General features: G+C 32.8%; 2 protein-coding genes across 3 annotated transcripts; both read right to left on the reverse strand.

The window, feature by feature from the left end:
- Window positions 1–20,110: 20,110 nt before the first annotated feature.
- Window positions 20,111–41,945, reverse strand: LOC132713371 (cytochrome P450 1A2-like). Of its 2 annotated transcripts, none has more exons than XM_060695938.1 (6): window positions 41,345–41,933; window positions 40,130–40,342; window positions 24,897–25,035; window positions 21,564–21,829; window positions 21,251–21,378; window positions 20,111–20,715 (listed from the first exon to the last, which is right to left on the reverse strand). In XM_060695938.1, exons 1-6 carry the CDS (start codon window positions 41,906–41,908, stop codon window positions 20,499–20,501), a joined length of 1,527 nt encoding a protein of 508 aa, XP_060551921.1. In that variant the 5' UTR covers window positions 41,909–41,933; the 3' UTR covers window positions 20,111–20,498. The 2 variants fall into 2 exon arrangements, with proteins under 2 accessions (XP_060551921.1, XP_060551922.1); XM_060695939.1 differs by lacking the exons at window positions 20,111–20,715; window positions 21,251–21,378; window positions 21,564–21,829; window positions 24,897–25,035 and adding exons at window positions 27,931–30,435; window positions 30,974–31,101; window positions 31,308–31,573; window positions 34,170–34,308 and having other exon boundaries at window positions 41,345–41,945.
- LOC132713375 (cytochrome P450 2B5-like) lies at window positions 25,058–27,490 on the reverse strand. Its single transcript, XM_060695945.1, has 3 exons — window positions 26,831–27,490; window positions 25,581–25,793; window positions 25,058–25,084 (listed from the first exon to the last, which is right to left on the reverse strand). The coding sequence occupies exons 1-3, from the start codon at window positions 27,392–27,394 to the stop codon at window positions 25,058–25,060; spliced, it is 804 nt and encodes a 267-aa protein (XP_060551928.1). The 5' UTR covers window positions 27,395–27,490.
- Window positions 41,946–72,089: the final 30,144 nt, after the last annotated feature.

Below are 72,089 nucleotides of genomic sequence, written 5' to 3' on the forward strand. Positions count from 1 at the left end.
CTCAATTAAACCGAACCTGCAACATTTTCAATTTTGCCGTGTTGGGCTTTCTTTAGGGATTCTTTATTTATCTATTTCATTAGGATGATGTCACGTGAGTTAATGGCCATGAGAGGCTGGTCTTAACGTATGTGATTCTACATATTCGAAGCTGCTGTATTCTATGGGACACTTAATGACTGGTAGACATTGTGTAAGGCAAATAGTATGCAGGATAACAAGTCTTATTTGAAATGTGTTAATGGCCCTGTGAGATATAAACTATTCAATTAAATTATGAAATGAATGTACATTTAACTGAAAAAACAATTACCTTTTTGTTTCTGTTTGGCCCACAACAACAGTGTCTACTGCATTTATAAACAATATTCTAACTTCTTTAATAACTGCATCTAAATAACATGAATATAAAAGAAAACTTTAACTATTCATTACCATGAGATATGTTAACTGGAAAATGGATTAATTAAATTCATTAAAGCATGATTAAAGAAAACATTACTTGACAAAAATGATAATTGTAATAGCAAGTTTATAAATTGCCATATTTGAGAAAGATAAATGACTTAGTTCAATTGTAACAGATGATGGCTTCATTGATGCCAACACTATAAAGTGTTGAGAATTGAGTACCGCTCAAGCCGGTGCTAGGGGGCGTGAGGGATGTTGCACTTATTCATTATCCCTCATGTACAGACTCAATCAAACCGAGTCTGCAATTCTTATGTTATTTTGTTGTGATTAATGCTTCCGAGGGATCACTTTGTTTCCAGAATTTTCTCATTGTTGGTTGTTTGGAGACTTGGCAGCCTCAAGGAAAGATCTTAAATTACATTTTATGGGAAGACCACATCATATCTTCAAGGTGATATGCCCATTCTGTCACCCCAAAGAAAGAACTTGCAATAAGATCTCTGACTTGAAGAAACACATAGACAAGTATCATCCTGGTTTGACAACCACTGATACACTTAAGGGATGATTTACAGAGGCCACTGGTTTTTACCTGTCCGTCAATTCATATGATTGCAGGCGCATTATTTATCCAATCAGTCCTGACGCACAAATTGCAAAAGCCATCAAAGAGTCCATTCGTACTTGGATACCTTCCATCACATGTCCATCACGTGTGTTATCTGATTGGGAGCAAGGTTGGGCTCAATCGATTGGTACTCCTCTAAGAGATGAGCTTCCAAACCAGTATTTACCATACTCGCCAACAAGGCCAGGAATGTCTAAGTATCCTGTCGAGCCTTATTCTCCGACCAGACCGGAAATCTTCACAGCCACTAAATTGAAAGTGAAAGTGTTGTCCAGATGTGTTCTGAAACCAATATCATGTGTATTTGAAACCCAGACTGGAATGCAGTATGTCGCAGTACTAGCTAATAATGCATCTACTTTAACACAGCTTAACAATTTAAAGATCACAAGTGTAAATTGTTCTGATGAGGTTGACAGTTATCAGTACACTGTGCTTAGTGATGCCTTGGCAAACACACTACAAATATCTCAAACCCTGATTGATACAGTTTACAAAGTAACCAAAGACAGTTGTTCAATTAATGACACTAATAACTCTCAAAGCCCCACCCATGCTTGTTTACCACCCAGTGACATACCAGATCTACCTGTCTCTACATCTTATACCCAAGAAACTCCAGAAAATAACCTAAGAGCCATAGCATCAGAGCTCTTGTTACATGGACTGTTTCCCTTAGGCATGCCAGCAAAAAGAGATTGGGAATCAGCACCCTCAAGAGAGATAGTAAAAGGTTCATACCACGTTCAATGGCCACCGAAGAACTGGACTGCTATGGATGGTAGGAGGCGTTTCCAATTGTTTTTACATGCTGCCATGAACTTGGATGTTGATCAGGATGGAAACCCCATATCTACAATAGATCAGATAGTAACTAAGTATACGTTCCTGATGCTTCCTAGTACACCAGTACCACGAGAGTACCACCCAATCCGATTACAAGTTGAAACATTTTTAAAGCTGAAAGAAATAGTAAAAACTGGGAAAGATACTTACAAAATTTTGGACATGTATCAGCTAGCAGCAGCATCACGCTCAAAAGAACTAGACACTATCCTTAAACAAATTGCCAATGTTAAAATCCGCATCTGAAGAATCAGCACCTAGGAATTAAATAAAATAATTAAGCATGACATAAAAACTACAATAAGACTGAGGTCATTTACATTATCTGATTAAAGAAACTTTTCATATAATATATATACATAAAGTAATACAGCAGAAGTTTTAACTAACTGTGAAATAAATCATAAATATTTTGTGGTTTAGAACCTATTTCGGACAGTATAAAAAGTTCAGGGAATATCAGTCTTAAAGACTTAGGGAGGGGGTGTGTAAGGATCTGACATTCTAGCATTATTCTGAAATGTACATACAACAGAACTTATAATGAAATCCAAGTGACATTGTGAAATCCTATAGCTTAGTCATATATTGTTGACTTCTACAATAACAAGATTCACTTACCTGATTGATCTGAAGGAACACTGTATTAACACTTATTGACTTTGCAATTTAAGCTGATAGAAATGTTAAACTTACCTTTTATGTGTAGCAGAAAACTGATTTTCTCTTTACATTTTTGTGTAGCAGACGTTTAATGTCAGACATCTTTGAAATCTGTCTCTTCATATTTTATATTGAAGATTTCTTATTGTTGATATCAATTTCAGTCAAATTCAATTCAAGAACCTAATTTATGTAAAGTTTATGATTGATTAAGGTCAGAAATCCTTAAGTATTCACTTCATGTTTCTGTGTATTAATGATTTTCGTGTGTAGATTTTATATGAGATTTCAATATGGCCACCATTGAAATCAAAGATTTCAGATTCAGAAATCCGGCCGTCTGTCCATTGGAGGATTTCCGGATTTCTGTTGTTTCATTGGTGGATTTCAAGCATCGAACCTTATAAAAGTCGGAATCCAACCAATGTTGTCACTTCGGTCTTGACCTCCAAGTAATGTAAATAAAGTTTTAAAACCGCCAAAGTTCAAATTCAGTAAACATCTTACAAACGACATTGTTATCCAAACTTGTAAGTTGGTAGGTACTTAAATCCAATATTATTAACTCACTAGACACTGTTGTTGCCGAAATACTTGTTATCAACTTAGAAAACTGTATAAGAATTGTATTTATTTTCCCCATCCTGACATACGTTCACACTTTATATTCTTGTTATCAATTACAGCCAAAGTAGCAGAGTTTCCTCCACTAACATTACATAGGGGAAATACTCATCAAACATCGACAGAAAAATATACATGAAAATACCATATTTGAGTATTTCAATGCGCATTTTATCACGTAAGTCAATGCTCTACATAAATCCTTTTTTCCAGTCTACAAAATCTGCATCAGCAAAAATATTATGAAAAAGAAACGGGGGTAAGAAATAATATCTCTTGAACTAAAATACACGCAAAACAAACATTATACAGTAGGGTGAACGTTTCGGTTGTCAAAAATAGCGTTTTTCACGCGTCCGTTTTTCGTGTAACGTGCATGCGCATATCGTGCAACGTGCGTTTGATGAAACGCTTTCTCAAGCGTGCATCGTTTACAAGCGTTTAACGTTTATCGTTTATCGTGCGTTTGAAATCCCCAGTAACGTTTAGCGTGCGTCTGCGTTCGTCTTATCGTTTAAGTACCGTGTTTTGTTTTACTATTGAGAACTTAAAAATATCTTAAACAGATTTGTTTGAAAATTTCTGATTTCTCAACGATGTTCGGTGACTCTTTTGAAGAATAAAAATATTATATAGAGAAATATTAATAATTGTGATATTTTCTTTTTTAAAAGTTTGTGGCCTCATGGTGAATACCGGATTTCGACGTGCTTTACGCCGAAGTTTAGTTTAAATCTTTTTTTTTTACTTTCGCTTAGGATTTAATCACTATTTAATTGCAACATGTTTGATATTCATATCAGCAAACATGTGTCTATATGCGTACCAATATCTCCGATATCAGGTTAATCAGACATTATATGATGGTATTCAGACTAGTCCGCCCCCACCCCCTTCTGACATTTTTACACAGACTGTCCGAATCCTATTTAGGGTGATATTAAATTTAGACAATTCCTTACCATTTTTCATATTTCTATTCTTATTAACAGCTTTTAATTGATATGTAACAGCCTGGCAGGGACTCGAAGCCCTGCCACTCGGAATACATGTACATTTATCATTCTGCGGCTCTTCCTGCTGAGGTATTCGGCCACTTACACTTTATTCCCCTAAATACTAAACATTTCTAAACCGTAAAATACTTCCCTGCTATATTTGCAAATATTTTCACGAATTTCCCAGGGTTACAGAGCAATGTGAAATAAACTCTTGGCCATATGGCAGTCAAAGGGACCCGAACTCGTGAACCTCAGATTACCGTACCGCGTCTCTACCGAGTGAGCGGTCCGGCCGCTTACACCTTTTATGTGCTTAAAAGTGAACATCTCTTACCCATGACAGATACGGTTAGATAGATTTAATAAACAGATAAATTAATTCTCAATAACGCATTGAAAAAAAACCAATATACATGCACACGTAGAAAACATTTCGGTATATGAGACAAGGTGCTTTGATATTATTTTAACCAAATTGCATATCAGTTGTTCCAAAAATGTATGCATTTTTTGATGTCCCGGATACTTTATAATATATTAATAACTACATATTCTACTTATTGAAAAAGTTGTTAAGTCATGATTTTATGTTGATCGATTTATAATCATTTTAAATTTCATATCTGTATCAATTTATGGAGTGACTGATGTATATTTATATGATGGACAAAATGGAACACTTTAAACTGACAAATTTCAATTATGTAATGTTGTAACTTGTACGATATTACATGTTGTGTATTACTGTATTAAGTAAGGTGTGAAGTAATTAAGACAGTTGGCATACAATGTATGTTAAAGATAAAAGATTATAATGAACCATAGGTTTATTTCGTTATACACATTTAAATAAATGACTAAAATATAAAAATATTATAATAAACAGTCTCCATAACGTATGTTAGCTTTTTGTTAATATATAGTTTAACTGTTCAATAAAAGAAAGACACAAACTTTCCAATTTCCAATTTTACTGCCTGATACATTATATAATGTTTATGGAAACTTTTTAGAGCAGTCGAATTATATATCTGTATTCAAACTCATAATTCATAAAACATAAGCAACACAAAGTTTATAATTAGATTTAACTGATATTACAGAGTATTTATATTTCTTTATGTCGTTTTGTCTTCTTATTTCTGTAACGTATGTCATTTTTTGTCATTTTACATCTGTAATACTATATAAGAAGATTGCACGGGATTTTTCGTGAGGCGGGAATCTTGTATACATGTATTACACATGTTAAGAATGTTTTTCATTCGACGGGCGTTACTGAAAGGTTAAAGTTGTTTTATAGTTCGCCTAATCGAAGCATATGTAATTAATTTAATTAATTTTAGTTATTAATTTTATACGTTGCATACGGACATATAGAATTTAAAAAAAAATGAGCCCGGGTTGTAATATGTATAAACATTGATTTTGTGTGTGTGTGTGTGTGTTATTGTACCACGAATGAGAATATCCCGCCATCCATATACTGAGAATAGCTTAGCACTTGCTGCGGGTACAGGTTTTTTATCCATTAAAATGGTTTTGTTTCCTGTGCGGCTTTGGTGTCCTATGACGGATTTCATGTGGTACTTTTACATCAGTGTTAGGTGATATTTAAAATCAAATACATATAAAATTGTTTTCAGTAATATCATAACAGTATTTCATCATAGACGTGTTATAATATGTTTACATTGTTGGTTCATATGCTGAAAGTTGTTCATTTATATATATATATGTATAAGGATTTTGATATTAAATTCGATCAGTAACGCACCGCATTCTGTAAACGTCAAACGTCTTGTTGTTCTTTGACCAACTACTTAATTAAGAAATGCTTTATTTTCGGACGAGCGTAGCGAGGGAGAAAATAATATATTTTTCCATCATAGTCCGATCATAACTTTTTAAAAATACGATTAGACTAGAAAATTGTTATGCACGATAATCACGTGCAGACATATAACATGCTTGTGCTAATGTCTTGTAATAAATGGTTGCTGTACATACATAATTTATGTACCAAATATTTCTAAACCTGCAATATATTTCATTGCATAATGACTTAAAGTAAACCAACCCCTGTTCATAGGTTAGAGAAAAAACTCTTACTTCGTTCATTAATATTGTACCGTGTTAAATGAATATATATCACTTTTTCATATTCATGTTCCATATTCTATTAATAATCGGTGGAAATAGAAGATGTTTTCTGTTCGTTATAAATATCGGCAAGTTCATTGTACATTAATATAGGCCCGAATAACATTTATTTTATTGTTGTTTCCTTGTCTATGAATGCTTTACACGCATTATCTTTTATACTCAAATAATGTACAATAATTAAAGATAAGTTAACATTTTATTAATCCCCACCTTTCGTGTCTGTATGTATATTGAAATTATAGCACGTGTATAAGCATCAGTGACAGCGCACGTTTAGTATTTATTTATTTATTTATTTATTTATTTAGTTATTTAGTTATTTGTTTATTAATTAATTTATTACAATGTTACTTAAAAAAAAAAAAAGAAAAAGAAAAAAAAGATGGGCCATGAAGAGAGCGCCTCCCCGTGGCATGTCCTTGATGCGCTGAACAGATATTACATAATAATTACATTTTTGTTAATAACATCATTAAAATACAATATTTTCAATAGATTTTTTAACCGAAAGTCTATTTCACTTATTTTCATCAAGTTGATTTCGGTATCGTAACGTACCCCGCATTCTTTTGACAAAATTTACAATTACAATTATATTACGAGTATTATAATATATATTTTCACTGAAAATCTGATGCGACGTTTATTGATAGTTCCATTATTTATACATGTATAGCTAAAACTTAACTAATACATTGTACCATTTCTATATTTTTGTACAAATAAAATAGTATATAATAAATTCTACGGTGGCTGATTTGTGCCACGTTGTACTTTTGCTTTTGTAGGCACCAGACGAAAACTAAAAAATACGACTAAGTAGTTTGGTGGCAACCAAGCACTTTGTTGTTTTTCCATGTATTCGTAAAAAATAATGATGGACGTGGATATAACAAAAAATGATATTTTAAACTAGTCCGATACATCCCATAGAAAGGTTTAAAGTATCTAAATGATTGGTCCAAAGTCGAAGTGTCCAAATATCCGCTTCGAAATGTCCCGAAAACTGTTCTTAAGTATCCCAAAATCTGGTTTGATGCAGCCACAATAAAATTTAGTCTTATTCAAGAGTGCAAGAAAACACCTACTCTGTTAAAAGTCTGTAGTGGGATTGAATCGGTTCTAGAACTGAATATTGAAACCAGTGTCCCTCCATAGTATAAATAAGACATAAATAATTTCATTAAGTAAATCTGTCCCAAAGTTAGACATTGTAATCACAACATACAGGCTTTGCAAACCTTAACAATATTCCCATTACTCTACAATAGAAAAAATATATGCCAGCTCAGACTTGGTTTAAACTTATAATTGGGCTGTCAAATTAAGCCATTAAATTTAAAGCTCTATGGGTAAGTGCTAATGCTAACCCGGTGTATTCCTGGTTGATCCCTTGGAGACCCGCCTACACACGGTTTCATCACCGTCCATCCTGACCATCACTAATTTCAGCACGGTTGAGCTAAAGGTGATGCCGGTATTATTCAGGGGATGCCCCGGTAATGCGCCGAAGCTTCCCTGTTCAAGTTTATTAAAACTAGAACTCCGCGAGTCGGATGTGTCGCCTTGTGAACAATATTGTTTAGGAGAATTGGCTAGGACAAATATGAAATATGAAAATTAACAAAGGGCAATAACTAAAAAAAAGAAAGAATGCAGAACAGCAGTTTCTGTGCACTGCACTTGTTATCAATAAGAGCTATCATCCTATGAAGTTTCAAGTCCATAGCTTTGATACTTTAGGAGATATAGCCTGGACAAAAATAAAATATAAAAATTAACAAAGGACAATAACTCTAAAAATAAGAACTGCAGAGTTCCGGTTCTTGTGCACTGCACTTCTTCTTAATGAGATCTATCATCCTATCAAGTTTCAAGTCCATAGCTTTTATACTTTAGCAGAAATGGCCAGGACAAAAATAAAGTATGAAAATTTACAAATGGCAATAACGCAAAAAAAAAGAAAAGAAATGCAGAGTACCGGTTCTTAGGCACTGCACTTCTTCTTAATGAGATCTATCATCCTATGAAATTTCAAGTGTAACATGGTCATCTTTTCGTGCTTTGAACTAAGTTGAGTTCATTCCAGTTACTTCCCTTGTATCCTTTTTAACCAATCAGATCATCATTTTGAATTTCCTTCCAAGTGTGTATTGAGTTCATGACTTTTGAGTGAGTTAAAAAGTCTTAAGCTTGAGAAAAGTTGAATTTTTGGAGGCCAGATATATTTTAATATGTTTTAAGGATATTGGATCAATATTATGGTATTTTTTAAAGATCATTGTAGGACAATAACTTCTATATTCCATGTAAACAATATTTATGTTATTTGGAAAGTAAATTCATGATTTTCATGTGTTTAGATTATCCCTTTTGTGTAAAGAATTGAGATGGTTCAGAACTAGCATTCCGTATTTAACATCACTTAACTCATATCTAAGATGCACATTGTTATATATAATATGCATTCTTTCTTTACATAATTTACAGCACCCAGTCACTGTGTGAATGATGTGTTGATTTCCAGGTGTACATTGTACTTAGGTGTTTGATATGTTGATTGTTAAGCATACAATTCCACAAATTGGTAAGTCATAATTGTATATTATAATAGTATGTTATTGTGCCTAAGTGATTATTGTAACTTTAAAGATAATCATATATTTATTGTATATAATGAAAGTGTCATATATTTTAATGTAACTTGATGATATTATTATTAAGGCATCCTATAGGATATGTAATAATGAACGCCACTAGAACCACTTGATAATAAGTATCAGATACTGTTTATTTAATATTGTGATAAGATGTGTTTTATATGTAATAATGTAGATTGAAGATAACCTCAGAAAAGTATAACATTAAATGATAATGCATTTAGTGACATTTAATGTGTATTTCAGTGTGCAGACTTGCTAACTATTGTTGATTCAGATCATTTGAGATTGAGCAACAAGTGGAATTGTGTTATTGACAGTATACCTGTAAGGAACTTTCTGGTTTGAATAACAGTAGAGCAGTGACAGTGAACTTTTAATAAATTTTATATCATACGAACCAAAGCCTATTGCGATTTGTCGTTACTTTAATTTTGCTGCAAATACCCAAAGGTAACACAAGTCCAAAGCATTATACATTAGGAGAAATGGCCCGGACAAAAATAAAGTATGAAAATTAACAAAGGGCAATAACTCAAAAATTAAGAAGTGCAGAGTTCCGGTTCTTGTGCACTGCACTTCTTCTTAATGAGATCTATCATCCTATGAAGTTTCAAGTCAATAGCTTTAACCTTAGGAGAAATGGCCAGGACAAAAATAAAGTATGAAATCAACAAAGGGCAATTACTAAAAAAAAAGAAATGCAGAGTATCGGTTCTTAGGCACTGCATTTTTTCTTAATGAGATCTACCATCCTATGAAGTTTCAAGTCCAAAGCTGTTATACATTAGGAAAAATTGCCCGGACAAAAATAAAGTATGTAAATTAACAAAGGGCAATAACTCAAAAATTAAGAAGTGCAGAGTACTGGTTCTTGTGCACTGCACTTCGGATCATTATAAGAAGCATGCATACCAAGATAGAAGTCAATCCAACTTATAATGACTGACTTGTGCTCCGGACAAGCTTAAGGGGACGCCGACACGGACCCAAACAAAAGTAACCCCTATATGTCGCCTTTTTCAAGGCGACACATTAAACTGCTTGACAACATTTACATCAGTCATTTGGTAAAAAGAGGGAGGGCTGCAAAATAAAGGAATGGAGAAGAAAGTTGGGAAAACTGTGCATACAATGCCTACAGAGGTTGAGGGCAGTCAGAAAAGCTCGCCTCAGAAGAAATAGCAATGAATGGCCATTCTTGGTTTTCACTTAACAAAGGTATCCAAAGTATTTCGTTTTGCGTATATCGTTTTGCGTGCGTCTGCGTATTTTGTCTCGTATAGCGTGCGTATAACGTTCGTTCGTATAGTGTATAACGTGCGTTCGTTTTTTCCAGAGCGTGCGTTTTGCGTGTAAACTGAAACGTTCACCCTATTGTATATCCTAATTTTTTGTGCAAACGATTAGCGAACTACATTTCATAATGATTTACAATGTCATTGAATATTAAAAAACGATAAAACGTGCCATGATTTAGCGCAAAAAACACACTGGCAATAACAAAAATTATCATAAGAACTTTATGACATCGGTTCTTTTTGTTTGCAATTTTGCATTATAATTAAGTAATTATGTATGGCACTCAAACATGCATACAACATGTAATATAAGAGGGTAATGTCAAAATATTTAACGAGGCATTTATACAAATTGAGATCAGAATATAATTACTAAACAATATCAACATATCTATTACATATTATTAAATTATATGCATATTTTGCTTAGGAAACATTTTTTTTAACTTATTAAGAAAATGGAAACCTGAATTTTACAACATTTAAATACTGCTTGAACAGAATGTAAGATACCGGTATTTATTACTAGGAGAATGTAGCTATAGACGTGATATAATTTGTCATAAAAGTTGTAAAATAAATAAAGTAATATTTTAACTTCCATACAAAATGCTTATTTACTATACTTGTATTTATTTCTAAAAAGCAAATTTTGAAATGAAAGATGATTCATGAAATAAACCAGTGATTAATCGTTTAATACTATAAAAGTACAGCAAAAACTTAGTCTTATGAGAAATGAAAAAAAGTGTATGTGAGGTATAAAGGACCTTTGCTGTATAGTAAGAAAGTGGTAAGTGAATACCATTAAAACAAAACTATATCTCAGAACATTACAAAATAACAACTGACTTTAAAATGAAAACATTAATATTTGATTACATTCTTACATTTCTTATAATAATCATTAGGAATTTGCATAGTTTATAAAATGCAGGCGAATCTTTCATTGTAAAAAGTTGTTCTAATTTATACATATTAGGACGTCTATAAAAATATGGTTTTATAAATTGTCTTCTTTCATTAGAAAATCTATTACATTCGAAAAGATAATGAAACTCATCACCGATTATATTTCTACAAAAAATGCACATTCTTTCATTGACAGGTATATTTGACCAATTTCCAGTTTCAACTGGTAATCTATGATTTCTTGTTCTGAATTTGACATAATTAAAAATCATTGCATTTTGGGAGTACGAAAGATAAGGTTCTATTCCAAAAGATTTTTTTTTAAATTTTGTAAAAAGAACTACTGCTCGATTCATTTATCTTTGAATACCATTCATTTAAGAAAAGATCTTTTAGCTTTTGTTTTACTGTTAACTTTAACCATTTGGTACCGGGAAAATTATGATCAATCCAAACATTGTTGATACCGCATTTTATTAGTATTGATTTTAAATTATAAATCCACGGATAATTACGTTCAAAATCATTATCATTAATATCTACTGTATTTCTTAGCATATGACGATATACAAAGTATGATAATTTATTTGGTATTAAACCATTTTCGTTCTGAAGGAGACGCGCCCAAAATGAAACTATTCTTTCTCCGATATCTACAAACAATGGCATGCATCCCGTTTCACCGTATATGAAATAACTGGCCGTCGAACGTTTAAGTTTAAGGATATGTTTTAAAAAACTTGAGTTGTACGCGTTCAATAACGTCAAGATTACCGTATCCCCAGATTTCAGAACCATAAAGTAATATTGGTTTAACAGTTTTATTAAACAGTTCAATTTGTAAGTCAATCGGTAAATTTAATCTTACAAGATGTAAGACAAGCTTAAAATTTAACACCTAAAACTCATTTTTAAAAAATGAAAATAACCCTTTTAACGAGTTTTTTGTAGTATTTACAAATGTTTTCCGACGAACTCCGTGACAGTTATCACAAGAACTTCTGAACAAGTTATCCTAAGAACTCCATCCTTGGTATAACACTTCCTCCCCCGTGATATTGTTATAATGATTGCAATTTTCGACTGATGTTACAGACAATAATTGACTTTTTATTAATTTTTATTAAATTTTTGTAAATAATATTTTTAACGTCAAATTTTGTTTATTTAGCATAATTTTTAGTTCTACGTTTCATATATGTTGATGACTCTGGCACTTGAAAATAATGAATATCAATTAATAAAATGAAATAATCTTTAATTGTTTAGAAATTTCAAAAACGTCCGTGAATTAAGCTTTGCTCATTTACTTTTTGAGTAAAAATGTTTTATTGAGACAGATATGGATATATTTAAATAAAATATTTTTTTCAAACACTTAAAATGAACTTTTATGATACAATTAAATTCTATATAAACATATGTCAACAACGCATCTGTTCATATGATGAATAAATACATACATATCAGATTTTCCGTTGTCGAAGATCTACGAATATATTCCCAATAAACCTATATAGTAATAGATATTATAATATACTTAATATATTGATGTCCAGCTACTATTAGTTTCTACGGTTATTCAACGATCGGTAATACTAAAAGAAGAATAAACAAGCACGGCAATATACATACTAAAACAAACGGTCACAAGCTCGAGTCAGTTTATAGTGGAAGGAATCATTATCTTCAAGCGTTCTAATTTAAGACAAATTGGCAAACAACAGAAAGGTATTATTTTATTTTATCATTATTTTTGTTTCATTCATAATTCTTAAAAAATTGAACAAAATGATACAAGTTCAATGACGATGATATATTATTCTTCCTAGTATGATCTTCAGATAATTATGCTCTAATGCATATATTAACTTTCACATCATAATAATTAATGACAGAAAGGATCTTGTAATTATAGTTTTATACAGTTATCCAAAACTCGTTTAAAGGGACTCCACTGAGGTTTAAAAGCCTAAAAACATTACATTTGAATTTCTTACATAAATGGGCTGGGGCACTTTAAACAGACATATATGCAAAGATAGTTAAGAAATATACTTTGAAATAAATTGAAAATCGTATTTTTTTGCTTTTCTTAGTCTGATTTGAGTGAAAAACGTTTAAACGCTTCTCATTTTGGGTCATTTTTTTCACAATTGGAATATTTTTTCTGGAAAAAAACGAAGTGCGCGAATGATCTGAAATTTTGCACAAAGATTAGTGGTCTAAACCTCCATCAAATGGTACATTTATCTGGAAAAAATATTTTCAGTCCCTCCATGTCAAAAAACCTTAGTGTTAAAACCTTAAATGTTGCGTCTGTATGTATGAAACCACAACAAATAAATAAGTATTAAGTCATGTTTGTAAACCTTCTAAACAACTCGCCCCATTACTTATTTTTATAAGCTAGACTTCTCTATTGTTCTAGATAAAAAAAATGAAAATCAAATCAAAATGAAATAAGTATTCTAAAGCAATGATTACATTAAGACAGTTATTAAAAATTAAAATAAATAAATAAAATGAAAATTTAAAAAAGGAAAAGAAAAAAAAAGACTGAATTTCAGTTGTATTCCTGTTTAATTTCAGATATGCATCAGAATGGAAGCGTTTCTTCATACTTTGCAAAGAACGGATCTAAATATTCTGGAGCCACATTGGATAAAAAGTATACAGAAGAGTACAGTGTTGAAGAAAAGCTTATATTCACACTGTTAGCTTGCATTTCACTATGTTCAACATCTACTGCCATTATTATTTTGAATCGATCGAAAAAAATACAATTTGCTTCAAAGTTTTTGACAACTGGACTGCTTTCGTTTGATGCTCTTTTCATCGTATTAACAACGATACGGAAGTTCATTACGGACCATACAGTAAGTTTAAACGTGCAAACAAGTGTTACTCTTTCATTGCAACTTGCTACTTTCACAGTTGGTTTGATGACTGTAGAACGCTATATTTTGATATTGAAACCAATGTGGTATATGAAAACTGTTTCTAGGAAACTCATTGTAAGAACGTTGAGCTTCATTTGGATTCTTAACATATTCCTTTCAATGAGCTTTCGATATGGCGTTTGCTATTTACAAACACGTTCAGTCTCTGTCTTTACCGAAGCAGGTACGTGCAACAAAACGACGTCTGCTTTCTACGGCATCCTACTTATTATTGTTCTCTCGACTTCGTCTTTATGCTATTACAAAATTTTCAAATGTGTCCAGTCCAAAAATACATCAGGTAATATACTTTCACTAACCTCAACTGCAAAAAGAATCTACAGTTATCGTTCAACATTCTTGGTGTTTATTTACCTAATTGTTATCATAGTGTCCTCTTTGGCGTACGGGATCATCATAGTTCTCATTCATATTCAAGATTTAAAGTATACACAACTCCGGCTAGCACTGGAATTTGTATCTCTATTCAACTGTTTGTTGGACCCGTTTTTGTACGTGTTATGGTTTAAAGAATGTAGACTCCAACTGGTTATATTTCTTGGCAAGTGTCTTAAACATTACCGACAGAAAGCAGAAACTATGAGAATTGGTGTATTCAATATTGTAACAAGAGATATTCATGATACTAAAGACAGTACTATGTGATAGATTCAATTATAATTTAGTTGCGTCTATATTCCTTGTGGTCTAAGATATCGAGATATTGCATTTTATTTTGTTGTTTTGTTGTTTTGTTACAATGTATATTTTATGTTAATTCTTTTATCCTATCAATAGTGTCGGAGCAAACTTACTATATTAAGGACTCGGAACAGGTCAAATTTTACAATGATACCTATATGACATCCCAAAGTGTAATTATGTTGACGACATCGTTAGCACCTCGTTTGCTGACACCAATTCCAATTCAACAAAGGAAGAAAAGCATGATTCCATGGTTGTACTGACATTCGCTGTAATCACTTCCAATTCAACACAGACAAAAATAGCAAGATTATAAGTTCATTTCGATGACGAGTTAAAGGGAAATTTATAATAAATGCTTTTGACGATTTTTATGATATTCTTATTATGACAAATGTCACGTTCGTTTTGTCGTTTTACCAAGAATATTAGATCCACACAATTAATGATATCTACCGTCATTTACATACATAGACTGGTCACAACAACATCCTTTTATTGAAAAGATACAAGAAATTTAGTAGCCCCTTTAGATCGACCCTTTAACTCTTTAATTTAAGTCTTGTTTCCATTCATATTCTCAATTTAGTACATTTGTTATCAGACAAAACCTATATGAACGGTTTTCTTAACGAGATGTCGTTCTTAACCATGATTATTTATAATAAGGGATAAGGACGCAAGAGACATTAATTAAAGCAACATATATGACCAACAAGACGCAAACTATAATCAAATTGCTGTATATTGATATCACTTTCATACCGTCATGTGATTATACATTAGTTAGTTGATATAATAATATTACATGTATATACATCTGCTTTCACATATTTAAAATTGAGTTTCCAGCACAATAAGTCAATTAAAAAAGTTAGTAAATAGAAAGTATCTTTAAAAAGAAATACTCAGCTGTGGTAACTATAATCATTACTGGCTTCTAAAGCCATCATTTAGTTCATGATTGGCGCATATATTCATGTACGCATCATTGTAAATATTCTGATAGATTCATCAAAGTACCAAAGACAGAGATAAATAGTGAAAAATAATCACGTTTGCTTTCTTCCATATTAATTTGAAAGTGTTTTCTTACATTAAGGTATTAAAATGAAATGCAAAATCTTGTTTTAATTTGAATATTAGTTTTTGTATACAAAGACGGCAATTTTCTCATGGGAATTAAACAGTTAAAATGTAGTTGAAAATCGTGAGTCAAGAAATGCATTTTTGTGATACTTAAATGTAATTCCCTTCTGATATTAATGCAATATTTGATCAATTTTAAAGACAAAAAATAGTAGGAAATTTATACATCTTTGTTAAAATATTCTTTAACACTGAATCAATGTTCATATTTTTTAAATAGATTATAGGACCAAAATCGTCTGCAAAAAAGCTATCAACATAATAATTAAAGGATAACGCCTTGAGATGGTAATATTAAAAAAAATGAAATAAATTCCCTTCGGGCATAAATCCTGTATCAATTTAAATTAGAAGTAAAAAATGGAAATTTATACAAAGAAATAATAAAAACTGGAAAAAATCAGTACACTATTACGATCAATACAAATTATTTCGAGCGAGCAACATTTTGATTGGAATGTCCATTTTAAGAATCTAAACAGGAACACCAGATTAGTATACATTTATCATCTGTAATACTACTTTAGATTATTATTTTTGAATAACTGTAAATTTGTGGAATTTGTTATATACAAGGCAAAATAATCCTGGTTATGATAAAGATTTTCAGCAAAACTCAAGTCTATATTTTGGGAGTCAAAGTTCGTTTTGTTCATATGATCTTAATTATATATTTTCTGAGTAAGTAAAAAAGTTGCATATAATCAGGTAGAAGATTGTTTAGGGACTTTTTTACTAAAATAACTTTTTTAAAAAAAATTATTGACTCTTTCAGAGAATTTCATTCATTTTAATTCGAAAATAAATCATCAGTGGGTGCATCAAAATTTTTGTCCAATATCATTCTTGCTGCCCGTTTCTGAGATTTATACATGTCGTTTAAAGGTGTCCTTAATGCAATTTCCCCAAATAGTGCAACAAAAGTCTTAAATGGGGAAGAATGTATGCGTTTAAGAACAATTTCCTAACATAAAAATTTAGAAATTCGTTTATTCTCAGAAGAAGATATAGTAAGGAATTGCATTTATTCAGTGTCATTTTGACTTGCGTTTTCCAGTTTAGTGTAATAACAGGCTGTCCAGCGTCCCTAAAATTTCTAAAAAATCCTAATTTTTTCAGTTTGGCTAAAATTCCTAAAAAAAATGAAAAATTCAAAGGGAATTCCTAAAAAGGCCCTATTTTTCACGTAAATTCCTATTTTTTTTTATCTTTTGTGATAAATATATTGCGAAACAACCATGTTTCAATCACAACATAAATTTGAACACAGTCAGTGGAGCTAATGTCATGTCTGACTAAATTGCATAAAGTCACATGCTGTATTTACTTCAACTCCTGCAGAAATGCCATACTTGATAAGTTACCAGATGTTATAAGAGAAATAATTAAAAACTGTTTGTTTTAAATGGAACAATGAAATTGTCTGGCTTTGACTATATCAAAATAGTCACCAGTGTTTAAAATTGTGATAAAAAAATGTCCAAGGAAGTTACATTTTTATTGGCTACAGAGTTTTACCATTTACCTCAGTCTTAGGTGTATTTAAAGCAACTATTTACATGATGAACAACTAAACTTCATCAAACTTTATGTAGGGGTCCTCACTTATAAAATCTTAATTTGTAATCAAGTTATCTGTAGAACAGATCTTTTGTTAGTGATACCACCTTGCAGATCTAGACAAGTTTCCATTGCTAATATAAAGTGGGTAAGATAAACTGGCAGTATGATTGGATGCTTTAACCATTTTGCTACCCAATTAGGGTACTAAGAATCGACACCTTCTTTTTGTACACATATGCTATAACATATTGTGTAAGTTTTTTAAAATCTGAAAAAAAAAACTGTTGAAAATCATTGAAAAAACTAGCACTGTTGTGAAATTTTCTACACTTTTTAGTAGCTCGATTTATCTTGAACAAATTCTTCATAGGTGTATACCCTGCTGTTTGAATTTAAGTTTTAATTAATATTCCTGGGAATGACTTGAGTAAGTCATATTGTTTTTATTGTTTTTTAAGAAAGATCAAAACTTGTTGAAAATGAACTAACCTTAAAATGAATAAATGTTGATAATACATTCATTTATAGCTAAAATAAATCTGAAGCATAATTTCCCCTTCCATTTATTATTGGCTAATCAAAGGTTAACTAATTGAATATTGGTTGTTCCGGGATACTTATAACTTTGAAAACGTTTTCATTGTAGTTATGTTTTAATGTAGTTTTTCAGCTCTTTTTAAAGGCACTTGACCAGTGAATCCATTTATTCACTGGTGAGTGGTGACTATGGAACACTGGTAACACCTTTGCTATAACTGAACTATAGCATTATTTGTGAGTTTCTTTTGTGTCAAATATGCTAAGTTGAGACATATCATATGTCTTTTGAGGCCATAATTTTGTTATGAAATTCAAACTTTTAGCCCTAAAATTTCTTTTATTTACCCTAAAATTCCTAATTTTAGCCCTAAAATTTCTTAAAAATTACCCTAAAATTTGCCCTAATTTTTTGTCAGAAGGTGCTGGACAGCCTGGTAATATCAACATTAAAACCTAAAAGTTTTTCTGTTTCTGAAAGTTGCATGCTTTCATCTTGCAGAGTGATCTGTAAATCACTAGAATTACTGATAGTATTGTACATTTGATATTATATGAAGGCGAAATAAACAAAGCTTTAGTTTTGCGAATTTCTGTTACATCACTGCACAGGCAATCGGTGCGTGGCTTGGATAGTATACATATGTACATGACCACGCCCACTTATTTCTATAAATATCTTTTTTTCACTAATAAAATATTTTTTTCACTCAAAATGTTTTTAAAATATCTTATTTTTAATAAAACAACAAAGAAAAGTTGTTTTTAAAAATTTCATCCAAATACACTATAAGTTTTATAGTACTATATTTATGTGGATGAAATTTTTCAATGTCACAGGTCAAAGTTTTATACAAATGGAGTTGATACTGTGTCAAAATGAGGTAATGATAGTACCATCAGCAAAATTTAATATGTCTTATGTGGAATTTGATAAATGCAAAGTAAGTCTTAGATGTAGATAATGAAAAGGAGAGGGCTTAAAACTGAATCTTGAGGCACACCTGATGTTATATGCTGAGTATGAGAATATTTCCCAGATACAAATACTTGTTGTGAGCGATCACTTAAATATGATCTTACCAATGAAATTGAATTTTCATTTTTGTTCTACATTTGTAGTTTTTTTTTTGTTTTGAATAAAAATGTATGATTGAGCAAGTGAAATGCTTTTGTTAGGCCAAGAAATATAGTCCCTTTCAGTTTCTCTTCATTTATTGCTCTATTCCACAACTTATTATTTTGAGCAGAATTCAACATTTAACATGAACTAGTACTATTTGGAGTTTGGAAACATCCGCAGATGGCGGTTATTATGGAACCTTCAATGTGATACGTTAGTGCCATTCCATGAAAAGCGGCATATGGTCCCAAAGTAAAAAAATGCAATGGCCTAAACGAGATCACAATGAACGGAAATAAATAAAATGGAATTTTGAAAGGGATCAGAGGTTATGAAGCCTGCATATCACAGATAAGACATCAAAAGACAAAGCCGGCCACATATCCTTAGGGTGATTCAACAGTATTCAAGTGAGGAATACTGGAACCTACCAACAAGAAAATAGCCGGATAGAAAGAACTAAATTACCACAAGCACTAACAATAATGTTGTGCTGAACAACACTAAACAAACCCAGTTATTTTGTCTCGAATGGTGTTCTTTAAGAGAGATTATTTTTGAATAAATACTTAATGAAGCCTATTATTTGCCCTATCTATCTTTCATTTCTTTGACACGAATATGAGATGAATATTGCAATTAATTATGACTTTGTAATACTTAATTGTGTGCTTCATTCTGTATGAATGTAAATAAAAGTAAATAAACATTTAATTTATATATACATTCAACTTTCCATACTTTCCTCTGAAGAAAAAACGACCATTTTCATTGGCTAATATAAGTCTATCATATATGTAATAGATATACCATTGCTGCGTTGACGATTTCTGGGTTTGCGTTAAATACACCATAATCACGTGACCTTTCTTATGCCTTAACCTCACGAGACGAAGTCAAGTGAGGTTGCATAAGAAAGGTCACGTGATTATGGTATAATTTACGCAAACCCAGAAATCGTCAACGCACCAATGGTGTATCTGTTTTAACCTATAGCTCTGCCCAGAAACACTTACTCCTTCGATCTTCAAAACTGAAAATTATACCATAGTCTGGGTATGGTATAATTTACGGTTATTGGAAATTATACTTGGAAGAATTTTACATAAGAAGCGCTGAAGAGCTATAGGTTAAAATATAAATACAGTGTTAAAATTCACGTTTACAGATATTATGTTTGTTTTTAGAGTTTTTTACGTAAAATGTATAAATATTCCATCTGGATCTTGTGTATCATTAACCAATCCTTTAATAAATTAATTAGTCATTTTCTTTCCTTGGCAATGCAGTAAAACGGGTGCGCCCTCATGATGATCTTGATGTCGAAGTTTTCTGTCTTTCTGGGGTCACATGGTATTTCTTTCCCAGGTGGGAACTCGAACTTCCATCGTTGCAGTAAGCTCGAGATGTAGAGAAAGTAACGTGTTTTTGCAAACATCTCCCCGGGACATTGTCGTAAGCCGTATCCAAATGCTATCAAACTAGGATTAAATAAAACAATTAGATTTTTATAAACGGAAGTAAAGAATTGCAAAATATGATACACAACCGGATACCATAGAACTGTTCAAGGAGTCAATAAATACCACATTTTATAAACAAAACAAATACATGTACAGAAAAAAAAGGTACTCAAAGGCCATCTTTAAAATGACCTAAAATGACCTTTTTTTTCAGGTGATTTTTAACAAAGATTCGACTGTAGATCTAATTAATCGTTACAAATTCGTAACTTTATTGACGAGCCTTAACAGTATCTTGTAAAAATGCATAGATACATTAGAAACGAGCGTTGAAATAGGCACATACATTGCAGTTCGCTCTTCAATTCAATTAAAAAAATATTTGAATTATATACCTTCAGGTACAATGAAAAAAATATGGACACTACTCAGTAGTGTTTAAGTTGAAAGAAACTGTCATACAAGTACGTCGAGATTGAAAATGTAGCTTTAATAATATAATTTAAACTAACCTATTCTATGTGATTCCCATGAATATCAAACCTTTTCTTACCTCCTCCTAAATTTGTGTTCAATCACAACCAAATCTCCGTTATCAGACAGAAATCTCTCTGGTCTAAAAACCCACGGATCGCCCCATATCTCTTTGTTGTGGTGGACATACCAAACATTTGCAAATACCTAAGATGTGTGCAAATGAAAAGTCACTACATCACATCATAACTACATTTATCTGTTACGTTAATATAAAATAAAATGTTCATGGGAGAAAACTATACAGGCAATGTTATACATTTCATAATATATAGACTTATTGGCACCAGATAAATTTAGGACAATTTTGTGAAAAATGTGTAATTACTTACTGTGCTGTTGGGTTCTATATCATATCCCTCAAAATCAATATGTTCTTTACATAGATGAGGTAACGCTAGCGGAACCACTGTCAGATAACGATGAACCTCCATTTCAAAAGCTTGGAAGTATTTACAACTTTCCCTATCTCCGTACGTCGGAAGTCTGTCTCGCCCGATTACGTCATCTAGCTCATTTTGAATCTTTTCCTGGCATTGTGGGTAGTTCAATAAAGCAAGCATTGTATTCGAAAGTGTTGCCCATGATGTTGTCATACCTTAGTTGAATGTTAAACAAATTGAATATAACACAGAAATAAGAGTGAGAATATATTTGTATTTCTTATCAATCATCAGCATTTAAGTGTGGACAAAATTGGTTAAACTAGTTAATTTATTTAAAGCGACATTAAGACTACATTTTATTTAGAAAAAGCAATTCCATATACTTTCAAAATAAATAAATTGGCGATTTAATTTTCGAAAATGACACCGTAACACTGATGAGCCCTTTTTAGATAAGCGTAATCGCATTACAGAAGTTTCAGTCAACATGAAAAAGTCATTTCAATGTTTTTTGACAAATAATGTCACATCATCAGGTTATTTTGTTTATTAAATTGTTCATTTTTGAAAAAAATAATTATGTAGATTTTAAAGTTTTGTTACAATTTAATGATGTGAGAAAGTATATAACCCATGAAGCATGCAAATAGTAATGTAAATTGTAATGACATTTTTTGATATATTTACATAAATGTAGCAACACTGTGACTGATGTTATATTGCACTCTGTCAAATTGAAAAAAATCGCGATAAATAAGAAAAGTTGTTAAAGTTGTTTTTTTTATTTAGTATGTAGATCTAGTTTATAACTAGAATTGTTAACACTTAGATAAGTCTAAAGCAACAGATATTATATACGTATGATATATGCAATGACAATAGTTCAACTTTTTAGTAGATATGTGTTATCATGTTATTTACCAATAGCTAGTAGTCATGTATGCATATTTACCAATAGTACTCATGTATGTGAATATATTAATGATGAAATCATAAACTATCAAACAAAGCATACTGTGTTTGTTTTATACATGAATAAATACTGAAGAAACAAAGTATAATAAAAATTTAGGGGAAACCTGTGACCCTTCCAATTTTGAAAACAAAAACATAATAATTTGAATGATCTTGGGTAAGGTCCACTAGAAAGTGCTTCGTACCAAATATTTAAGATTTAGCCTTTAGAATTTTTTATTACATACTTAAAAGGAAAACCCATGAACCGCGAGCCACCTATGACCATAGAGATAAAATTTGACCAACTTTGGTAAAGGACCTCTAGGTGTTGTTATAAACCACATACCAACGCTCTGGACTTCGTCATTTCAGACAAATGAGTTTTGAAAATTGAATTTTAAAAGTCCCTTTTTTGTCATTTGGTATATGTATTCAATCGACTGGACTTATTTGAACAACATTGCTTAAGATTTAAAGGTAATTAAATTGCAATAGGGATCTTGTTATAGTAAAAAGCACATATGGAAAGACCTGATATGAAATCGCCAACAAAGAAAGACAATAGCTCCATACGATACTTTAAAATTGAAATACTGCAATATCATTCACAAGATAGAGATTTCTTGGGTATTTTGTACCATGTTTACAGAAGTAATAACAAGATATGAGTATATGAAACGAGTAAGTTACGAAGATATAACACTGACTTCCCCGACATGCTTAAAATAATGTCTGGGTTGTTAAGCAAAGACAATTATTTTGCAGTAACCTTCCGAGATGTTGCCCTAGTCAGTGTTAAACATGCGTTACTAACAACTTTCATATACTATAACTGTTTTATCTCAATTTCATAAATATTTTTCTAACAGAAATTAGAAAACAATAACTATGTTCAGTGAATTCCCTCTCGTGTGCCCTTTCAGCTATGTTTTGTTTTGCAACTGTAAATGTATTATACCCCTACCACATTAAAACCTCTGTAAACGAACTACACTGATATATACAAGGTGCAAAAATTCAACTGAACTTTACATATCAGTTGAGTTTTTTCCTATATGAATCAAAAGAAGAACTTCACTGTTACATCATGTATGAGGGGTGTCCAAATATGAATGTCACGGGGTTTATTTTCAGAAGTGCTTAACAAACAGTGTCAAAATAATGATCGAAATCATTCAAAATACTCACCACCATGTGATATACAAAGGTTTAGTCTTTAGATACAATTTTAAATACGTTATCATAATCTTTTCGAGGTATAGTGTTCACACCTGGAAAAAAGCCGAACCGAATTTTTTTCGCGTTTGATATTTTCTTTCAGCAAGGTGTTTTTAGCCTCAGAAATAACGAAAAGTCACAAGGAGCAAGATATGTCTAATGAGGATGAGATCGAAGCTCGACAACCTGTTTCAGATTTTCTCCCACAATGGCCGCTTTGTGTGACAAAGCATTGTCATGCAATAACCTGACACCACGGAGACCAGTTGCTGGTCAACAGTTTTTGAAATATTTCTTTAATTTCTGAAGGATATTGCCGTTGTAAAACTTGGCATTTACAGAATTACCGCTTGGTACGACAATTTGAATAGCAGGGGAAAATTACATACATGACCTTTTGAGGTTCATTGTGCGTTTTGCTACGCAGTGTCTTTGTCTTCCTTTGGTTGCCCATATTTCGTTTATGTATCTTTTGCATGGGCTCATAAAAGTGAACCCTCGTCGTCACATCGCCAGTGATAATATTTGCAAAAGATTGCTTGTTGTATTAAGGGAAGTGTTTCAACAATTGTTTGGAGATTCTTACCCGAGCAAGTTTTTGCTCTTTTGTAAGGAGATGGGGTATCCATCTGGTACTTAACATTCTCATTTTTAAATCAAGTCTGAGAATTGTATGAGCGACTCCTACAGAGATACCAACGCATTTATCTAAATACCTAGTTGTAAATTTTGCACCAGTAGCAATCAAATATTTTAATTTTTCAACCTTTTTTTGCAAAGTTGCAGTTTTCGGACGGCGTGCATAAAGTGCATCTTTTACTGAATCCACACAACTTTTAAATTTCTTACACCACCGTGTGACAGTTGAAAAGAAAGTTCATTGTTCCCATAAACGAAACGAATAAGAATGGAGATAGGTTTTATATTGACAACATACTTTATGTGAGCGAAATGCATATTATTACAAACGCCGCAATATAGTGCAGCACAGCAGAACTTGAAATACAATAGAATATAAATGTTCAAAACATTTATTTCAATTTAAAAACGTTTTTTTTCTTCAAAGTGGAGTGAAGTTTATGAAATATTTTAAACTTATATAACCTGCATCTATAGTCTCCACAATTTGAGCAATAATTCTCTCATCAGTGAAGAATAATCCTGTGTCCGAGTGCATTTGCTTCTCCTGTTCTTCAAGGAAATGATCTACAAGGCCTCGCATTAGACCCGGCCTATACGTTTTCTAAGTACAAAGAAAGAATCCATTATATAATTCGGACATATGAACTGAACTGAAAATTAAAGATTTGAGACATTGAGACTATAGGTCAGACTGCATCAAATGAAAAACACATCTCTAGTAAAATGTAGGTAAATAATCTACAAAAGGACGTCATAGTGACCTAGATAATTTGTGTTTAGACTGGACGTAATGTCATTGTAATTGACATTTTTATGTATATAAATAGAAAGTCAATCAAAAATCTCAATGTTGCATTAAAAATAAATAAATAAATAAATAAATAAATGAATAAAAACACATAAAACACACAAAAACATTCGCAATACAATTAAATGATTTATATATATATTATATGTTTTTACACAAAACAATATTTCTATGTACTCAAACCTGATGTCTGAGTGATATATTTAGACAACCTCTGACATTGACCTTGTGACACATTTTAAACTATATATGCATATTTTGGAAGATAGAAGTAATCTCCAAGTTTTAAAACGGAGTACTTAATAAATGTTACAGATAATAATTGATAAAGCACAAACCTTCATATCATAGAAATATTTATTGGCTATTTTAGCGTTCGCCTTTTTACATTTTCTAAACTCATCACCATATTTTCCTGGAAGGAATCGAAGAAAAGGGAACGTGGACATCACAAAATTGACGTACGGATTCAGAAAGAAATCGTTTGCATGAACATGATCCCAAAACATATTGCTATCTGGATCAGAGTCGGGAATCAACTCTCCTCGCAACTGTGAAATACAATGTAACACATCACTTCTGGCAGTATTATAGATTGAAGATAATTTAATCACATGTAAACTCGATATTATCAAAAGAAAAGGCATAAAGTTTCATTAAGATGTAGAGCAATAAGTCAATAATTCACTAACTTTTCCGTAAATTTTGTTTCTTAGGTTTTCGTTGTTAGTAACAACGAACTTATAACAATGGTGCAATATGTTCAAATTGACTATTTTGCAGCCCACATAAAGTTCTCACAGAATGAAACTTTTTGATTGCACATTTTGACTGATTATTGTAAATAAGAGTAATAAATGTCGCAATAGCTCATTCGGTATAGCACTGAGTTCTGAGGGAAGAGTTCTGAGGGACCGACTTCATGCCAGAAGAAGGCTTTTTTGTTGTTGTTTTTCTTCCCTCCAGTTTTATTCATATAAAAAAACTACATTATCATAAGACGTTTTTTTATTTAATCGATTATTTATACCTGCACTTTTAAATCAAAGTATCATAATCTCATTTATTTCCTAACGCATTTTCCTTTCTTTATTTTTTTCTCTCATTTCTTAGGTAGCAAGATTTATATACAATTGATGTAAGTCTGGACCAAAACTTTAGGGATACAATGTCGAAATTCGCTTACACTATTTTAGGAATGATAAGTTTAATTGTGGAATCAACCCAAAAATGAAAAGCGTATAAACGAACGAGCTACGAATTGCATAAAATTACGATTTCAAATATAAATTTGAGATAATTTTTAATCACCTCTTGCATCCATTTTCGTTTAAGTGCCCCAGTTGATGCATGACATATTTTGAAATTTTATGTTTTTAGGCTTTTGGACCTTTTGGACCATGCGTTCTGTACGATACGTATAAAGAACAATTTTTACCTCTGTAAATTGTTGTTTTTATTTCATCCCAGACCTACAAAAGACTTAGAAGATATATTCTAATCATCATTTTCCTTTGCAATAAATGCACATTTGATATCTTTTTTGCTACCTTGCCTGGTAAAAACGAATTAAATTTTAAATACATACCACAAGGGACATGACATTAGACAACGAACGTTGTAACATGGAAACACACTCGAACTCTTTTCCGAATCTTTTCTTAATTCTTTCAATAAAGTTAGTCATTTCCGTAATGACGTTATTTTCTAGCTCTTGAAGTCCGCTTCCATAGGTATGTAAAGCTTGCATGTAACTTTTCCTGGCTATCCGATGGAAAAGTCCAGATCCATCTGAAACAAAGGTTAACGACTGATTGTGGCACCGGAAGTGCTCGCCCCAGAACATCTCACCTCGATCTCCGAAATGATTTTTATACTTTTCACTGCCAAATGCTTTCCGTATATTTTCTTCCGTGTTGAAAACAATCACGTTGTCTGAGAACATCTTGACACGAAATATGTCACCAAATTTCTCGGCCCATTCCGAAAATTTGAAATGAACAGTTTCATTGTCAATTTCAAGGATACATCCTAACACTGGTAAACCCTTTGGACCTGCAATTACTTTTCCTTTAGGTTTTTTTCTTTTTATGAAAAAGAGCAACCCAGCAAGGGCTAAGAGGATATATATTATATCCATTAACGTTCCCATTTCACAAAGAAAGTCCAATTATATAGCAAGTATAATACTGTACGATTTAAACTGACTTCTGTCCCAGCAGGTTTAAATGACCGGATTGTATGATCTTACATATTTTATCATTTTACTGTTTACGTGAAGTATCTTTAAAAACATACTCGGCCTAAATAAAACTAGTAAACTTTCATATGCAAGTTTTCGATATAACTGTTAGCGATGCTCGCACAACAATGACATAATATTTTTTGTAGCTAAGAGAAAAAACAAGGGCATTTTGTAAACAAAGAAATTAAGTTATAAGCATATTGATCTCTTTTCAAAGTAGAACAACTGTATTCACAACAGTATTCACAGTATATATTTAGGTGTCTCTATTACTTAAGTGTGTAAACATATGCAATATTGGTGGTATTATCAAAAGAATCACATATAAAATATTGCAGTTTGTAAGAAAAGGATAAGGGAGAACAAACACTCATTAATCTAGTTATAAATGTTTTATCTTTAATTAAATGCAAACAACTATGATGAAAAGATAAACATAAAACACAGTCATTTTTTTGTGAACCAGCCTTGGCTTTACGAGCAAGACCAATTGTTATAGCTAGAGATAGACCTAAAATTGGTTTATAACCACATCAATCACATTAATTCTGTTAAAAGTTGGTGGTTTGAAGCCAAATTTAAACTTAACATATAAACAGAACAATTTATTATCAAAATTTTATGTAAAAATATTCGTAGTACACCCCTAATTTAATGCTGGGAGTTGTTGACAAGTTTATTTGCAATTTATCAATTCAAAGATACAAAAGCAAAAGAATACATTAATTGAATATTTATTATAATGGAAACCGAAAGTACAAAGTGCCAACCTGTTGACATTTAGTTGCATTTGTTTTGAACACCCATAGTGTACATTAGCACGCTTTAATGCTATATGATTGTATAACACAAGTGATGGCATATTCCAATCTTCTCGTAATGATCTCCCATAGTATAATGTTGCCTGTTAAACTATTTGTTCTTCTATTTGTTCTGCTATGGTATTTCATTAAAAATTAAACAAGAAAAGCATTGATGCAAAGCATTTAAGGACGTCCAAGCAAGAAATGCAGCAAGTGAAGATGAAATAGTAGACATCTGATGACCAGATATTCTAATAAACTTTTCAATGGTTAATTAGTTTTATCCGGTATTGTATATCATTTATGAATGGGCGGACGAAAGACATTGTTCATCATGAACTTTGGTAGGCATGCTAAAGATTTGAATATTAAATGTTTTTTCCACTATCAATGTTAACGATACTATCCAAAATAAACAGGTCTCTAATATTCAAAATATACCCCTATATGGTATAAGTTTATCTATACTATATAGGGGTATTTTTGGATAATTATCATTAATATTGGTTATTTGATAGAATTTCAAGTTCATGTGTTATTTTCTTTGGAACATACAACATAAAAGTCAAAATGAACAAAGTCTGTTAATTGATTTATTTGGGAGGTCAATCTACTACTTTAATGACCTATTCTGACCTACATGCCTATCTATTAACCCATAACAACTCATGTTAAAATTGCAGACGAAGAATTATAATACTATGATAAAACAATTCACAAAAATTTCCTACTTAAAGATTGCAATTAATTGTTATAATATGTTTGCATTTCATTTCCTGCAAAATTCTCAAGTTCGTTGCGACACGAATGACCGTTCGGTAAGCTAAAACTACTTTTATAAATAGATTTTCGGACTTTCACAATGTTCAAGTCATCATTCTATAGGTAAAGCAATAACACACATAATAACCAACTGTGTACTACAAAATGATTAATAAAATATCGAAGAGCGCGATTAATTGACGGATAAGATAATTTCATTTGAATATGTTTACATTGCGAAATTATCCAGTTCGCTATTCATTTGACATTTCGCGACATTTCATTTTTTATAATCAAACACTCATACCAATCGGATTGTTCGGCTATTTTGCCCGACGAAAAGGCTCGAAAAGTTGCAATTGCCCTTTCACAAAATCTGATTTCATTCCATAAGGGCGTCGCGCTTCGGCGCGGACGCCAATAAGTATTTCATGAGAACATTATTCTTGGTGATGTTGAAACTAAAATTACAAATAACGCCCATAAATTTCATAACTAACCAATGATAATAATCTTTATTCAGCTGAAATTTTTGTTACTTTTGTGCAATTCCATTGGTTAATAAGTAGGTCAAAAACAATTTTGATACAGCTACGCTAGTACAACAACAACAAAAAACGTTTCGTGAAGTTAACAGATATTTTCTCAATATACTTTATAATTTAGTTTCAAAGAATTCTCTGACTAATACATGTTCCTAAATCTATAGTTTTAGACCTTACCTTATTTAAATGAAGCATAAAAATGCCACTTACTTAACGTATTAAAATATTAGCGATTTTGCCATATTTGCAATGGTTATTACATGCACAAAAAGCTTGTGCAATTTATATAAGTGAAAAACATAAAACATCCATACAAAATTCGCTTACTTCAAAAAAATTACACCAGGTTGTTCTACAACTTGACCTGATGCAAATATAGTATACGCTTCGATCATTGATCTTTTAACTTGTTGAAACTTAAACTATCCAAATAACTGACATGAATCAAACAGTCTATGATATATATTTTATATAAATACAGTGTTTAAATACATGTTTACAGAATATATATGTTGTGAGTACACGTATAAATTGAAAAAAAAAAACATTGTTATTAGTGTATAACTATTTTATCAGTGTATAACGAATCCTGCTGGATCCAATCCTTTGGTGGTTAAATAGTCATTCTCTTTCCTTAGCAATGCAGTAAAACGGGTGCGCCCTCATCATGATCTTGATGTCGAAGTTTTTTGTCTTTCTGGGATCACATGGTATTTCTTTCCCTGGTGGGAACTCGAACTTCCATCGTTGCAGTAAGCTCGAGATGTAGAGAAAGTAACGTGTTTTTGCAAACATCTCCCCGGGACATTGTCGTAGGCCGTATCCAAATGCTATCAAACTAGGATTAAATAAAATAATTAGCTTTTTACAAATGGTAAAATAAGAAATTCAAATATAATACGCAACCGAATACCGTATACTTGGACAATGAATACACATTTCATAAACAAAACAAATACATGTACAGAAAAAAAAAACGTACACAAAGGTCATCCTCAAATGAACTTTTGGCAAATGGTTTTAATTAAATGGTGGTTACTCTGCTCTGTTTAATTAATGAAGGTGTGTCTAAGTGTGGCCTTTGTATACATGGTGATTTTTTGGGGGGATAGTTTGTAACAGAGGTTCGACTGTAGATATAATCAAATGTTACACTTTCACTGACGAGCCTTAACAGTATTTTGAAAAAATACATAGATATACAAATGTAAAACATTAGATACGAACAGTGAAAAGGCACAAAGTTTGCTCTTATTCCGCAATAAAATTCAAATTAATATTTGCATTATAATTCAGGTACAATGGAAAAAATGAACACTACTCAGAAGTGATTAAGTTGAATTAACAAATTGATCAAATCTTTTGCTGAAGCTTACCTCCTCCTAAATTTGTGTTCAATTACAACCAAATCTCCGTTATCAGACAGAAATCTTTCTGGTCTAAAAACCCATGGATCGCCCCATATCTCTTTGTCGTGGTGGACATACCAAACATTTGCAAATACCTGACATGTGTGCATATGAAAAAATCACTTTATAACATCATAATGAAGATTTTAAACTACATTTATCAGTTACGTGAAAATAAAATGTACACGGGAGTAAACTATACAGGCAATGTTATACCGTTCATAGTAATTATAAAGACTGGTTGGCACTAGATTCATTTAGGAACATTTTGTGAAAAATGTCAGAATGTGTTATTGCTTACTGTGCTGTTGGCTTGTATATCATATCCCTCAAAATCAATATGTTGTTTACATAGATGAGGTAACGCTAGGGGAAGCACTGTCAGATAACGATGGACCTCCATTTCAAAAGCTTGGAAGTATTTACAACTTTCCCTATCTCCGTAGGTCGGAAGTCTGTCTCGCCCGATTACGTCATCTAGCTCATTTTGAATCTTTTCCTGGCATTGTGGGTAGTTCAATAAAACAAGCATTGTATTCGAAAGTGTTGCCCATGATGTTGTCATACCTTAGTTGAATGTTAAACAAATTAAAGATTACACAGAAATAAGAGTGAGAAGTTGTTTGTATTTCTAACCAGTTTCTAACCAGTTTCTAACCAGTTAACCAGAATTCAACTGTGAGCGATTGCAATAAAAACATTTTTTTTTATCATTTAACTTTATTATCGCACAACTTGTAAAATGCCGCCAATAAACTTCCAGCATTCACACCATGTGATCATTCAAAACTTATTTTATAAATTTAGCCTCGTTATCAGATTCCGATCACAAATTCCACATAAAATTCTCTATTTAACTCAATGTGAGCATCGTTTTTATTACTCTGTCTGGCCTCGTTTTAATTTTCAGAGTAAAAAAAATCCTTATTAAATTGTTTGTATTAAAAAGATACTGAAGTTTTATTTCATTTTTATTCCATCTTTCAAAAATATTGTAAAATTGTAAATATTGTACTTAATGAAGCAAAGAACTGGACATTACATTATGTATATTAATGAACAACGTATGATTTCAAAACAACAACAACAAAAAACAACAAAAAAAACCCCAAAAAACAACATCAAAAAGCAAGAAGAACAAGAAGGAAAAAAAAAACAAACAAAAAATAACATCGTTTGTAACAACTGTAGGAAAGGAAACAATTTATATGATAGATATTTCTGAATGTTAAATGAAGACAATAAAAAAGATTTAATTTTCTGTCTAATATAAAAATAACATGTAAACATTTTCTTTATTATCAAGGGACAAGGCGTGAAGTGGATGCATACTTGGTTCATTGTAAACTTGACAAAATGGCTATCGAGTCACGAATATTTACAACACCGGCACATATGTAACATGTTTTTAGAAAACTCGTATGCCCATTTCATGAGGCAATGTTTATGGCATGTTTCAGTGCCTTAGCCTGATTTGACTACGTTATTGTAGTATTGTATAAGTTGGTCATGTACAGAAGACAAGATTTCGCGAGTAAAGGCGTTATTACAGGAACCAAAAGGCGTTATAAGGGGGAACAAAAGGCGTTATAAAGCGAACGAAAGGCGTATAAACCCGAATCAAAGAGCTTTATAGCACAAATAATGGCTGAATCTCTCGGGGCCATTATTCATTTTGCGGGCCAGTTATCACCTTTCGGTCCTAGTCTGTCGTGCATTAATATATTATGAATCTCTTGATAGCACGTGTGCTATTATGCAATAAAATCATTCATTTGGACATGGGACGTATTCATTATACACCTGACGCAACCACAAGAAAAATGCGACGCGCTGAAAATAAGTACGTACGGGAAAAAACCCCAGACGCAATTTAGAAGCATTTATTTGATGATGTCGAGGTAGGATCGAAATAAAATATCCAAAATAGGTGATTTTATTGCTTGATAAAATCACTGTTTGTCGTTCGGATGCGCATCATTATATCACTCGGGCTACGCCCTCGTGACGTCATATAATTCCTCACATCCGAACTCCAAACAGTGATTTTATTGAGCGATAAAAGACATTTTGGGATATATATATATATATATATATATATATATATATATATATATATATATATATATATATATATATATATAATATTATTTTTTAAATAACGCTACACACTCTTTCGGTCCTTCTATGTTCAAAAGTCGTTTGTTTAGCGTTATTACGCCTTTATTCGCATTATAACGCCTTATCCGGGTTAAAACATGTTTTGATTAGCATTTATATGCCTTTTGGTTTGCGTTATAAGCCTTTTGTTTCGCGTTATATAACGCCTTTTGGTTTGCGTTATAACAGCTTTTAATTCGCGTTATAACGCCTTTCCAATACTGTTTCTTATATATTTCAATTGATACTACCCTTTTAGGCTTTCGTAGATACTATTAAGTTTGCGTAATAAAACATGTGTCTGTGCTCCATTTAAATTTCACCCCTCCTGGTGACCGATATCTCAGTCAACTTCACAATGAAATTTCATACTCCTGTCTTTATTAAACGATACCTCACGATCGTTGTGGAAATATATCATGTTCTATTGCTTAAACCCACCTATATAAACGAACTCGTACTTGACAGTTTTATAAAATGATATACATAAATGTATCGAAGGTTGGGGACCATCCTGATGAAAAATGTGTCGGAGTTTAATCGTATACATACATATACATGCAAACTGCGTTAACAAGAGTGCAGGTATTAGTTACCCGCATTCCAGAACAAGTCCGTTGATGCACAGGAACTCGAGAACAGGACCGCATATTTCGGCGCATAAATCCGTCCTCTTGTTTGTCAGACCTTTGAATATTTTTTCATATTATGCGAGTAGGTGGTATTTAATAATATTTTCTCAATTTAAAATTATTTGCTAACTTAAATATTGATCAGTCAATTTACGGTATATTTAAAAAATGACCAATTTTAAAAGTAACAGATTGTGTCTAATTGATAATATATATTCATTAAGGTCATACACTCGAATAAAACTAAAAGATATTAAGACGTAGGAGGAACATTTTTAACAAGAAATATACTTGTTCAAACATCTAATTCAATTCTTAAGTATTTCTATCTACAAAATGGTAAAAATAAAATGTTTTAAACTTTGTATAACCTGCATCTATAGTCTCCACAAGTTGAGCAATAATTCTCTCATCAGTGAAGAATAACCCTGTGTCTGAGTGCATTTGCTTCTCCTGTACTTCAAGGAAATGATCCACAAGACCTCGCATTTGGCCCGGCTTGTACGTTTTCTAAATACAGAGAAAGAATCCAGACTAGGGAAAGTTGTGTAAAAATCGCAGACATGAATTTAATTATATATAAAAAATTAAAGTTCAAACTTCCAAAATATTGAGAATTTAGGTGAGACTGCATCAAATGAAAAAATTCTAATAAACTTAATCGGGCCAATATTTTACCAATTTTAGAATGGCCAATGAGATTCCTGGAGTTTGAAATAACCAATGGAAATCGAACTTATATTCAGCATCCCTGTAAATTCTACATGAAGTCAAACCGTTTTCAGAGGGACTTTGTCCGAAAAAGGTTACGTTCATTTAAGCTTTATAATATTATTCGGACAAAGCCCGTCTGAGATCGGTTTGACTTTCTGTAAGATTAACACGGGAAAGTGAATATTAGAAGGATTTTTTCATTGGTCATTTTAAAATTACAAACTTAAATCAGGGAAACTCGTTGGCCATTCTAAAATTAGTATTTTAATCTTAAGGATCTTTCTGAAACGTATACACGTCCAAATTATCAAATAATCTAAAGGAATTTCGGAAACAAGCTTTTCAGTTCAATTTCACGGATATTTGAAACCTTTGAATTTCCTCCCAATAACTATTTAACACTGCTTAAAAAAATCATTATTTTTCTCGGGAATATGACTTATTCAACACAAGAAGTTAAAAATGACAATCTAAAATGACGAGACTACGAGACAGCGTCTGTAATACCGGAAGAAAACATGTGCATGCAAGTAAAAACAGTTTAACCTCGTCCTGGCATCTTTTTAAAGATACATGTACTTCTTGTTAAGTTTAAAGCTAAATTCTGTGTATTTCTGGATCATTTCTCGTAGGTAGTGTAATATAATACAATGTAGGATTTTTAAAAAAAGTGTGTAGGCATTCGAGATCTGATCTAATCTAATGGGAAAATTTAACCGTTCAAAAGCAAATTATTTGTAATGAGCGATGTAGAAGATTGGAAACGTACGCATGAACGCTTTATTCATGCGTGGGAATTTTCATCTGCTGTAAAAAAAAAACATGAATTGCAAGTAAAGTAGGACTAAGGTTATGCGTGTTTGAAATACATAACGAATGAAATATAAAAATCACATTCGGGTATACGACCCGACAAAAAGGAAATCTATATATCCATATTGCTGAAGAGTATGATCCATAATGACGTTGCTGAAATAATACTATCAGACCATGGATATGACTTTCATGGAATTGACTAAAACGGACTGAACAATTTTTCGCGCCTTGTGAGACCGTGACCTATAAAAATCCAATCTTACCAAATACAAGATTCTCTTATAATGTCCCCATTTAAAAAAAATCTAGAAATTGATGTTATAATTCAATCTGTGTTGCCTTCGAAGTGCGGCATATAGTTATCGCACTGTCCGTCCGTCCGTCCGATAATCTTGTCCGCGCTTCATCTCCAAAACCGCAAGGGGAATTTCAGCAAAACTTCAAAGGATTTTATGTCAATGCCTTGTTGTGCATTGTATTTTTATTTTCTGCTTGATTTTTTGCACAATTAAGGCCCCTAAATTTTTTGAGTAAATTAAGCTTGTCCGAGCTTCAGCTCCAAAACTGCTTAAGGATTTCAGTGAAACTTCACAGGATTGTTTATCACCATGCCTAGGCGTGCATAGTATCTTGAGTATCCGCTTGAATTTATTTTGCTCAGTTATGACCCCAAAATGGTCAATTTTTGAGTAAAATAAGCTGCTTCATTTCCAAAACCGCTTGGGAAGATTCAGTGAAACTTCACAGGATTGTTTGTCACCATGCCTAGTTGTGCATAGTATATTTATTTTCCACTTGAATTTTTTTTGGCACAGTCATGGCCCTTAAATGGTTCATACGTATTTTATTGAATACGTATTTTATTGACTTTGATTCTATCCGATATGATCCTACAGAGAGACGCGAAGATTTGTTCCAAAGACTCACTGCATTTATCGAAGATAGCTTGTTACGTCAGGATATGGGGTTACGAGCAAGAACATAAGCCTGTATAAAATTTCGCAAGTACTGGACTCACTTTTAGAAGAGTTGCGTTCAACAGAGGATGCCAAGGCCATAAGAACAGCGTTTTCGTTGTTCCACGACAAAAGCAAAAGTCAAGACCATTTTGGTCTTAACCCAACCAGAAATCGTGTCCGCTTTACAAAGCCGCAGGACGTCCTGATCGCCACTTCCTTAGTAAGTGTACATATTTGCCGCAACAAGACCGACAATTTTTGACAATGGCTCGCGCTACATGTATTGATGATATTACTCTATGATATGATTCTAACTTATACGATCCCGAGAAAAAAGTTTCAACAAGTGCCGGTATCTACTATGATACTACATAACCGTGATCAAGTTCGACAGTCTCCTTATCTTGATACTTAGTGTTGCCATATTCTGATTCGTCTAATAGTTGACAGTGGTTGCGAGGGTCCATTGGAAGCGAAAGTGAATATGGGTCCCGTGCAGCCTCCTCAGCGCAAAGGACGATTACCAAAATATGCAATTTTCAAACGCCCCGAGGAGTTGAGAATTAGTTGAGTAAAGAAACCGAATGGTACTTTTCGACTTGTCACAACCTTTGCAGATGTTGGTACATATAATAAAATTCAACCGTCATTGATGCCTGATGTCGATTCAACTTCCAGGCAATTTGCGCATTGGAAGTATATAATTATTACTGACTTGACTTAATCCTTTTACCAAACTGTCAAACGACTCGTGAAGTGCTGTGGTGTATCAACTCCGTCCCGTGGTGTACGGGTTTATGAACGTTCAGCAATTGGAATGCCTGGTTCTGAAACAGCACTTGAACAACTCACGTGCAGAATGTACGGACACCTAGTTCAAGATGGTACTATCGCTAAAATCGCAGATGATTTGTATTGTGACGAAAATACACCAGAAGAGCTTCTCATAAATTTCGAACGTGTTTTGGAAGCGCTTCATTCATGAAGCCTCAATTTATCAGCTACTAACATTATTATCGCACCTAAACAGGCACCAATTCTCGAATGGATATGGAATCATGGGAATATCCGTGAAAGTCGTCTTCGTATTCCTATGTTAACAGGAAGATAAGCTTCATGTTACTGGTTTCTTTAGCGCAAGACTCCGTCAGAACCAGATTTGTTGGTAACCATGTGAACTTGAGGCCTTACATTGTATCAATCGCTGCCTCAATAACACTTTAGTCTCTACATTATCCAATCGTCCACATCTACAAGCATACCTACCGACAGTTAGCCATGCGTTAAAGCCTTTGAAAAGCTTTGCAGAGGGGAGTTTTCATCAAGTCCACGTGTCTCTACATTTCTATCTACCGCAAATCGCTTTCAGACTTCAATTCGCCATGTTTCTTGAGCAGAAATCTTACCATCGAATTTCGCTAGCCGAAATTCACCCGAATGTTCGAACCAAAGCTGTCAAATTTTTTCGTTTATAAGTCATCAGGAAGAATCTGTAGTGTGTCATAATACTACGTAGGATGTCCTTAATGGAACCGTAAAATGTCCGTTTACCAGTAGATCTGATTGGTTGTCCATTCAATCACTGTCGTACTGTTGCGCATCTTCGCCAAGGCACAACCTGCCGTTTATGCCAAGTCATAAATGTATTGTTGTTCCCCAACAAGTTCTCGATGGACTTTTGACTTCTATACATATAAAGTTGGGACACCCTTCCGTCAGCCAGTTAAAATCCGTCGTAAAGAGATACTTTTATGTTTTGGATATGGACAAATCAATTGACATGGTCACTTAAGATAGCCATCAGTGTGCATCTTTGGCAAAGGCACCTAAAGTGCGCGATGGGGGCAAAGCTCCGAGGATCCACCGGTAACCGTTAGATTAGCTTTGCCGTCGATGTAATGAAGCGGGAAGGTCAACTTGTTTTAGTAGTTCGAGAATGTGTTACCTCGTTTACATACACAAAGTTGCTATATGAGCGTCATCATGACCTACGTACGTGACGCTATCATACAATTATTGGCAGAGGTTCATCCGCTTGATGGTCCGTACTCTGTGATTAGAACTGATCTAGCTCCAGGCTTCAAAGTATTGGTAGATGACCAGTTGTTAGCTCGACACCGTATATTAAAAGAGTTGGGACGTGCCAAAAATCTCAACAAAAACCCGGTCGCTGAGAAGGCTATACAGGAGGTTAAAATTCTTCGAGCAAACTCGTCGCCTCATCAAATACTAACTCCCATGAATTTCGCGAAAGTAACAAAACAAATGCTCGAGAAACATTGTAGTGGCCTTGGAGTGACCATGGTGTAATATTCGTAAAGTTTATAGGTAACCAGTACAGGGACAATTCCTATCGTGTTGAGTGTTCCGATTGCTTCAAAGTAACGACACCTTTTAAACTTCTACTACGAAAGAACCCCCCATTGAGTTCGTTTCTGACGAAGAGAGCGAAAGTAATAAGCAAGAGATGCTTCACGTTCCGCCCGTCACCACAGATATCCCGTTGGAAATATCGATTCCATTTCCAAAACCTTTTATTAGTTCAAATGACTATGATCCAGAATTGGTGATGAATGATTCTAAGGAGGGAAATACTGACAATTACCCTGATTCGGAAGCGATACTGATGTTTCATATTTTGCGGAGTCCAATGCATCTACTCGCCCGAATCGTAAGCGGTGCCTACCTAAGAAGTTGGCTATGTTCTGTACTAGAGTGATTTGTGCATTTCGGGGCATAAAAATCCCCAAAAACCTAAGCACAGTCTACCCTATGATTGTTTTCTTTTTTGGAGGAAAAGACAAATGGTAGAGCCACACTGTGTAATATGTATACATATTCGGAACTTCGTCTGTTGTGGACTAAATAATGTGTTTTCCTTCCCTTATCTGCTCTACCCCATTTGTCAATAATAAATTACGTATTTGATTATACTCTTGTGAGTTGATCCACATATCCATTTTACTGGCGCTTCTATTGATATTTATCAAAGGTGGTTGGGGTATATTAACGGTATTTTGGCATATATTTCGGATTTTTTGTCAAAGCTTCCTTTCGGGGGCATAAGTCACTTTTCAGTGACAGCTCTTGTAAATGAAGGAAACATTAAGTTTTGTTATTATCGAACACAAAAATAAAGTTATCAGTGTTGAACAGACAAAACATAAATACCAAACATTCAAAACTGAATACCACAATTATATACATATTGATATCTTATGTTCAACATATACGATCCGACATTGAGAATTTAAGTCCATATTGTCTGTAATGACGTTGCTGGCATAATGTCCATAGTCTAGCAAAGTGAACTCAAATACATGTCCAGATCAAGGTCTTATAATGACACTTACTCATTAAATCACACGGTGATATTACAAAATTGTTAATATATAGTCAGTTCTGAATATAAGTTTAATGTGTAACCTTTATAAACGATCGTATTTTTTCGGCCTTAAATGAGTACATGAAAGGTGCTTTCAAAAACTCCTACAAGTGTTGCTTTTATCTGCTTTAAAAGTTGGCCTCAAATATAATCAATTGTTCCTCGTCATTTTGTCATATTTCTCTTATAGCAAAATCGGCTTATTTTTTTTCTTTTTTATACATTGATGCGGTGGATATGTTTTCACAAAATATATATTTAGTGAGATGACGCCCATTAACTGCACATTGCAAGTAAGCATTGTGTATGCGTTAAATTATTTTGAATAACGTGTTCTCGGTGACGTCTTTTTCTGCACTATGTTGATTTCCTCATGGGTGGCCCAGATATAACCTTCAAGTTTACATTCGGAGTACCTTATTTTCGTTAAAAATGTAATAATTAGTAAAGCACCAACCTTCATGTCATAGAAATATTTTTGTGCTATTTTAGCGTTCGCCTTTTTTCCTTTTCTAAACTCATCACCATATTTTCCTGGTAGAAAGCGAAGGAAAGGGAACGTGGACATCACAAAATTAACGTACGAAGTCAGAAAGAAATCGTTTGCGTGAACATGATCCCAAAACATGTTGCTATCTGGATCAGAGTCCGGAATCAACTCTCCTCGCAACTGTAAAATACAATGTAATGCATCACTACCGACAGTATTGTAGATTGAAGGTAAAATAATCACATGGTAAACTCGATATTTTTCAAAGATTTTTATATCAAATGAAAAGCATAAGATTTTGTTAAGGTGAAGAGCAATTCGTAAATTTTGCTACCAAGGTTTTCGAAGTTTGAATATCAGCAGATGTTGGTAACAACGAACTTTTAACAATGGAACAATGTACTCAGACTGACTGTTTTCAAGCCCACAACAAGTTCTTGCAGAATGAAACTTCCGCATTTGTCTGTCCACCCCCAACCCTGAATTAAATTTGTCATTGTTTATCATGTTGAATTTCGTGGCATCGCTGAGATGCGCAGCGAAATTTCAGGTTCGGACTGCATCTCCAAACTTTAAACTTAACCTACTACATTTGAAACGAAGTGTTTTTATTTATTATCGTAATGTATGTTATCAGTGTTTGTTTAAACCTTAAGTATCGAAAAGTAAGGCAGTCCTATTTCACACGACCCTTTCGACACATTAAAGGGGCTCCGCTGAGGATTTTTGACATGACGAGACTAGATTCTTTTTGGCGAGATTTATATACCATGATGAAAGTCTGGTCACTCCTTTTTTCAAGAAAAGATATTTCAGTTGTAAAATTAACCCAAAAATGAAAAGCGTTTTAAACGATCGATCTTCGAATCACACAAAATTACGGTTTCAAGTATAATTTTGAAAACATTTCTTTAGCATCTTTTGCATCCATTTTCGTTTGAAGTTCCGCAGTGGTTTGATGTATGCAATGAATTCAAATTTATGTTTTTAGGGTTTTCGGGCCTCAGTGGAGTTCCATTTTTTCGGGCCTCAGCGGAGTTCCATTAAGTACCACTAACGGTCAATAACAAAGACATTTGCCATAAAGATTAAGTAAGAAGATTATTATTTTTAATAATAAATGCACATTATTTTGCTTACTTTGCTGAGCCAAAAAAAAGGATTAAAAATATATATACATACTACAAGGGACATGACATTTGACAACGAACGTTGTAGCATGGAAACACACTCGAACTCTTTTCCCGATCTTTTCTCAATTCTTTCAATAAGATTAGACATTTCCGTCATGACGTTATTTTCTAGCTCTTGAAGTCCGCTTCCATAGGTATGTAAAGCTTGCATGTAACTTTTCCTGGCTATCCGATGGAAAAGTCCAGATCCATCTGAAACAAAGGCTAACGATTGATTGTGGCACCGGAAGTGCTCGCCCCAGAACATCTCAACTCGATCTCCGAAATGATTTTTATACTTTTCACTGCCAAACGCTTTCCTAATATTTTCTTCCGTGTTCAAAACAATAAAGTTGTCCGAAAACATCTTAACACGAAATATGTCACCAAATTTCTCGGCCCATTCCGAAAATTTAAAATGAATAGTTTCATTGTCAATTTCATGAATACATCCAAGCACTGGTAAACCTTTTGGACCTGCAATTATTTTTCCTTTAGGTATTTTTCTTTTTATAAAAAAGAGCAAACCACCAAGGGCTAAAATAATATATATTATAATCATTAACGTTCCCATTGCACAAAGAAAGTCCAATTCAATATGTAATACTGTGCGATTTAAACTGGCTTCCTTTCAAGACGGGGAGCAACGTACGTTACGCGTGACCTGATTTAATAATCTTACATATTTTATCATTCATCTTTTTTTTTTATTTTCATGTCGCTTTATTTATTTATATGCTAATATCAAACGTTTAAAGCCCCAAACAACACAAGTATTGTATTTGTTTATGCCATTCTGTTTCCTGATATTTTTTTTGAAGCTTAAAGAATCCGGTTTTGTCACGCTTTAAATATTCACATGCAAAATCCTGATACGTGTATATAAGTTTAAATACATTGTATGAATTTAATAACATGTTTCCTCCCTGTATATTAGTATGGTCCCTTTATTTCTCAAAATATATATCTTTATTAAGCTTTTTTTCCATCAAACTTTATATTTTTAAACTTTTTCTGATAAGATTAAAGGTATATGTATGAAAGCCCTGGAGGGACATTATATGATTAAATTGTTCTGAAATAAGACAATGTTTACGAAATAGATATTAATTTTGAGTGCATTGTTATCGAATAATGCATTGTTCGGGTTCAAATGCGCAGAAACATATTCAGAACAGGACTGAGTGATTAATTACAGAGCATTTGAACGATAAATATAAATCTTTTTTTAATTTAGATATATGATTAATAGAATACTATATTTTTGTAGACTCAATACTAACATTATTGAAACCGTTGAATGAAACAATGATATGCTCGCAAGAGGCTCACATAATATGATTAAATTCAACTCAATAAGTTAAGTCATTCTATATCCTCTATATATACAACGAGTTCAAAACATTCAGATATGGTATTTGAATTAAAACTGAGAGTAAGCGTTATGTCTATTTGTCTCCTTACTAGAACATCAAGTGATTGCCTTTCATCTACTACACTTCATTAATGTCTGCTTTGTATTTTTTCAATAATAACACCGTTATCATATACATATGATATATTACGACAACGTTCTTTATTATCAAATAAACATTAATATAAATATTGTTAACGATGACATTTGCGTTGGAACACGTCAGTTGGCAATTTCATTGAACCAAACCGTGTTGGCAACCGATATATACTTTGTAAGGGATCTTACTACGGAATCCTGTTGGGGCCATTCATAATGTCGCCGTCACGTTTGCATAGTCGACACACGACAACGCGAAATGACATGGCGATATATCGAAGCGACACCCAACAATCGCAAACGACGGCGATAATCTCAAACGACGATGTCGCGATATCCACTTTAGAATGTCGCCTATAAAAGCACGATGTAACTCTCAAGGAACGATGGTTAGGAAACTACCCGCCAATATGTAATAGAAAGAGCATCGAAACACGAGGCTATCTGATTTGTACGAGGGGGCGTAGCCCTCGACTATTAATCAGATTGCCGAGTGTTTTAATGTTCTTTCTCTTTTGTATACATAGTCAACATAAAAACACGTTCCCTGTTGTCACAATATGTAAACCCCAGCAAAAATGAGCAAATCAATGGACATGCTCTGGAGTGCGGGTAACTATAATACCTGCACTCCAGTTAACGCACTGTGCATGTATATGTATACGATTTAACTCTGACACATTTTCAACAAAAAGGTCCGCAAACTATGATACAAGACTAAAATACTGTTGGGAAAAGGCGTTAAATGTAACAAACAAACAAACAAACAAACAAAAGCGACGGCGCCATTATCAAACGACACGCGACAATCTTAAACGATTCTCGACAATGCGAATCGACATTTTCAAAATGTCATATCGTATGTCGCGTGTCGCGGTTTTGTTTGAGAGTCGACGCGCGGCATTTTCCAACGACATGCGACAATCTCAAACGACGCTCGACAATGCGAAGCGACATTTGAGATAATATCGTATCGGATATCGCCCTTCTACCGGTGAAAGTTAAAAAGTAGACTCTTCACAGCCTGTTTCCCTTGGGTTCGCCAAAAATACGAAAGTGACTTTTTTTGACAAAAGTAAGCAAAAGTGAAGGAAAGTGACTTTAAAAATATGAATTATAACGTTTTAATAGAATTTTACAATTAAATTGCAGTTTGTAGACATACATTATTAGAAACTTATTATATTTACTATAAAAATAATCATTATGATGGTTTGATAGTCAGATTTTGTATATAATTTCTATTTACAAGTTCAGAAGTCTTCCTTTTGCTCACATGTGACTTATAAAATATCAAGTATAGCGTTGATATAGAATTTTATAAGATATTCCAGTTTATAGACGTAAATTATAAGCTATATAACGTGCGAAATGAACATTCACTGAGGCAATAAATTTGAATATTGGTAATTACATGGGGCGAGGGAGTTCTTGTGATAAGTGTCTCGGAGTTCGTCGGAAAACTATTGTATATACTGCAAAAACACTCGTTTCAAATGGTAATTTTCATCTTTAAAAAGTGAGTTTTAGGTGCTAAATTAAACTTTCATGATTAAGCTTGCCTTACATATTGTATTATGTGTCAAAATCTAATTCATAGTCCATTTTTTTATCGCCTCTTGCTTAAAATCTGGTGGTTTTGAGTAAAATTTCCATATTATTTGCCTATTCGCAAGTATTGACCTGTTTATTTCTAGTCTTCATCCTTGCCATAAATAATTACCTAATTATAATGCAAAATTGCAAACATAAAGCCCCGGCTAACAAATTTAAATGTTCTGGAGTTCTTGTGGTAACTCAAAATATGTTCTGGAGTTCTTATGATAACTTTTGTTACTGCCAATATGTTCTTGTGCTAAATCACGGCATGTTGTTAAATAGCATTTTCTATTATACAGTAAGGTTGTAAATACTTATGAAATATAATACGCTCATCTTTTGCACAAAAATGTGGATAAAATGTTGGTCTTGAGTGTCTGCAAAGGATAAACAGGTGATAGGTCAAGACTGAATCAGCGACAGTATCATGGCCTAAACTGTCTTAAAACTAACACGTTGTTCTCAACCATCTTTCTTAAGCAGATAATATATAGATGTGCATCGCTTATCTAAGTAATTTGTATCATATTTTATACCATAATCAACAAGTATATGTATATTTGTTTGTTTGTTTGTTTGTTTGTTTCATTTTACGCCTTTTTCAACAGTATTTCAGTCATATAGGCGGGTAGTTTCCTAACCATCGTTCCTTGAGAGTTACACCAGTACTAGACTACCTTCCTCCGCGCTAAACTACCAAAGCATCTCCCGGGGATCGAACCCACGTCAGAGAGGTAACTGAATTAGAAGTCATCGACTCTATCCCCTCGACCACAGAGGCGGTTAAGTATGTGTATAAAACCAGGATAATTTCTTCAAACCTATGTTTCCAAAAAGTACGACAATATGATAAAAAGTTTTAAAAACTCAACTGCGGTTGGTTTTATAGCTACCGATCTCTCGAACAAATTTGCAAGTCGCTCTGGGTTCGAGCGAAATAAGTTTGACTGAAATATATTTTTGTTATCAATTACAGCAGAATTAACATAGTTTCCTCCACTAAGAATACATAGGGGAAATACCCATGCATCAAACACCGGCAGAAAAATATACATGAAGACACCATACTTGAGCGCATTTTATTATGAAAGTCAATGCTCTACATCAATCCTTTTCCCAGTCTACGAAATTTGTGTCAGCAAAAATACCATAAAAACGGGAATAAGATATCTCAGTAAAATCTCTTTAACTAAAATACACTCAAAACCAACATTATATATCCTCATTAGTGTGCAATAAATGAGCGTACTACATTTCATAATGATTAAAAACCTTTTTGAATAATAACAATCGCTTAAACTGTGTCTACAAATTCAAATAAAGTTAAAATTAAAGAAGCGGAACATATAAATAGTAAAATTATATCAATAAAAAAGTAACATTTGCAAATGTTTTTAGGGATTTATGTGCGAAATCACTTATATTTAATGCATTTGTTAAAATTGAATGGGAAAATTGCCCTTGCGTAACTTTGTAGTATGATATATGGTTATTTGTACATTAGATATGTTTCGTGATAAAACGCAATATTATTCACTTTCAAATAAGTTGCGCATACACAAGACGGTGAGACCTCGGTTTTAAATTAAAACCGTGATCAGGTATGATCATATTGTAGCAGATGTATCTAAATATTTAATCTTAAAGATATACTTGGCTCATCTTTTAGTAAAATATTTTCATTGCAGAAATTTATTGAAATCTATGAAATTCTTACTGATTATGTCTCATTTTAATAATAGATTGCACAAACTGTGCATGTATTTGAAACTGCAGTCCCAATTACTTGTCAAGCGAAGTATAGGCAAATTCTTAAAAAAAACTTCTAGTGTTTTAATTACACTATGTATTCATACTGTGTCTACCTGTAGTGTGTAGAGTTCAAAACATTATACATATACTCCGTGTTTTGTCAAAACATGTTAATTTGACCTTTACAAATAAATTGTGTAGCAATTATCAATACTTTCAAATATCAAATTTGAGCCTAACACATCTTAAATTCATTGAACTTTAATAGAAATATTTAGATAGGATAATTTTATATAAAATATTCATTGCATAATTATTCCCTCATTTTATTTGCAAGTATTCTTTTCTACTGCAGCATTTTATTGACACTATGTTAAGAACGAACAAAAAATGTCATATCAGACCTTATAATATATTGATATATGTGATTATGAATAGACATAATTGTTAAAAGGGAGGAATAGAGTATTTGTTTTAAACTTTTTCCTTGTTTAATGCATTGAGGTATAGCCAGACTTCATAACCTCTGATTTCCATTCAAAATTCCATTTTATTAAGTTCCGCCCATTGTTTTCGCGTTTAGGGAAACTCATTTTTTACCATATGCCGCTTTTCCTAACGTGTCACATTGAAGTTTCCATGATAACTGCCATATGAACACATCTGCGGATGTTTCAAAATTCCAAATTTTACCAGGTCATATTAAATGTTGACTACTGCTTAAGCCGGTGCTAGGGGGCGTGGACGGTTACTTGCACATTCCATTACCGTCCATGAACAGGCCCAATCAAACCGAGCCTGCAACATTTTCAATTTTGTCGTTTTGTAAGTTCTTTAGGGATTCTTTATTTCTCTCGATTTTAACTTTCGTCAGAGATGTAGATAACATGTAGATAATATCTATGTCTCTGCTTTATAACTTATAATCTTCATATTTACAGAGTTACTGATATTTCTTTTTGTAAAATGAACTAACTGACTCCATCTGTCAATATGTCAGGATATGTTCGTTTGCTTAACAATGTGGAACACTGGAAATCGTCGTATCGGCGACTGAGGCGCATTCCGGCGGGATTTAAACATCAATAAAAAGAACTAGAATTCCCTAGCTTACCAAATTATGTACAACCAATATCAATATTATATCGATTTTTTTCTGTTTCGCTGTATTTTTTTACTTGTCGCTGCCATTTTGGATTCTGATACCTGTATGATATACGCGATCTGATTGGACGTCCAATTTGGCTCGTCCTATCAGAGCGCGTATTTCAACCCATTTCAACCAAATATTTGGCAAATGAACATATAGTTGGCTTTTCACCTTTCTATAACTATAATTTTGATGGTTAATTTTTTTTAAAATAATCTTATTGGTGGTTTTGTATTTGGTACCTGATAGTAAGCCACAGAGTGTTGAATTATTTTTTTCAGGGTTGTAGTAGGGGTCCAGGGGCAAATAGGGGTGGGGTGTCCAAGCACTGTTACTGCCACCTGTGCGTCTTATAAGTCAAATGGCATCTGCGAACAAAAGCAACATATCGACTCTTTCCGTTAGTCACTCAGAAAAGGAATAATCGGCGGGGTGTTCCGAAGTTAAAGAAGCAGCACAATTCCCATACATGTTTCATAAGGTCATAGTATAGTGCATAGTGATATTGTTACGAAATTACTCTGTTATAACAGAAATCTGTCTTAACTCGTTTTCGCTGAAAATGTCTATCATTTAGAACTCTATGCCTGTGTAGGTTAAGTCCAAGTGAAAACATGATTATAAAATCAATTAAAATAAAATAATGCATCATAATTATATACAACAGCAAATTAAACACTAAAACTACAACAACTCAACTCAACAACAACCACTCTTCAACTCTAATAAATTCAAAGACTCCAACAAAAAGCGTATGCAGTCTGCACGATTCCTTGCACGACCTGGATGTTGCGCGTGCTGACATTCTTTATGGCGCACAAATAGTTCAGATAAACAGAGTCTTGTGCAATACAAGCATAAGTACAGCAATACATACAAGTTATAATGTACTCATTACAAACATGAAGTAAAGTAAATGTATTTCTACTTTTTACTTGTACAAGCTTTTGATTAACTATTCCTTCTTTAAACGTGTCAATAGCAGAAAAATAAACTAAGAAAATCCCTTTTATATAGCTTAACATTTTAACCAAATGCATGCAAGCTGAATATAGACAAGGCAGTAAGGAATTTCATTAATAATAATTGATATTTTTTCTAAGTTTGCCACCTCATGTTGTGCAACTTTGCTATAATGAGAACAAGCGTGCCTGGGAAAGACCTCTACTTGCCGCGTGATGAGGAATGATCATATCTAAAAAAATAACTGAGCTGTGCCAATGACCTGGACTGTTTATGACCCAATAATTATTTTTTTACAACGAAATGAGTAAAAAACTGTTGGCCATATATACAAACCTAAAAACAATACTCCTTTTCAAATTTCCCAGTATTGTAGCTATTATACATGATTACTGTCACTTATTTTCGAATTCGCTGTTCACAAAACAATTTAATTATTCGTTTAAGTAAAGTCGTATTTTAAAGTGAAGCATGCGCATAACAATGTTTGTAAACTGGTTCTTATGAATTTAGGCTGTAAATGAGATTCATTTAACTCAATTTATGGATGCCGCCAGCAATCAACCTAAACACTGCGGAGAGTTCTGATGACCTCTTATTTTATTTTCCTATAACTCAGAAAAAAATCCATATCTCGTGGCATCGAGATGTAAGTCAGAAAAAAAAGAAAAACAAAATGCTATCTCGTTCCCACGAGATACAACTAAGAAAAAATCCCTATCTCGTTCCCACGAGATATAACGCAGAAAAAACAAACAACAAATTTGCCATATCGTGGCTACGAGATATAACGAAGAAAAAAAAAGTTTCCTTTTAAAAGGAAAGGCTTGCACAGTTTTGCCTTCATCCCAACCCTTTAAAATTGTTCTTATGTTTTGGGTTTCAATTTATTATCACTTTTTTTTTTTGAATAACGGTATTTGTATATCATAAAGGGTTTATTTAGTTGTTTTCTTTTTTGGAAAACCGAATATTTTTTTTTGTCAAAACGATTTAGATCTATTCTCTATTGTATAAAACTAATAAAGAAAATGATCAATCGTAAAAATATTAACGTGTACTGAAGGAAAACAAGTGTGCACATCTCATTTCCCCTTTTTCGCAGCGAACTCATTCCTTTGCTTTATAGACAAGTAAATGCACTAAAATACTTCGTTACGTGGTACCAATTAATAAGCATGTATCAACTATGATACATAGAACAGCACGTGGTGCCCAATGTTAATGATATGCATGGGCTATTTTTAGTTGGGACGTAGTCCCAACTAGTGCACTTACAAACCCGAAATTTCCAACCATACAGGGTAACGCCCACTGCTGTGACGTTTCATCGCCACTCTATATGCTATATTGTATTCTAACATATCAAGGTAAGCTGAATTCATAGTGATCACCCGACCATGACCGACGCATAACCGCCGCGAGTGAAAAATAGTGCTCTGAATTTCTGAAAACTTCGATTTATTGCGAACAGAAGTGGAGACAAGAAATTTATTTTTTGAAAATAATGTGCAATTGAGCTTGAATTACGGTATTAGAAACGTAGCGGATATAATTTGAAAGGTCACATAATTCTATGAATGGGATAGTAAATTAATTGGGTCATAGTGCTTGAGGTAGCAAGACACCTCACCCCCAGACACTTCACCCCTCAAATTTTGAAGACACTTCACCCCTTAAGACACTTCACCCCACAAAATCAGTAAGACACTTCACCCCTCATCCAATTTTTTTCTATAAAGTAAATAAAACAAGTTGGTTAGCAACAAAATGCTTATATCTGTTTATATTTATTATTTTTAGTATTATTTGATTAAAAATTTTGCTTATTACCTTTATTTTTACTTAAAGTTTAAAGATGATTTAGGTTAATTGGTTGTATTGCCAAATGATATATCACAGCACTTTCATCCATTTAGTGTTTATTGCATGTCACCTTGTTTATTCAACATGTTGATTAGCTGTTTATTCAACAGTTATCTCATAATTGATTAGATAATTGAATTAAAATGGTATGATTGTATGAAAATTAAATTTATTCTTAATAAATAAATTAAATAAATAAATACAATGAATATAAATGAATATGAATAAATCGGTTGCTTTATAAAATATAGTAAATATAAATTATTTATCATCATTATGATTATCAGACACAATTATCCTGCATTTAATACAAAGATCATTCATAATATGTCATTTATTAAACAAATAAATAGCACCAGTTATGTAAATTAAGCACAAGGTTAAAGCACAAACCATCACCAAATGAACATAACTCAATGGTTATTATATGGTAAGGATCAAACTGAAAACAAACTTAAGTACAAAAACTTCAAGAATTAAATCAACTCAAAATTTATAAGACAATGGGTTAAAACAATAAACATACTCAATCACTATTGAATGTATTTAACATAATCTACATAAATAATTGGCATAATTGTTAAACACAAAATAAAAAAATGAGGGGTGAAGTGTCTCAATCAAATTTCTTAAAATGAGGGGTGAACTGTCTGAGGGGTGAAGTGTCTGCAAAAAAGGGCTTAGGGTGAAGTGTCTGGGAGATGAAGTGTCTGTAAGCCGTGCTTGACGGCTTGCAATATTTAACTTACTCATCCGCCTTATCATCACATTTTTTTGTATTGTATTCCAGAATTTTTGAAAAAGACATTATTTATCGGATAAATTTTGTAGTTTATAATTGCAAAGTGGATATTGAAATAGAATTAGCCAGACATGTAGATAATCTATTCGTCTCTGAATTAGCCGATAATTAGGTTAAATGAATCCGACAACTTCCGGTATATTTTTCGACCTACTTCACGAGCATAATTATCAGCCTGTTAAGCTCATAAGGTATGTTATAAAGCAATATATTTTATGAATATGATGACTTATAATATTAAGTTTATTTATTGATGCCAATTTGTTTCCGAGGACTAAAACTTTCGTAAATAATTTCGAAGTAATTTGGAGAGATGCGACTTCCGCTTCCGGTTGAACAAGTTTGGAAAACAAATTCGGCCGGCTATTTTTTCGAAAATCTAAACGCATCAAGGAGAATAACGGATCTTTTTGTTTGAAATAATTGTTTTTAACCCTAGATATATAATATGTTACATTTATAGAGTGTTATTTTGTTATGTGTAGCAAAATGTCACTATCTGTGAAAAAGCCTCAGGGCGCCAAAAATGACCAAGGTCGTAGACCAAATACCAGAGACAGAATATCACAAAATAAGCAAACTCGAACCAGTAAACATGAGAATGAACCAAGTGAACCATGTGTTGAATCTAATATCTTGATTTTTGCTAGTACACCATCCACTCAGTTAGTTGGCAGTATTGAGGATCAAGTGCAAGAAGCACTTCGGGAGGAACGTGAGATCGAGAACAGAAAAGTAAACATTATGTGCTTTGGGATAGAAGAGTCGACATGTAGCTCTAGTGAGATGCGAAAGAAAGAGGATTCTGTAAAGATAAAGGAAATTTTGCAGTATGACATGAATTTAGGGCCAGAATCTGTTGAGCTAGAGGGTCCATACAGGATTGGTAAATATTCATCTGAAAGTGCGAGACCCAGACCACTGAAGTTTATTTGTAAGACTTTTGAACAGAAACAGAACATTTTGAAATTAGCTAAGGAGAAGATTAACAAATCTGATAGTGATCGGTTTAAAAATGTGTATTTCCAATCTGATCTAACAAAAAAGCAGCGCGATGAGGCTTATAAACAGCGCGTGGAACGGCGACGAAAGGCTGCACAAAAAGCTAACGATATGTCTAATGATCAGGAAGATCACCCTTACAGCAGATCAAGAACACCAAGTGTTAGTAATCCAGTACAAGTAAATGTACAGCTAGGTCAGGGTGATTCGGATGATGACTCTAAAGGGTCTCAGTCCCAATCACTGTTCCGCCGCACTTGACAACATCCGAGAATAAACGATGTTAATGTAAATACGTTATCTGTTAACAGTTTAAAAAATGTTCCAAGTTTGAATGTTCCAAGTTCCAGTTTTGCAGTTAATTTAATCAGTGACTCTACTTTATCTATACCTGATGATAATGTTGACATTGTTATGAATGAATGTAACTATTTAGATGATAGTTTGTCTGATACACCTTCAGATAGTTTTGTGTTGACTGATACATCGCTCAGTGACGATCGCTCAACCGATACTTCAATGGTAAGCAATGTTTATAGTGATGACAGTTTTAGCACAAGTGGATCCTTAAATAGCAAAATTCATGATAAAGATGGTAAGATTTCTATTTTATACACAAATGCGGACAGTTTAATGAATAAACGAGATGAACTTGAAGTTAAAATAAACATTAAACAGCCTGATGTTATTATAGTAACAGAAGTATACCCCAAAAATTTGGATTCTCGAGACATTAGTAACAGTGAGCTTAAGATCAATGGGTTCTGTTTATCTAGAGGTGTTACACTGAAATCTAGTCGCGGGGTGTGTATATTTACGCGCGTTACATTGTCGGTCACAGATTGCGAAGTACTAAATAATTATGAATTTGAAGAATCATGTTGGTGCATCTTACACCTAAAGTCTAAAGAAAAACTTTTACTTGGTGCCATTTATAGAAGCCCTTCTAGTACGGACACAAATACCAAGAATATGTTTTCATTAATAGATGCAGCAATTCGTATGAATTTTACTTACACTGTACTCATTGGTGATTTTAATTTTCCGACAATAGACTGGGAGGATTGGTCAAGCCCACATAGTACGGGTAGTGTTGTATTCCAATTTCTTGAATGTCTGCGGGATAATTTCTTGTACCAGTTTATTGACAGACCAACTCGATACGTGCACGGTCAGTCATCAAATATTCTAGATTTGTGTTTAACTGACAAGCCAGAAATCCATTCATTATTGCAGTAACTTAGGAGCGAGTGACCATGTTTCTTTGTTTATCTCTATTGACTGTGATGCCAGCTATGCCAGCTATGTTGCTTCAACTACTGTAAAGAGGAATTATCATAAAGGTGACTATGAGGCAATTAGGCTTGAATTGTCTAATACAAATTGGGAAATTATCGATAACATGTCTACAAATGAAAGTTACACGTTTTTCTCTGACAAAATTTGTGAATGTGTAGAAAAATATGTACCCATTGTGAATCCAAAAAAGATGAAAAAAAGTAAATGGATGGATAGTGATTGTATGAAATCTGTTATAAGGAAATATAAAAAATGGCAAACTTATGTGCATACAAGAAATAGGAGAGATTTTGACATATACTGTAAGGCTAGGAATGATTGTACAAAAACTGTCAGGATTGCAAAAAGAAAGTTTGAAAAATCTATTGCTGAAAATATGAATGTAAATTCTAAGGCTTTTTGGGGATACATAAGGGAGAGAACTAAAAGTAGGTCAGGTATTTCTGAATTGAAGGATAGTAATGGGATCATTGTCGATAGTGATTCAGGAAAAGCAAATTTATTAAATGAATTGTTTGCATCTGTTTTTGTGGAAGAGCCTGCAGGACTATTGCCCATATTTGACACAAGGTATAATGATACTCCTGTATCAAAACTATTGGTTGACAGTGAAACAGTTTTAAAACAGCTGAGAAATTTAAATGTTAACAAATCCATGGGTCCTGATGCTTGTCACCCTCGTATTCTACATGAAGCTTGCGAACAGTGAGTGATCCCTTGTGTAAAATTTTTAACAAGTCGTTTGAAACAGGAGATGTACCCACATTATGGAAAGAAGCTAATATTAGTGCACTATATAAAAACAAAGGAGAAAAAAGTGATCCTTCCAATTATAGACCTGTATCCCTTACTTGTGTTCCAAGTAAATTGTGCGAAAAATCTGTTAGGAATGTTATTATGCAACATATGAACGCAAACAAGTTATTTTCAAATTGTCAGTTTGGATTTCGGGAAAAAACGTAGTTGTATTCTGCAATTATTGATGTACTTGATGATTTCGTAAAAAACTTTGATGCAAGTTTACAGACTGATGTTGTGTACCTTGATATTAAAAAGGCTTTCGACTCTGTTCCACACAGACGACTTATTTTGAAAATGAAATCATATGGCTTTAACGATGAAATTCTGAGATGGGTCGAAAAATTTCTGTCCGGTCGTAAACAACGTGTTGTAATTAATGGCAACTTCTCGGATTGGCAACCTGTGTCGTCAGGAATCCCCAAGGGCTCTGTACTTGGACCTGTACTGTTCATCTTATACATGAATGATATGCCTGACAGCCTTGAATCATATTGTAAACTTTTTGCTGACGACAGTAAGATTTACTTACCAATTAGTTCGCCAAATGACCAACAAGTAATTCAAAAAGACTTGATGAAATTATGTGACTGGAGTGACAAGTGGCTGTTACAATTTTCCGTGCCAAAATGTAAGTTTATACAGTATGGTAATGTTAAACATAAATATGTATATCACATGAGAGACAGTAAAAAACAAACTATTGAAATTCCAATATGCACAGAAGAAAAAGACCTCGGAATCACTTTTGAAAGTTCGTTAAAGTTTAATAAACATGTTGCAAGTGTGGTAAATAGATGTAACAGACTCATTGGTTTAATTAAGAGATCTTTTCAATTTATGAATAAGAAACTTTTTATAACACTGTACAAAAGTTTGGTACGATCCATCATTGACTACGGGTGCATTGTTTGGTTCCCAAGTACGAAGAAAAATAGCCCAACTCATTGAGAATATTCAGAGACGTGCAACTCGTATAGTTCCAGAGTTAAAAGGACTTTCTTATTCTGAAAGACTGAAAGAACTTAATCTCCCAACGATGCTGTATAGGAGAAAACGGTATGATATGATTGAGTTGTATAAACTAATTAATGGTCTAGAAGATTTTGACTGTGAAAATTTTCCTCTTTTCTGATTAATCAAGCTATAGTTTCCCATTTATAAAGCCACAGGTTGTTTTGAAAGTTGAAAAAAAAATCACTGCCACCTTGATAATTGTTAACCTGAAAAATCTTCAGGCACTTAAAGGGATTTGAACCCCAGACCTCTTGATTACAAGGCAGACACACAACCATGTCGCGAAAATGTCAACACAACAGCAAGACTGTTGGAAATGATCTATACCTGCTCTCAATACATGGTTGAAGTAATTTATCAGTGTTAATTAGACATTTTATATGATTTAACAATTTTTGACACTACTGATATTCACATTTTTTTTCACAAATCTACATGTAAAAAATAGATATCATAATAAAATGATTGAACATTTTCTATTTTAGTGGTAATACTGTGGAGAAATATGAAGAAATATTATTAATATTTTATTATCATAAATTTTTCAAATTTTAATTATGTCATTACATGCTGTACACAATCATGATTATTATAGTGTAAACATATATATACATTGTATAGACACATATATACATTGTATATACCAGAGACGTTAAAATACATAAAATGTATTTATATGTCTCTGTATATACACACACTAAGAGAGTAGTATTGGATGATTTTGAAAATGAAATCTCTAAACTGATATTTTCAGGGAAATAAATTATTATTCACTTTAATATTCACTTGGAAAGGCTGGTACATGTAGCTAGACAAAAGTACAGTATAAGATTAAAGAAAGACTAGAAGATTATTGCAAACAACAGGTACTTATATAATATTTAATATATATTTCACAAACCAAACTGTTTTCCAAAAAAAATTAATGAAAACATGCATTTTTATCAGTGTTACCACGGGTCAGATTAACAGACCCATTCCCAGTGGCAAATAATGCCAAATATGCTTTTTTTCTTTTCCAAGTTTAGAAAAAAATCATAAGTCAAAATTCCCGTTATCAAAGCTGACAATTTTTCTTCATTCCATTTCAATCCAATATGGTACCAGACAGTCAATTTTTTATGTATTTTTTATGTATTTTTATGCTTTGAATGATATACAATTTGTTGGATTAACAACTTTGTACTAAATATTTTTCCCAATCAAGATGCAAAATTTCTTAACCCATTACTTCATGAGCATTTTGTGAAAATTGGCTGTTTTCATTGAAAAGTCTCCTGTTACAAGTTCAAATTGCTATAATACTATAAAAACTGCTTCAACACTAATCAAACTTAGCACAAATGTTGACTGGACCATTGCCCTTGCAACAACATGCTCAGGCTTAAATTTTCTGTTACCATGGCAACGAGGGGACATCTCAAAATTGCCCAAAATCGCTATTTTGCCTCGATATTTTCAATCAAAATTGATTTCAAAGTGATGCCACTTCTCAATAGATTGAGATATAGTCAAATGCTTTTCAGCGTTGGTTACACGTTACCTTATGATCAATCTGGGGTCATTTACAGCCTCTCACAAGTCCAAAATTTTCTTGGCATCATGCTTAGAATGGTTTCACACAGGTCAGTAAGACCGGTGTACACAATGTACTGTCTGCACATATGTGTCAGAAAAAATATCACAAAAAAGGAATTTAGTATTACTATGAGTATTTATTAAAGAAATTGTATTTCAAATATATTTAAATCGTATTATTGAAAGTCATTTTGTATGACAGACACACAAATCTAGTGCTCTGCATTATAAATGTAAGAAGAGACAAATAAGATAAGCATTTTTTAGCAAATTATTGCACTTCATATAATTTTTATTGCTTTTTTTAAGGTGGACATGTGTCACTGTCAAAGCGAATGAAGATAAGCATCACACTCGGTGGGAATCTCCAGTTTCCAGATGTAGTGATCATAACTGTATAGGCACCATTAACACTTTGGACTAGTTGGAGTATTTTAGAGGGCTAGTCTGATTGAATCCCCTGTCAATAGTAAAGGCCAGTCATGAACATTGTGTTGAAGGAAAATGTTAAAACTCGGATTTTCCGCTTAACCAATCATTACTTTACCTTACATTCAGTGCGGTAATGTAGGAAATGGTTACTTTCTGGAACGGAACTGTCAATTATTTTTAATTTTTTAGCTTGTTAGTGTTATCGTCGGACAGTTGTGAAGTAAAGACATCGCAGTTTGACTGTATACAAGTTGCCTTAAAGAAAGTATGTCGAAATCTTAACAGTTATTCGTTGATTTTGTTAGAAATTGACCAGAATTCACCTTTGTTTACACGCATCGCTTGGACGTCGAAAACGACATGCAATGACATTTCAGTGAAATTTGGAAACTTGCTCATATTTTGGAGCATTTTGTAGGATTTCGATGAAGTAAAAAGTGTTTATGATAGGATACATTATTCCTAGAGACAACCACAAAGATAAAATAGTGATCTGGTGTATTTTTACCGAACAGTTCTTGTTTGTTTTGCATGATATTAGGGACCTTTATTCTTTATATATAGTATTATGAGCGTATATGGGTAAATGTGGTATATAGTGCCTGTGGTTTTAACATGTATCTTAGCTTGCCTGGTGTAATGATAAGTAATAAACCTGAGAATTGAAACTATGAGAATAAATTGTTGTTATAAGTCCCCTTCTATTTTCATTAAGAGGGGACTAAAGGCTGACGTCCCATTTCTGTATGTCAATGAAAGCTGAATTTTTGCTATAACTTTAAATAGTAACAAAAGTAAGGTTCATCATACTGGTATCTGATATAGAACTATACAGAGATTTAGCATGTTATTATAATTTATGCTCCTGAAAGGGAGAGAATATAGTTGCGGTCTTAACCATCTGTCGGTATGGACTCAAGTAATATTCTGGATAAATATCTGTGTTCATTTCCATACAGACTTGTACTGTTGGGAAAAAGGTTGCTCATGGGAGGAAAATATGTTTTTTAATGGTGTTTTTGAGATTTTAGTTGATAAAGGAAAAAAAAACATAGTCTGTACTTAGGAAGACATTTGTCCTTCACACTCTTGTCCGAAATATGAATATAAACTAGATATGTATTGAAGGGATTTTATGTAAACTTCACAAAGTGATAGAGACTTTTAAGAGGAAGTGCAATGTTCAAGAAACATAACTCTACCTTGCTTCATGTTTTAATTATATCCCTTAAGTTAAAAATGCTTATTCCAAACTATCACTGAATCTACATCAACTTGAACGACTCGAATTTTCCAATGTGTCAAAGAACCATAACTCCATTCCTTAGTTTTTAGCTCACCTGTCACAAAGTGACAGGTCAAGCTTTTGTGATCCCTTTTCAACCGGCCGTAAACTTTTACTTTAAATGACATCTGCTCATAAACCACTACGCTAATTTCATCCAAACTTCACAAGAATGTTCCTTTGGCTGTCACCTTTAAAAATTGTGCAAAGAATTTAATTCCATGCTGAACTCTGGTTGACATGGGAACCGAAAGAAAAAAGCTTTAAATATCGTCTTTAAAAAAACCCTAAGAGCTAGAGCTTAGATATTTGGCTTGAAACATCCTTTAGTGAGTGTCTACCAAGTTTTTTTAAATAAAAGCCCTGGGGTCAAAATTGGCCCCGCCCCAGGGGTCATTGATTTTCCCTATGTGCATATAGTAAAAACTTTATAAAATCTTCTTTTAAAGAACCCAAAGAGCTAGAGCTAAGATATTAAGCATGAAACATCATCTAATGAGTGTTTACCAAGTTTGTTCAAATAAAAGGCCCGGGGTCAAAATTGGTCCTGCCCCAGGGGGTCATTAATTTTCTTTAAATGCATATACTAAAAACTTAAAAAAATCTTCTTTTAAGGAACTAAAAGAGCTAGAGCTAAGATATTTAGCATGAAATATCTTCTAGTGAGTGTTTACAAAGATTGTTAAAATAAAAGCCCTGGGGTCAAAATTGGTCCTGCCCCAGGGGGTCATTAATTTTCTTTAAATGCAAATAGTAAAAACTTAAAAATCTTCTTTTAAAGAACCCAAAGAGCTAGAGCTAAGATATTTAGCATGAACATCTTCTAATGAGTGTCTACCAAGTTTGTTCAAATAAAAGCCCCGGGGTCAAAATTGGCCCTGCCCCAGGGCGCATTGATTTTCCCTATATGCATATAGTAAAAACTTCAAAAATCTTTTTTAAAGAACCCAAATAGCTAGAGTTTATATTATAAGTTGAAACATCTTCTAGTGAGTGTCTACAAAGTTTGTTCAAATAAAAGCCCTGGGGTCAAAACTGGCCCTGCTCCAGGGTTGTCATTGTTTTTAACAGTATGTGTTAGTAAAAACTTAAAAAACCTTCTTTAAAAAAAAACAATAAACTAGAGCTTTGATGTTTAGCATGAATCATCTTCTTATGGATGTCTTCCAAGTTTGTTCAAATAAAAGCCCTTGGGTTAAAACTGGCCCTGCAGGGTGGGGGGGGTATATACAGGTGAGCAACCTCAGAGCCATCATGGCCCTCTTATTTAATTATCTACCTTTATTATACATGTACTTAATTATGCTTGTCCAGAGAAATACTGGAAAAGAGTTGATGAAATTTGATTAAACTTTTACACAGCGAAAATAATCAAGTGAAAGAAAGTGTTTTTTCAAAGAACCCTAATTTTTGTGTCGCCTTGAAAAGGTGACATAATAGGGGTTACTTTTGTCGGCGGCGTCTGTGTCGTTGTCGGCGTCCCCTAAAGCTTGTCCGGAGCATAACTCAGTCACTATAAGTCTGATTGACTTCAAACTTGGTATGCATGCTTCTTTTAATAACCCGAAGTGCAGTGCACAAGGACCGGTACTCTGCAGTTCTTATTTTTTGAGTTATTGCCCTTTGTTTATTTTCATACTTTAATTTTGTCCGGGCCATTTCTCCTTAAGTATGAAAGCTATGGACTTGAACCATCATAGTATGATAGATCTTATTGATAAGAAGTGCAGTGTTCAGAAACTGCTGCTCTGAACTTATTATTTTTTTAGTTATTGCCCTTTGTTATTTTTCATATTTCATTTTTGTCCTGGCCATTTCTCCTAAACTACATTGTTCACAAGGCGACACATCCGACTCGCGGAGTTCTAGTTTCTAGCTTAATTTTACAATTATCATCTCTTAAAATACATGTACAACAACTTTTAAAATAATGGTTGTCTGGAGTAAATCTTTTCAATGATATCACACTCAAACTAAATACAGTTGTAGAGACTAGTGAGCAGAAGTCTTGTGTCAAATAACCAAAATTCTACATTACTTAGTTTTTGAATTATCTACGTATATATTTCATGATACTGTTCTGAGAGAGGATTAAAATATTGAAGGAATTTGATTGAAACTTTATAAACGTTATACAGTGAAAGAGATTAGCATGAGAATTGCAGTAAACATATGCCATTATAAGTTCTAATGACATGGTCACATTCATATAATGTGATGCAAAAAATATTGACCATTTGAGTGTTTACTTGATACTGATACAGAAAATTTTATATATATCACAATTGATTATTTTTTCATAGCTTTGTCTCCCTTTATAATGTCATGTGTTAAAATAGTCAAGCTTGCAGTTTCCTCTGGTAGCTCTAATTTCACTTGTTGCTCGTCAAAAAAGGCCAATAACGGTTTATGATCAACCTACACGTACATGTAACTTAAATATTATATTTGAACATGTGTGTCATAGAATAATTGTATCAACTACTGTTCATTTACTGAATTGTACACTTTATATTTTTCAACCGGCAACACCCTTCACTCATTGAATTATCTGCCCCGAAATAGAAAAAAATAGTTATTTGATCCTTCATACATCCCAACTGCAGTGCCTTCAGCACTTTGATTAGATTACCTCACCAAGAAGTTGAATTGCGTTCAGTAGATCTAAATATAACTCGATCATGCGTGATTTGGTAACCAAGACCACCCTTTGAAGACGGAATAATACTACAGTCACCATTCTCTATTGTACTAATACAGACAAAATAAAGTTTCCTTTTAAAAGGAAAGGCTTGCACAGTTGTGCCTTCATCCCAACCCTTTAAAATTGTTTTTTTTTTTTTTTTTTTTTTTTCAATTTATTATCACAATTTTTTTTGAATTACGGTAGATCTATTTGAATATCATAAAGTTTTGTTTTTTTTGTAAAAACGAATATTTTTTGTCAAAACGATTTGAAATCTATTCTCTATTGTATAAAACTTATAAAGAAAATAATCAATCATAAAAATACTAACTATTCTATCATACTGAAAAGGAAACAAGTGTGCACATTTCAATTCCAGAGAAATCATTCGTTTTGGCAGTTGCTAATTTCATTTATATAGCATCTTTATGGACAAGTAAATGCACTAAAATACTTCGTTACGTGGTACCAATTAATAAGCATGTATCAACTATGTTACACGACCACAGATAGCCTACGATGCGCTAACGTGGTAAGGTTAATGATATGCATGGGCTATTTTTAGATTACCTCACTGCGTTCATTAGATCTAAATATAGCTCGATCATGCACTAATATTCTGTGTGATTTGGTAAGCAAGACCACACCATCCTCTATTGTATCAGGTATATGTTAATATACGTACCTGATTGTATAAAACTAATACAGACAAAAACAATTATAAAAGAAACTAACTTTTGTGTCTTGAAAAAGAATTGAAACGGAACAATTTCGTTTATAATTTACGATAAATCAAGTAAAAATAGAAATCCTATTTATATAAACAAACTGGGATTACCGAAGTAACTAAAATAGCTTAGATTTCCGTAATATTACTTCGTCTGATTCCGCAGTATGACGGAATCGCCCGAATTGTCACGATTGCAATCGGAACTACATCGGCTATAATCATTAAACCGAAAAGTGACGGAAAGGGCCAAAAAGTTGCGATTGGCACGATTGCAGCTGGTTTCTCGTTCAATCATGCACTAACAAATGTAAGCAGGAAACCACCTAACCGGAACAACTTTTCCAAAACAAATGGGCTTGCAGCCGTGGCTGCAAGCCAAAAACAATTATAAAAGAAACTAACTTTTGCGTCTTGAAAAACAAATGAAACGGAACAATTTCGTTTATAATTTATGACGGTTTAAACCGATAAATTAAGTAAAAATAGAAATCCTATTTATATACACAAACTGGGATTACCGAAGTAACTAAAATAGCTTAGATTTCCGTAATATTACTCCGCAGTATGACGGAATCGCCCGAATTGTCACGATTGCAATCGGAACTACATCGGCTGTTTTCATTAATCCGAAAACTGACGGAAAAGGCCGAAAAGTTGCGATTGGCATGATTGCAGCTGGTTTGTCGTTCAATCATGCACCAACAGATGTAAGCAGGAAACCACTTAACCGGAACAAGTTTTCCAGATGAAATGGCCAAAAACAAACAACAAAATTTGCCATATCGTGGCTACGAGTTATAACTGTAACGTTTCGACATTTTTACTTAGCTTTGTTTTGATTAAAGATTATCATTTACTCAAATGATATAAGTGTTACGTAAGTATTATGTTATTTGTTTATATTGCGACAATATATTTTGGTTTACGGTACTTTACAATGTACGTTTGGTATACGTATTTTCAATAAACGTTTGATATAATATAATGTAATTTATTATATACTTAGAAATGAAATATTGAGAAATATTGATGAAATAAAATGCATATTTTCATTTTCCGTATTTTCACTGTAAAAATTTATTTTTCACTGCAGTGAAACATATTTTCCGTATTTTCACTGGTGTCTTGCCGGACTACTTTCTTTTAAATTCTGCCAGTGCACAATATTTAAGGGAATTTCTTTCAAATTTTAATGTCAAAAAAGAGGAAATTGTATATAATAAACAGAAAATTCAAGTTTTGTCTATAACTACATGATTTATTTTCATCTTGTGGCATGAAAATTACCATATTTCACTCGTGGCTACCGCCACTCATGAAATATTTATTTTCATACCACTTGATGAAAATAAATCATGTATTAAGAGACAAAACTTGAATATCCTCTATGAGCGTTTCAGTGATTATGATAATTCTAATCAGCCAATGAAAATAAAGTCATGCTTTAGGGATCATCTCAGCAGGTATAATTAAATACGGCGATTAGAGCAAGAATTATTCAGTCTGGGGACCAGGTTATTCTATGTAAGAGAAGCCTCGCTTCATACATAGAGGTATATCTAATTGAAGCCTAGCTTCATAGGTATAAAATAATAATTGGCCAAAGTAAATATTTCCAACTGAAGCCTCGCTTCATGGATATAGTGTCGTTATATTAACGCGTAGGCGCATGAAAAAATAACAAAAGAAAGCATGCTCTTCTTCTTGCAACAGAGAACATATCAACATGTCGTCTTGCAATCTAGTGACTTCATTTTTGCCGTCTCTAAAACAGGAAATAATAAAGTCTTCAAACTGCGTTTATCCCATTTTTAATGCTTGTTAAAAGCGTAAAGTTTCCATTTATTAGACTGGTTCATGTGTGCAATTTATTGTTCTTTTATAAGACGAGTTGGGAGCATACTCGGGGTTTGGAACTTGAAGGAGGCTGACGTTGTACCATTCTTACATTTGAAGTTAAAACATTTTCTTCAATCCGCAATTTGGAACACTATCTGTTTCATGAATCATATAACATTGTAAATTACATTGTACTAATGCAGTAAATATAATTTATATAAATAATATAAAATGTAATAAAATAACATTACATATCATGAGATGTGTTGTACAAATAAAATGACAAATGAACCTAAATGATAACCAATGTGTTCAGAAATTTAATAATCGTTTAAATGTGATGTATAATACAAAAAAAAAATAATGAAAAAATGGTAACTTTGGGCCGGGTATATACTTTTTACGCAATAAAGAACCATGGTATGAGTATGGTTCTCTAATATTGTAACTTTCAGTTTATTTGATTATTTCTTATAAATATTTTCTTATTTTTGAGAGGTATGTCCTTAAACTGTTTCAGTGGCTCAGGTAAGTTTGTCTTTCATCAACGAGATACTTTTTTGGACTATGAATGCAATAAAGAAGATATAAAAAGACAAACCATTTGACGTCTTAACTAACTCTAGTCGACGTTTGCTTGCAGCCAGTGAACAATCGATTATATATATAAATAATTGTAATACAGGTATCCAGTGTCTATTTCTAGACATTATCATTATGCTGTTGATGATGATATTATATTTTTTCAGGGTGTAACAAGAACTGTCATAAAGATAGGAAGTGTTGTTTTCCTGATGACCAACATGAAGCCAAAAACAAGAAAACTAAAGATGCATGTACATCATTCAACATGACAAAGACAAAGAGCTTTGCCAGAAATCTTCTTGGTGTTTGGTCATACTATATGATCTCCAGCTCTCCACGATGATTTAAATCGAACAAATATACTGATTTTTCATGTGCCACCGAGAAAGTTGCGCCATGGGGGAACTTTTCTCCTGTTTACTTAAAACAAAAATGCGAAAGATTTTCATCAATAATGTATGCGCCCAAGAAAACAAAGTGACAGAGTACGACTTTTGGATTCCAAATATTTCGTGACCTTTGAAATTCAAATATAATTTGCTGTGTCAGTATATGTAAATGCCGGTAGATATGTCATTAATCGTGTGATAAAGAATGTAATACTCTTGTTAAAACTTTTGTAAAACTTATCATTATGAAAATATCACTCAGTTCGTCAAAAGCATTTACAGTGTACGTATTATAAAATTTCCTTTAATTACTCGTTATGGAAATGAACTTAATGTGATCTTGCTACTTTTGCCTTTGTTAAACTGGAAGTTGATTCCAGCAAATGACAGTATAACCATGTTAATCATGCTATTTTTTTCCTTTGGTGAATTGGAATTGTTGTCAGCAAAACGGCGTGCTAACGATGTCGTTAACATAAATACAGTTTGCAATGTCGTACATAGGTATTATTGTAAAATTTGATTTGTTCTGGGTCCTTAATATAGTAAGTATGTTCCGACACTATAGGATAAAATTATTAACAAATAAACAACAAAAAAACAACAGCATAAATTGCAACAAAACAACAAAACAAAATGCAATTTCACAATATCTTAAACCACAGGGAATATAGACGCAATTTAATTATAATTGAATCTATCACATAGTACTGTCTTTAGTATCATGAATATCTCTTGTTACAATATTGAATACATCAATTCTCATAGTTTCTGCTTTCTGTCGGTAATGTTTAAAACACTTGCCAAGAAGTATAACCAGTTGGAGTCTACATTCTTTAAACCATAGCACGTACAAGAACGGATCCAACAATAAGTTGAATAGAGATACAAATTCCAGTGATAGACGGAGTTGTGTATACTTTAAATCTTGAACATGAATCAGAATTATGATGATCCCGTACGCCAAAGAGGACACTATGATAACAATTAGGTAAATAAACACCAAGAATGTTGAACGATAACTGTAGATTCTTTTTGCAGTTGAGGTTAGCGAAAGTATATTACCTGATGTATTTTTGGACTGGACACATTTGAAAATTTTGAAATAGCATAAAGACGAAATCGAGAGAACAATCATAAGTAGGATCACGTAGAAAGTAGACGTCGTTTTTCTGCATGTGCCTGCTTCGGTAAAGACAGAGACTGAACGTGTTTGTAAATAGCAAACGCCATATCGGAAGCTCATTGAAAGAAATATGTTTAGAATCCAAATGAAGCACACCGACCTTACAATGAGCTTCCTAGAAACAGTTTTCATATACCACATTGGTTTCAATATCAAAATATAGCGTTCTACAGTCATGAGACCAACTGTGAAAAAAGCAAGTTGCAATGAAATAGTAACACTTGTTTGCACGTTTAAACTTACTGTATGGTCCGTAATGAACTTCCTTATCGTTGTTAATACGATGAAAAGAGCATCAAACGATAGCAGTCCAGTTGTCAAAAACTTTGAAGCAAATTGTATTTTCTTCGATCGATTCAAAATAAAAATGGCAGTAGATGTTGAACATAGTGAAATGCAAGCTAACAGTATAAATATAAGCTTTTCTTCAACACTGTACTCTTCTGTATACTTGGTATTTAATGTGGCCTCAGAATATTTGGATCCGTTCTTTTCAACGTATGTATAAACGCTTCCATTCTGATGCATGTCTGAAATTATAAAGGAATACCACTGAAATTCAATCTTTTTTTTTTTGTCTTTTTTTTTTTAAATTTTCATTTTATTTATTTATTTTAAAAAAAAATAACTGTCTTAACACGCCCGTTTAACTCACAACGAGTGAAAAATTTCCATCGGTAAAAATGTTGTGAGCAACTTCCGTTCCTCGTTGTGAGCACCCATCTAGGACGTGTGACACGATAAACAATGTGAGTTTTTCATAATTTTTGAAGATTACAGACAATTATGTAAAAATATCGGAATGCAGTTGGCTAGCGATGTGTTTTCGGAGTATGCACATGTAAAGATATTGCCTGTTGGTCGACCATTTGATGGAAATACCGTGCGACGCAGTCACTTGGGGTAGCTGGAAAACTGGAGACAACTTCTCTCCGGACCAAATTTAACATTGAAAAACGTCGATTCTGGTGACGTTTTGTGCATTCTAACCTAAAACAGATGCCCACAAGTCTTCAGCGTAAATTATTACATGAAAGTCTTCATAGAAAGGAAGATATACCCTTTTTTGCTTTAATCCTCGTTGTGAGCACCATAACCTCGTTGTGAGCAAGACAAGCGCAGTGCGTGCTCACCATAACCTTGTTGTGAGCAAGACAAGCGCAGTGCGTGTCTGGTTTTAATATGTAATTCAAGTCGGGAGAATACAATTTTCAATCTACCAAAAGCAATCAAAACGTTTTTCACAATAGTTTCTCTTTGCAATAGTTCTTATTTGTCTACATAACTTGGCCAGTCTAACATAAATAAAAATCAGGATAAATACATGCGTGTTTATATCACACAGACTGCCCTCTATGTTAACTCTGGCAACACGAAGTATATGCCATTATATACATAATTTACCTCCCCTTATTAGTTCACCACCATTTGCACACACAGCAAAACATCTGCAAAATTGTAGGTATAAGTAGTTTTTTTGTTTACCATTATCTATTAAGCTAAGAATATACTAGTGAAGTGTTAAAAGTTACAATACACAAAATAAGTAATCCTCCGCGAAAAACGATAGTCGCATATAATAACAGATTCAAATAGTTCTCAGCGTTTGTTTGCTATGTACACGAGCATTTTTCATGATTTTAGTTGCACTGTCTTTCCTAGAAAGCTCATGACAGTCTGTGTTTGACATTTAAATAGCATTTTCATCATGAAATAGTGGCATTTTAAGAAATCTTCTTGACTTCTTAGGTGTTTCACCACTGGTACAATTTTGGGTTAGCTAATTTTACAGTTTGTTTAACTGAAAAGAATGTTTTTGCAAGAGACATGACCAGAACTTTTCTTTTGATTTTTATGCATCACTGACAGTTTTTCTAGTAGTTCTTATCTTTTTCAGACCAGGGCAAGTACATACTTGATGCCTCGCTTCGGTCTCTCCTTGAACGACCCCATGTCCAATCACTGAAAAGAATAGTACTGCAGTTGGAAGGCCTTGTCCAAAGAGGTGTTGTGCCTAAATATGAATTAAATTGATTTACTAATAAGGACATTATGGCCAATCTTAAATGTTTTTGGACAATTTGACCTTCAAGATAAAGGCCATTCAGGGGTCAATGAAAAAAATACAGGCCCGTAGGAAGGTCTTGTGCTAAGGGATGTTGTGTTCAAATATGAATCAAATCCATTTACTAATGAGGAAGTTATGGCCAATGTTTAAGTTTTCGGACGGATTGACGGACTGACGGACGGACAGTTCAAAACTACTATGCCTCCCTTCGGGATATGCACAACGTCTTGCAAAGAAATGCTGCTGTGCAAAAACGTTTTAATTGCTTTGGTAGATTGAAAATTATATGTTCACCATCTTTTGTTTGTTTTGGGTTTTACGTCACATCGACACAGTATAGGTCATATGGCGACGTTCCAGCTTTACTGGTGGAGGAAGACCTCGGGTGCCCTTCCGTGCATTGTTTCAGGCACGAACGGGTACCTTAGTAGAACCACCGACGTTCCGTAAGCTAGCTGGATAGCTTCCTCACATGAAAGAATCCAAAGTACCTGTCGGGAGGTGAGGGGCAAGTGGTTTGAAGTCAACGACCTTAACCACTCAGCCACGGACGCCCCCTTTTTCACAATCTGAATAACATATTTAAACCAGACACGCACTGCGCTTGTCTTGCTCACAACGAGGTTATGGTGCTCACAACGAGGATTAAAGCAAATAAGGGTATATCTTCGTTTCTATGAAGACTTTCATGTAATAATTTACGCTGAAGACTTGTGGGCATCTGTTTTAGGTTAGAATGCACAAAACTTCACCAAAATCGACGTTTTCAATGTTAAATTTGGTCCGGAGAGAAGTTGTCTCCAGTTTTCCAGCTACCCCGAGTGACTGCGTCGCACGGTATTTCCATCAAATTGTCGACCAATAGGCAATATCTTTACATGTGCATACTCAGAAAACACATCGCTAGCTAACTGCATTCCGATATTTTTACTTAAATGTCTGTAATCTTCAAAAAATATGAAAAACTCACCTTGTTTATCGTGTCAAACGTCCTAGACGGGTGCTCACAACGAGGAACGGAAGTTGCTCACAACATTTTAACCGATGGACATTTTTCACTCGTTGTGAGTTAAACGGGCGTGCTTAATGTAATCATTGCTTTAGAATACTTATTTCATTTTGATATGATTTTCAAACATTATCTAGAACAATAGAGAAGTCGAGCTTATAAAAATAAGGAATGAGGCGAGTTGTTTATAAGGTCTTACATAACTTAATACTTATTTTCTTTAAAAATTAATTTATATTTGTTGTCGTTTCATACATATAGACGTAACATTAAACTATTTAAAGCTATAATTTAAAGATCATTTCTGTCATTAGTTATCATGATGTGTAAGTTAATATATAAATTAAATAGAGGATATTTGTTTGTTTTGCATGTAAGATTCAAATATAATTTCACTGAGTGAAAATATAAAAAGCTGGTGTTCACGAATGAAATATATTTCAATCTTATATGCAAAACAAATAAATTTTCTTTTTATTTCATGCTTTTTAAGTGATTTTAAGTATTTATTACTGATTTCGCCGCGTAACGTCGCGCATTCTCCTTTGTGACGTCATCACATCATGACGTCACATCATCAATTTTGAAACATAGGTCTGTTAAATTTCTCTAATTATGTTACATTTTTAACATGATGTATGATGACATAAACTTTCTTTTCTTAAAGAAGCAAAATTTACGCATGATGTACGGCATTTATTTCTGCCTGCTATTCCATTTAGTTATGATTTTCTTTTCATCCGCATTCAGATATCTATAGTCCGGCTACAGTGAAAATTATATTCTATAAATTTCACTAGTGGTTTATCAGAATATAGTCATCTGATATATTACAATAAAACACAGGAAAGCATGAAATAAAGCGTAATAATCTTAAGATCATGTTAGAAGAATAATATTATATATCTTGTCTTGTTTTTTTTGTTCATCGTCATTGAACTTGTATCATTTCGTTCATTTTTTGTGAGAATTAGGAATAAAAAAAATAATAAAATAAAATATAAAATAATACCTTGCTGTTGTTTCCCAATTTGTCTTAACTTAGAACGTTTGAAGATAATGATTCCCTCCACTATAAACTGACTCGAGCTTGTGACCGTTTGTTCTTGTATGTTTTAAACATATGTATATTGCCGTGCTTGTTTATTCTTTTGTTAGTATTACCGATCGTTGAATAAAACTAACAGTAGCTGGACATCAACATATCAAGTACATAATAATATCTATTACGTATATAGGTTTATTTGGAATATATTCGTAGATCTTCGACAACGGAAAATCTGATATATATGTATTTATTCATCATATGAACAGATACGTTGTTGACATATGTTTATATAAATTTTAATTGTATCATAAAAGTTCATTTTAAGTGTTTGAAAAAAAATATTTTATTTAAAAATATCCATATCTGTCTCAATAAAACATTTTTACTCAAAACGTTAATTTAGGGACATTTTTGAAATTTCTAAACAATTAAAGAATATTTTATTTTATTAATTGATATTCATTTTTTTCAAGTGCCAGAGTCACCAACAGAAATGAAACGTAGAACTAAAAACTATCCTAAATAAAAAAAATTGAAGTTGAAAATATTTACAAAAAATTAATAAAATTAATAAATATCAAATTAATTATTGTCTGTTACATCAGTCGAAAATTGAAATCATTATAGCAATATGTATTATTAGATAACAAATTCAGTAATAATAACTTTTATATTTCGTCAAAATCTACCATTATGCTGTAAGATCAGAAAACAATACAAAATATTTAATTCTAACTGTAATACCCAGAAACGATTACGATGACGTCCAATGCTCGTAACGGGCGGACTCGTAGAAGAAAAAAAGTGTCATTATTTCAAGATAAGGAGAAAAAACAACAATATATCATTTCTATTACGATAAGAGGCTTTCTGGAAATTGGCCATGGTCCTACAAATTATCTATAATGTTTTTTTCCAGTACCAGTCATACATGTATTGCTACGTCATAGAAACAAGCATTTATGTTATGAAAAAGGTATAGAATGCTGAAAATTGATTTATATCGTAATGTTAAATAGTTGTTGTTGCCCGATTGACATTGATTTATTCCTCTATGCTTGTTTTGTATTGTCTAATTTTTAATTAGTATGTATTTAAAGTTTATAAAACTGTAGGTTTGAATTTTGAAAACATATAAATTCTCAAATGAATGAATGAAATTGGTATATTTCCGTACGAGCGAACGGCACATACACAAACAATTGCTAAGCAGTTAAAATTAGAAATACTAAAAATAGCAGTATAATATTGTGTTCCGAGGAATATTTTATTTTACCTTCAGTATTCGTGTGTATTAAATAAGGAAACAATTCACTTTATAATCGGCCAAAAGATTATGGAAATTTACAGTTTAATAGTTTGTAAAATATTAATTTCATAAAGCTTTGTACCCTTTAAATAATGCAATGACTTATTTTAAACATTTGACCTCCCAGGCAATTTAAGCGAACAAACACTTTTATTAATTATTTTAAGCTACTTATGTATGTAATTGTGGGTTCATCTTTTGCAATGACGTATACACCTACAAACAACAAATAGAAACAAGAATAATGAATCACAATGTCTGATTATTTGAATGACTCCGACTATTGTGTTCTTTGTGTCATCATCAAAGGAATCAGTTGTTGCGACAATTACTATGACAACCACAGAAATATATATTCTTTTTTGGTTAATTTGTAAATTGGTTGGCAGGAATGATGTTTTGCGTTGTTTTCTTTACAATGGAATATTTTTGATGAATGCATATGTCATATTTGTTGATTTAATGATGGGGTATTCATTGTGGGGTATTTATTGGTTTCAATGTTCGGTAAACTAGCACATGCTGCTGAGACAAACCAATACCAAACAAGAATTTCAGATTAAGCATTCTAATGACTTCAGCTTTTTTGGTAGGGTTTCATCTTACAGTATCTTATTTTCAAAAAAAAAGCAATATGAATAAAATGTCATTTACTATGTACTTAAATCATGTTTACAAGGGAAGGCTAGGGTCAATTCTAAAATTGATTCTTTCCAGAAATGACTTTTCCAAATATTGAAGTTATATTTGAACATTCTAGTCAAATGTTTTGTAATTAATCACTCAAGCCTATCGGCCTTCCTAATTATATTCCTTAGCATTTGAATTCAAATCGTGCATTGTTCTACGA

This window comes from Ruditapes philippinarum, unplaced genomic scaffold (genome assembly GCF_026571515.1).
Source record: "Ruditapes philippinarum isolate M1 unplaced genomic scaffold, ASM2657151v2 ctg1140_1_1_1_1, whole genome shotgun sequence".
Lineage (NCBI taxonomy): Eukaryota > Metazoa > Mollusca > Bivalvia > Venerida > Veneridae > Ruditapes > Ruditapes philippinarum.

Excerpts from the sequence above, each read along its gene's own strand:
- LOC132713375 (XM_060695945.1), bottom strand. The coding sequence starts at position 27,394 with ATGGGAACGTTAATGGATATAATATATATCCTCTTAGCCCTTGCTGGG. Across the intron at positions 25,794-26,830 it reads CTAATGTCATGTCCCTTGTG|TTGCGAGGAGAGTTGATTCC; the intron begins GTATGTATTTAA and ends TGTATTTCACAG. Across the intron at positions 25,085-25,580 it reads AATATTTCTATGATATGAAG|TTCAGTTCATATGTCCGAAT; the intron begins GTTTGTGCTTTA and ends TTTAATTTTCAG.
- LOC132713371 (XM_060695938.1), bottom strand. The coding sequence starts at position 41,908 with ATGGGAACGTTAATGATTATAATATATATTATTTTAGCCCTTGGTGGT. Across the intron at positions 21,379-21,563 it reads ATATAGAACCCAACAGCACA|GTATTTGCAAATGTTTGGTA; the intron begins GTAAGTAATTAC and ends CACACATCTTAG. Across the intron at positions 20,716-21,250 it reads GAACACAAATTTAGGAGGAG|TTTGATAGCATTTGGATACG; the intron begins GTAAGAAAAGGT and ends ATTTAATCCTAG.